General features: G+C 37.6%; 4 protein-coding genes, 2 long non-coding RNA genes and 1 other non-coding gene across 13 annotated transcripts; 4 read left to right on the forward strand and 3 right to left on the reverse strand.

Moving 5' to 3' along the window:
• The first annotated feature begins 3568 nt into the window (after nucleotides 1-3568).
• Nucleotides 3569-9880, forward strand: LOC121971440 (SNF2 domain-containing protein CLASSY 2-like). 4 transcript variants are annotated; one of them, XM_042522710.1, is made up of 5 exons: nucleotides 3569-3904; nucleotides 4113-4220; nucleotides 4831-6362; nucleotides 7573-7731; nucleotides 7824-9880. In XM_042522710.1, the coding sequence occupies exons 2-5, from the start codon at nucleotides 4178-4180 to the stop codon at nucleotides 9738-9740; spliced, it is 3651 nt and encodes a 1216-aa protein (XP_042378644.1). In that variant the 5' UTR covers nucleotides 3569-3904; nucleotides 4113-4177; the 3' UTR covers nucleotides 9741-9880. The 4 variants fall into 4 exon arrangements, with proteins under 4 accessions (XP_042378644.1, XP_042378643.1, XP_042378642.1 ...); XM_042522709.1 differs by having other exon boundaries at nucleotides 4131-4220; XM_042522708.1 differs by having other exon boundaries at nucleotides 3569-3802.
• A 5075-nt stretch (nucleotides 9881-14955) lies between these two features.
• Nucleotides 14956-15801, forward strand: LOC121973721 (abscisic acid receptor PYL4-like). The gene has a single exon (XM_042525098.1). The coding sequence runs from the start codon at nucleotides 15023-15025 to the stop codon at nucleotides 15680-15682; it is 660 nt and encodes a 219-aa protein (XP_042381032.1). The 5' UTR covers nucleotides 14956-15022; the 3' UTR covers nucleotides 15683-15801.
• Nucleotides 15802-22149: 6348 nt separating this feature from the next.
• Nucleotides 22150-26321, reverse strand: LOC121971441 (importin subunit beta-1-like). The gene is made up of 3 exons (XM_042522711.1): nucleotides 26064-26321; nucleotides 22721-25147; nucleotides 22150-22641 (listed from the first exon to the last, which is right to left on the reverse strand). Exons 2-3 carry the CDS (start codon nucleotides 25135-25137, stop codon nucleotides 22443-22445), a joined length of 2616 nt encoding a protein of 871 aa, XP_042378645.1. The 5' UTR covers nucleotides 25138-25147; nucleotides 26064-26321; the 3' UTR covers nucleotides 22150-22442.
• A 793-nt stretch (nucleotides 26322-27114) lies between these two features.
• On the forward strand, nucleotides 27115-27305 carry LOC121974113. The gene has a single exon (XR_006109964.1). It is a non-coding gene; the product is annotated as a U2 spliceosomal RNA (small nuclear RNA).
• An 8098-nt stretch (nucleotides 27306-35403) lies between these two features.
• LOC121971443 lies at nucleotides 35404-36132 on the forward strand. Of its 2 annotated transcripts, XR_006109135.1 has the most exons (3): nucleotides 35404-35480; nucleotides 35771-35853; nucleotides 35979-36132. It is a non-coding gene; the product is annotated as an uncharacterized LOC121971443 (long non-coding RNA). The 2 variants fall into 2 exon arrangements; XR_006109134.1 differs by having other exon boundaries at nucleotides 35771-36132.
• A 1088-nt stretch (nucleotides 36133-37220) lies between these two features.
• On the reverse strand, nucleotides 37221-39039 carry LOC121971442 (peroxidase 21-like). The gene is made up of 5 exons (XM_042522712.1): nucleotides 38843-39039; nucleotides 38610-38764; nucleotides 38354-38542; nucleotides 37741-37906; nucleotides 37221-37641 (listed from the first exon to the last, which is right to left on the reverse strand). Exons 1-5 carry the CDS (start codon nucleotides 38904-38906, stop codon nucleotides 37232-37234), a joined length of 984 nt encoding a protein of 327 aa, XP_042378646.1. The 5' UTR covers nucleotides 38907-39039; the 3' UTR covers nucleotides 37221-37231.
• Nucleotides 39040-39744: 705 nt separating this feature from the next.
• LOC121971444 lies at nucleotides 39745-50212 on the reverse strand. Of its 3 annotated transcripts, XR_006109138.1 has the most exons (5): nucleotides 49934-50212; nucleotides 48289-48370; nucleotides 47639-47899; nucleotides 40234-40502; nucleotides 39745-40125 (listed from the first exon to the last, which is right to left on the reverse strand). It is a non-coding gene; the product is annotated as an uncharacterized LOC121971444 (long non-coding RNA). The 3 variants fall into 3 exon arrangements; XR_006109137.1 differs by having other exon boundaries at nucleotides 39745-40502; XR_006109136.1 differs by lacking the exons at nucleotides 39745-40125; nucleotides 40234-40502 and adding an exon at nucleotides 45003-45984.
• Between the last annotated feature and the right edge of the window lie 21328 nt (nucleotides 50213-71540).

Below are 71540 nucleotides of genomic sequence, written 5' to 3' on the forward strand. Positions count from 1 at the left end.
CTCCCGTCTCCCCCTTGACTCCGCGTCTCTGCCCGTCGATGAAAATCGTAGTGACGAAACGTTATCGGTCGCCATCCTTTTAGGTTCCGCTCCACCGCCGCCCTTGTTCCCGTTAAGCTTCTCTCCGCCGCGACTAGTGATTTTCTTTTGCTATTATTGCATTCTTTGATCTGTTCTTTATGGCGACGGAGCCGGCGGCTAAGTCAATCACGCCGCCGATCTTGGTTTCAGGAAGAATTATCACATTTGAAGTTCATAGGGCATTCCATGTCGAATACGCCGCCAGGAAAGGAGTCAATTTGTTGCCGCCTTTTGGAGGTTCCGTCACCGAAGCCCAAATCAAATTTAAGAGAAATAATTACATATAAAGTATAAAAAGAATCTAATAAGAATAGGATCATATTGACTCTATTATATACAATTTTTTCTTACATTATAAGATACTGTTTTACAGACTCAAATCTATAACTGAAAATATAACAATAACTTTCCAATTGCACCTAAGGTGTAATTAAGTCAAACTAAGTCAAACTCTTGAATATTTAAGTTTAGCTCATTTATACTCTGAACCGAGCTCGAACTTTATTTAACAAATATATTCATAACTTACAAATTTATTTGAGCTTTTATCGAGCCTAAATAAATTTAATAAATATAAATTATAAATTTAAATATTCATTAAAAATTAAATTATATATTTAAATAAAATTATAATATTTTATTAAAATTTATAATTTTATTCTAATAAATAAATTTAATATATATGTTTAAGTAGAGTGTAAAATCTATAAATTCAATATCAAAATTATTATTTTTTTTATTTAAAAGTTTATTCATGAACTTAATGAACACGTTCACGAACTAACAAACCGAATATTATGAAGCTTGAACTTGGTTTGTTTATCTTAATAAGCCTCATTAAACGAACTCAAACGAACTTTTATTAAATCGAATTTCGAATAGTTCATGAGCGGCTTGGTTCATTTATACCCCTAGTTGCACCAAGGCTAATCTATAAATAAGAAAAATTAAAGAAAAGCACACAAATCATATTTTAGTCCTATCAAGTATTCTGGATTAATGAGACATAACTTAGTCCATTCAAAGGAGGATTGATCTCTTTGTTTTTATGGATAACCAATAAATCCACCTTGTCCTAATTGAATATAAGGGGAGAAAAGTCAGTCAAGCCATTCAAGAATAACTTTGACTTAAAATCAAACCTTCCATTGACAAGCACTCTGCTTTTTTCAGCATTAATCAAAGACAAGCTTGGTTAGTTCAATCACTCTCAAAATACTTTAGATTAAGAGAATGGTTTGATGGCATTGCAATAGGATCCATCTCAAACATAAAGCACTCTAATTCGATGAACAATGTAGAACGATAGCAAAAAGCCTGTTGATGCTATCAGAGATAGGAGTCCACCCTTATGATCCCAACTAACATACCCTTCACTAAGGTTGATGACGGTCTTTCCCACAACCCTGAAATCCAGAGTAGCTGATAGGGAAGCATTCATATACTCCCACTGAAATGGCACCCTTTATCGCAACCTCCTATCACCCTCAATCAGGAATGGAGTGTTGGATGCAAACAACGAATGCTCACAGCTGATTACTCATCTAGTAATAGCACCATTACTGAAGGAGAAAATGAAACAGCTCGCAAGGGTAATTTTCCTATAATGGTGGGAGGTGAGCAACCCAAGTGATCGCCATTGGTCATTTCTCTGCAATTGCAACAAGCGAGGGCACCATTTCAATCTAAGCATGGAAAACAATGTATTTCTTGTCAACAAAAGGATTTAAGGGGACACTTGTTTCCCACTCCGGTGAACTCTACATACTACTATCTCAATATATGAACTCAGGTTGGTAAGCAATAAACTGGAGGAAAAAAAACCCCAACATAAGCCCCTTAGGGCATCATCTCTTCTTGTAGAATTCTGATTATAAATACATTGAGCATGAAGGACAAATATGCCTAGTGGAGCATTCAAGTAAAGCCCAAAAGTAAAGGAAGAATTTCAACAAAGAATAAGTTGAATGCGAACAAGGAGGATCAGTGGAGCTAGGTTAGCACACACGCCTTTACTTCACGAGTGAACTCAAGAAGGGAAGAAGTCTTAAGGCGAAAAGTCCAATCTGATTCCCAAGGATCAGCAAAACTTAGTATACAATTCTGACCAAGAATACCTGGATCATGGATAAGATACATGCCTGACACCATTAACATCTGAACTAGAAACAGCATCAAGAATGCAGTGTTATTAGAGCAGCAGCAACCCTACAACAAAAGCATGTAACTCAGATCCCCTAGAATGTCGACTCTAGGCCATAATCTCAAGCCATCCAACAATTAGTCCATAATATTCTTAACCCATGATTTGAACGGAGCAGAAGGGTAGCAGATGGCCAGAGGACCTTGCTCACCACCTTTAGAATGGGAACAACTACAAAGACAGGTGACCCCCCCTCCGTAAAAATTACCCTTCTCTCACCTTTACATTTTTTTCCCCTCTTCTTATTGATCATTGGTATAAGGGAACTTTGGTGTAACAATAAAGTTTCTACCACGTGACGTTGAGATCACGGGTTTGAATCGCGGAAATAGCTTCTTGCAAACTTACAGGTAAGATTGCGTACAATTAACCTAATGTGGTTAGACCCTTCCCTAGGAGCCCGCATTGACCAGAACTTCGGCCTGCCCTTATTGATCACTGGTATGGACTACTCTAGTTCACTTGGTCGTCATGTTTTTGTGCCGGTTCCAATGGAGGTGATGGTTCATCCTTGGCAAACTGGTGAAATCTACAAAACCTAGCATCCACCATCATATATCATAAAGCATAAAGCATAGCAAAAGCCTACATTTTTTTTTCTGTATGATTGAGCTTTTAATTTCATCTCACTTTTGTGCCAGAAGCATAAAATTCAACTCGATACAACAATACACAATCATCTAAACAGAAAAAGGACTAACTAAAAATGCCTCACCTTCATGGAGCGAAACGCATGGTCCTGGCGCTGGAATTCGGCAAGCACCGGCGCAGATATCCGTTCTCAGAAGCCGAGCGACATGCTATTTCAAGAACTGGTCAAGGCGTGGCCAAGAAGAAGCGAGCTGCTTAACTGATGGACCAAAAAGTTCCCTTCTTTCCCCATCTCCTTCTTCCGCGGCGCCAGATCGAGAGGCCGGGTCTTGAAGTCGCCGAGGCGAATGACGACGAGAGGCCGCAGCGTGGAACAAGGAAAGCGCGGAGTTCTCTAATGATCCACCGCAGCAGAAGGCCAGACGCTACCACGGCCGAGTTTGCGTCCCGCTTCCTCCATTAGGGTTTTGGTTGGGTTCCACGGCACAAATAGCTTGACTTGGTCGGCCACATCTTACAAAAAAGACGCGTGCGATTAATTCTCACTCGCGAACTCTACGCGGCCGCCTAATATTACCCACGTGGCGCATGTCGTTTGGTTAATGATTGTTGGTAAGTAATTCTCGTGTCATATTAACGTGAGGAAAGCGTGTAGTCCTATAAAGAGTCTTCTCGAGAACAAAGATCATCGACCGGGTCCGCAATCACCCTCCTCCGCCTCCCGGAATCCCTCCCTCTTCCTCGCCGGCGGCGACTGCAGCGGCTGCGGCGTCACCTCGCTCCCACCCTCCCAAGCGCCGCAATGTGCCGGACTGTGATTGAAATCGAGAGTAGATAATCCCGCAAACCCTCGCGTTGATCTTATCGAGAGAAGCGTCCGCCCCTTCCATTAATTTCTGCGGCAAATAGTTTCCCGCAACTGAAAAAGTTCGTCCATTGCTTCCCAACTTCTTGGTTTCATCCTCACGTTGTCCTGCTTGATGCACCCTGTTTCAGTAATTTAGGAGTTGCGGATGCTTGATTTTGTTGGTATGCTTGCATGCTTGTTGCATCGAACAAAGGCGTTATCTTTTTAGAAGCTATAAGTTTTGGGGGTTTTGAAGAATGATCCTATTGGGAAATAATTTGATTAAGAAGCCAAGATTGGGTTTTATGACCTTGACTTTGTACTTTTTGCATAAGTTCCAAATTCACAGATATTGTTGATATTGTTGATTATCGATTTTTTCCTTGACAGATTTTCCTTCTTCATTAGGCGCTTTTTTCGAGGTGGTGAACTTAAAGCTTGGTCACTGAAGGATAATGTGGAAAAGGCATATCTGCAACCATCCGATAGATGGAACTCGTAAGCATAGCATATTTCATGGCTCTGCAAATGAATATAAAAATCTACAATTTTTGGTGGTTAATCTCTATTAAAAATGCAGAATTTTGTTTCTTTTCTTAGTAAATTGATATTAATCACCAGATTTTTTTTTTTTTTTTGGTCGAACACAGATGTAGTAGCATCATGTGGAATACTTCAAACTCATCCTTTTCACTCCTGATCAATAGACTTAACTCGTATCTTTAAAATGAGTAGTCCCAATAGGGATACTTAAGTGTGGAAAGAATGTTAAAGATATTCCTCCGGACATTGATGTTCCAATCTTCTGAAGAATTATCCTAGTCTAGAAAGCTTTAACTAACATGAAATTTTAGGAAAGCAACTCTTCATGCAAAAATTGCCACTTTTGTGCTTAAAAAAAACTATATCGCATTGGTAAAGCAACCTCATGATATTTCACCAGATAAACAACCTTATCATAGTGCAGAGCTGACACTTATCAAGAATTTAAAATTTTAGTCTTGTTGAGCTTACCAAATAATTAATGCATTTGTTTTTTCAATCTTCTAGAAAATTCTTTTATTGCTTTTAGTTAGACTCACAAAGACAACTCGATGTCAATTTTCAGCCTTTGAAGCACTTTATAATGGATCTTGGCACGGAGTGGATCATATTAGCATCAAGAATGGAAGCACTTTTGCAAAGATAAACTACAATGGTTCCATGGTTTTGGATAAAGTAGATGGTGATTGTTTACGCATGCGATCTCGGAAAGCAAGCTCAAGTGATTGCATCCACCTTTTGAAGCCTGGTACTGATGTGTGTGCGCTTTCAGGTCAGGTGTCATTGTGGCATGATGCTAAAATCATCACAATCAAGAAAGCCCCTCATGATGATTACTGCACCTGTTTATTTAATGTCATGTTTTTTACAAATAAAACTACTAGTGAGAAGAATGACACTAATAATAGATGGGCCGAAGTGGTTCCTATTGAGAATATTTCCATACTTCAGAAGGTCCAAAGTGAACCTTGGGGAGATGGATGTTACAAGTGGAACTCGACTGTAGACTGTGTCTCAAATAATAAAAGTAAGTTGCTCAATGATACAGTTTCCTCTGAGGTTGCATGGATGCTTGTGTTATCTACTCTAAAAGGAATGAGCTTTGATTTGAAGTCGGTGAAAGAAAATTTAGTATATTTCATCCAGAAAATGCAAGAAGATTCATCTGATCTAAATAATAAGCAGCCAGAAGGTGACATTGACACAACTCATCCAACTTCCCAAAAGAGAATAAAGGCTTTGCACTTCCAGATATCCAACAAGATACTGCGACCTAAAATTGTAACACTTCTCATGGAAGCTTCTGAGGAAGTGCCTCCTAAAAAGGCTTCTGAGAAAATGCCTCTATCAGGGGTTGAATCCTTTAAGGATGATGAGGGAAGTGACTCAGAAGTTGAGATTTTGTATCAAAAATCAAGTCTGAGGCATTCAAAACGTCTAAAAACTGCTCCGGATCGTTTTAGTAGCTATTCGTCACCAAATTTTAACCGCCCAGCTAAGAAGATTGTGCTGCAAGACATGAATAAAGGTGAGATACAACCATATATTCCTTTCACATTTGAATATTTGATGGATGAAGATCCAGCTTCTGTGGTATTGAGAGAAAATAAATCATCGGAAGAAAAAACAACAATGCTAGACTCGCAACATTCTTCTATTGTGAGCGAAGTGAAACTGATAGGTTTTCACAAAAGAGGTCGACCCCGAAGTAAGATCTTAAATTCAGATGAAATTGGCCATATGATGCCACGTATATTCAAGAAATCAGAGAGCAGTAAGAAAACAGCAAATATAGATGATATTGACCATATTGTGCCATGTTTATACAAGGAAAGAGTGAACTGTAAGAAAGCAACAAATCCAACTGAATGCAAAGATGCAATGGAGAAGTGCATGGGAAACATTAGAAGGCAAATTGAGGGTCAGTTTGAGTCAATTGTGAGAGAAGAAGCAAATCAGCCAACAGCTTTTAATGAAGATGAAGATTTTAACTGGACACCATTGGCCAATGCTCCTGTGGAGAAAGATGAGCATGAAGATTTGTGGAAAGAAATGGATCATTGTCTGACAACAATTGCACTTACTGATCAGAAGCAGGTATAGCCAATTATGAGAAGTTGAATTTGTTTTTATATGATACCTTTTGCAAAACGGCATCTGTGTCCCCTTAACAAATTTAGAAGTGATACTAACATTTTTAAAAGATATGGCTTGTCCAAGGGTATGGAGCCTTTGCAAATAAAAGTATAGTTTCTTGAAAAATATTTTTAACATTCATCATTTTTTTTAAATCAACTTGCCAGATGACAATGACATACATTTTAATTGTCCAGGAAATTGAGAGTTCTGCAATATGGGGAACCATTTTAGTTAAACAGTTGTTAGATTATATGTTTGTGTGAAAGTCCTTTCTTACTAATGTAGGGAATGAGCATTTGACATGGATGAATGTTGTTTCAAATACCTCCTTTTCTATGTAGTCATGTGTGTGTTAGCCTTCTCATCTCTAATTGAAGGTGAGGTTGTCTGATTGGAATAAAGGTCCTTTTATATGGTTGGTTTTATGGATCCTATTCCTCTATTGTTTTATAGCTGAGCCTACTTTTTATTCAGAATATTTAAATCTCTTAAATAATTTCAATATAGCTAAAGTTCCATCTCTCTCAAACTGCATACCCTCTTGAATCCATTCAACTTATCTAACCATAGGTTCTATTAGCCGTGTTTGAGCATGTCCATAACATCTCAACTTGCTTTCTCTCATTTTAAAATGAAGTTACTCCTTGTTACTCTCTGATAATAATATGTTTTATTTATCTTTTTTGTTAACTCATATTTACGATGGCATTCTCATCTGAATGACATTATTCCAATTCATTGATACATAAAGTATTATGGATTGTACCACATTTTATAAATATAATTTAGGCTTAGGGGGCACACAGTGATCATGCAAGACTCTAGAAGTTCCTTTAAAAAAAAAAAAATCACTCAACCTTCTTGGTGAATAATGGATTTAAGATAAGTAGAACTTAAAAAATTTGATCTGTGGTTGTTTCAGTTGTACTCTTGTTAGCACTATATTTCTTTGAATTTTATTTCTCAACTTAAATCTTTTAGTTTCTATCCACAATTCAAGCTTTGAGTTTAATGAAGAGTTCTAGTATCTGACTGAAAGCTTGGCATGTGCATGAAACTATAATCGATAAATATCTTTAGCACCATTTCCTTGTTTCTGTTATATGTTATCAGTCCTGTGAAATTGAGGATATCAACTTGCATTGTAAAAGTTAAAGCTATGTGGCAGGCTATGGACATGGAATCCCCTTGTAAAGATGCTCTCGATTCAGTAGAAGATGGTGAGGAAAAATGTCAGCATGATTTCAAGCTGGATGAGGAGATAGGACTGACATGCCGATTATGCCACCTAGTATGCACAGAAAGGAAATATGTTTTCCAATCATTTGTAAGCATCCAAGTACAAACTTCCTTTTTTCTTTCTGGTTTGAGCAGAATTTGTTCTCAAAGATTAACAAGTTTCATATTTATTTCCTACAGTTGAAATGTAATGATTGGGTTTCATTTAAAGAGAAATTTGATGCTCAAAAGCTTGACTGGGTCGAAAAATTAGATATGGATTGGAACTCCACTAGAGATCCCATTTCCTTGAGAGAAAATTCGCTGTCAGAAACTTGTGAGAATGTATGGTCTTTAATAGATGATCTCCAGTCAAAATTACATCTTCATCAAAAGAAAGCATTTGAATTTATTTGGAGGAATGCTGCCGGGTCTTTGGTTCCTTCAGAAATGTTGCAATTGCCGGAGAAAACTGGTGGTTGTGTGATCTCACACTCTCCCGGGTCAGGAAAAACATTGCTTATAATCGCATTCATTGTCAGCTTTTTGAGACTATTTCCTAGAAGTCGACCCTTGGTGCTTGCCCCGAAGTCTGCCATTCATACCTGGCGCAAGGAATTTCAGAAATGGAGGATACCGGTCCCTGTTCATCTGATTCAAAGGGACAGAAGCTATGAGAAAGAAATTCTATTTTACAGATCTAAGCTTCTGTCTCTGAGGACTAGAATGCCGAATAGGAAGATGATGAAAATAATGGATATGCTCGAAAAGTTAAGACAGTGGCATGAAAACCCAAGCATTCTGATGATGAACTACTCTTCCTTCTTCTCCTTAGCAAAGCAAGACTCAAAACATGAGTATGTTAGGTTCATGGCAGAAGTTCTGCTAAAAAGTCCCGGGATTTTGATTCTCGATGAGGGTCATAATCCAAGAAGCACCAATTCGAAGCTAAGAAAGCTCTTGATGGAAGTTAAGACAGAAAATAGAATTCTTCTATCAGGAACTGTTTTTCAGAACAACTTTGAAGAATATTTCAATACCTTAGCTTTGGCCAGACCGAGCTTTGTTGATGAGGTTGTCAGTGAGTTGGACTTGGATCCACATAGAAGAAAGCTAAACCGAGAGAAGAAAAAACATCGTAAAGAGAGACTAGCAAGGAAGCTTTTTGTGGAAAAGATTGGACAAAGTATCGAATCAAGCCAAGAGCATGACAGGAAGCAGGGGTTTGAACTATTGAATAAAATGACAGGCAGGTTTGTCGATGTTTATGGAAATGAGATATTAGGGACACTCCCTGGTCTGGAAATTTACACTATCATGTTGGCATCGACAGATCTTCAGCAGAAAATGTTGGTGAAGTTACAAAAATCAATAACACACAAAAGATACCCTATCGAAGTGGAGTTATTGATTACAGTTTGTACTATTCATCCGTGGCTGGTAACAACAGTAAATTGTGTGTCAACTTATTTCAATGCTGAGGAGTTGGAAATCATCAAAAACTGCAGAGAACATTTGGGGATTGGTTCTAAAACAAAGTTCTTAATTGATCTTGTCCACAAATCCAATAGAAGGGGTGAGAAAGTTTTGGTTTTCTGTCACAATATCTCTCCGCTGCACTTTCTCGTCGATATGTTTAAGCTTGTCTTTGGGTGGAACAAAGGAGAAGAAGTTTTGGTTCTTCAAGGTGATCAAGAGCTGCCTGTCCGTGCAAGAATCATGGACCAGTTCAACGGCGACACTGATGGCAAATGCAAGGTGTTGCTCGCATCCACAACAGCTTGTGCCGAAGGCATTAGCTTGACAGCGGCATCTAGATTGGTCATGTTGGACTCGGAGTGGAACCACTCGAAGACCAGGCAAGCAATTGCTCGTGCATTCAGACCAGGACAGGATAAAGTAGTCTACGTCTACCTGTTACTAGCATCAGGAACATGGGAAGAAAGCAAGTCCCGGAGCAACGCACGCAAGGCTTGGATGTCAAAGATGATTTTTCTCGGGCGGTATATTGAGTTTTCTTCTTCCAAACAAGTAGAACATATCGACGACGAACTCCTGCACGAGATGGTGGAGGAAGATGAGAGCAAATCCTTGCAGATAATCCTGAGACCTGACTAGATCCCAAAATCTTTTGCCACAAATGTAAATGTGAGTCTCCTATTTCTCTTCCAAAACTTGCCATTTTGTCTTGATAGGCATGAAGGAATGATCAATAACTAGTGGTATTCACAAATATATGCTTTCACATCGGAATCTAAGTATTAGAAATTCATCAAGGTGTTTTTTCTTCCCGGAAAGCAAGCTATGACTCGCTTGTCTTTTCCGAATATCCTCTCGATGGAAATTCTTTTGAGCTGGATCATCAACACTGCCATGAAATTAATTTGGTGAGATGATGCAGTTTTTTTGGTGTGATTTTCTGATTGTCATTCCCAGCTCAGAGATGGTACTGAGCCATGCATCTACTTGCACAAGGAAAGGGATGGTTGGGGGACAGAAATGGGCAAGGTAGGGTTTGGCAGTAGTGGGGTTTAGCTGCACGTGAAGGGGGAGGGGCTGATTTGACCCTAGGGATAAGAGGTCCCACTGTTAGGATTTGGGATTTGGGATTTAGTGTGTCAATTGAGGCAGTCAGACTTACATGGTCATGATCTAACATGGTTTGGCCTGTGCTCGACATGATTCGGATATGTTAGGATCAAAAGGATGTATATATATTTTATAATAGTATGATATTATTCATTTTATATTTAAATTTTAATAGATTTATTTTTATGTGCTATTTAAAATTTTATATCAATAGAGATATTTTTCATCTTTTAAATTTATGATTTTTTTTATATATTTTTAATGTGAGACTTTAAATGTATTCCCAGCAATTCTTTTCTTAAATAAATAATTGTTATTGTTTTTATGGCCTGAGTCTTTCTTACTCTTGATTTATTAAAATCTCCTTTCAATTCGATCACTAATCTATTTCAAATCTCTCTTCAAATATCTAGTCACTATTGATCTATTTCAGTCTTTTAAGATTTTTTCACTGTTTAGAGTTCATTCTTAAGGATTTTTGTTAAGTATTTGATTACTATTGATTTGGACTTTTTGCTTAGTGTTTATTTCTCTAGAAGCCTCAAGGCCCACCACCACCACTTCTTTTGTTCAAGATAACTGTTCTATCTATATGATTCAATTTGGACTATTACTGTAATACTATTTATTAATAAAAAGAATTCACATATCGTTACTCTCATATGATATTATCTATTTTAAATCTAAGTTAATTTTATTTTTTAACTCTATCTGAGAAGTTCCATGTATCTTTGGTCTTTTAAATTTATAATTTTTTTCATGTGGAATTTTGATCCTATTCCTAATAGGATCTTTATCGTGACAGGGCTGCACTTGCAATATTTTGCTCGTGGGCCCTTGTTAGGTGTGAAGTTCTCAACTTGTAGATCATGTTCGGTCCATGAGCCTAGCCGAAAAACACCTTAGAGTTATGTTGGATTTGCTTCAAATAAAGTTGGTCTAAGATGATCAAGTTAATGATATTTATTTCAATCCTATGTTGGGACATATTCTTGCGTTGAATTTAGTAAAAAAATTTGGGCTAAATGCCCGTGGGCTGAAATACCCATGGGTGGAAAAAAAGTTTACGAGTTTGTTTTCATAAGCGAGTAGATTCGGCGTTGGACAGTCTTACAGGGATAGTGAAGAACACAGGGATTCATTGTTGATGACTTATTGCAGCGCTTCTGTGATTTACTCCGGGGACATATGGAAAACTTCCATGAGCCCATATTGATCGTCGAGAATTACTTATCAAACAAAAAAAAAAGTAAAAGTAAAGATGTATTTTATATAATATTTTATTTTTAATGAGACACTTTGATAATAAATCTTATATAAAATTTTAAGAAACAGTAAAATAATTTAAATTTTATATGTTTTTTATATTCTCCATCGATAGATCTAGCACTCAAGTCGTCCAATTTAGTTGAAAGAGATCGAGATTACTCGGTTCTTGGTGGAACGTGATCCATTCGTGGCTCTAATTATATCATAGATACACTCACAACTTGGAATAATTTAGAATTCAACTATCTCATCTATTAATAATATTTTAAATCTACCAAATCAAAAAAATAGTTTAGTTTTATTTCTTAGTTAAATTGATTCGTTCAAATTTATCAAAACTAAAAAAAAATGAAACTATAAAAAAAATTATCTTTTAAAATAATAAAATTTGTCTTTATTATCAATAATAATTCAACGGTTTTAGAGTTCTCTAGCATAATTTTACATGATATTATATTTAATAACATAAAATTCGTCCATAAAAATATAATACTATAATCATTTTTAAAAACTTATGGTGCAAAGATAAAATTCAGACCAATCAAATCAATCATTAATTATGATTTGATTTATATGCTTAACTCCATTCAATCCAATTGTATATATAGAAATAAAACATTTGAATTGGATTAGGACTTTATGACAATATTCTCAAATTTCAAATCTTATGGGCGGAATTTAAGTAATTATTCTTTTTTACTATTTATTTAATTTGTTGATAACGATTTCAATATTTAAAATTGTTATTTTCTATAATATTTATGAAAAGGAACTTGTTACAACAGTGAAATTGATATCATATAACTTAATTGCTTAAAATAATTTTTTATAATATAAATTAAGGGTGTGTATAATATTGTATGGATTGTTTTTTAAAATTATATTTAATTGATGAGTTTATATATATTTTTTATGTTTTATTATATTTAATTGGCAGCACTATTATGTCGGTTTTGATGATAACCTTCTCAAATAAAATGCATTTTAAAAATTGGATATTTTAATAAATTGCTTAAATATATTCTTTTTTACTGAAAAACAAAAAGTCTCTCTCTAATATAATTATCTGCCCTACTTTAACATAAAAAAAGGCAACCTCAAACTGTACAAAATTAGTAAATAATTATAATTAAAATTTTATTAATATTAGTCAAAATTATTTAAATATTAGTGGAAATTATTTACTTTAATTTAAATGAGTCCAATTTAACTAAGACTAGTCAAAAGATTATTGGATAAAAATAAATAGGGCACTCTAAATTATATAAATCATCATAAGAGTATTCTTAAAAAAATTTTAAAAGGGCACTCCATCCTATCTAGAGTTAGTATTCTGCTAAAATTAAACGGAACATAATCAATTTTATTTTAAACTAAATAAATACATAGAATTTTTAAAATAAATAAATAAATCAAACTGATAAAATATCGATTAATTTAATAAAAAATCAAGTTAATTAAATTTTTCTAATTAGATATAAAACTTTAGTTTTGTTTAATAAAATTTGATTTCGATCTTAAAATATATATTCTAAAAATTCAGATTTAAAAATTCAATTTATTCAGTTTATTCAATTTAACTGAATAAGAAAATTTTAAACTGAATTTAACCTGAACCGAATAAACTAAATTAATTAATTGTTTTTAGGGAAAAAATGAAATTATGAATAAACGAATTGAATTTTAAAATTCAATCAATTATGTTAGTTTGTTCAGTTAAATAGAATTTTTGTTCACCCTAATCCTATCATATATTTTATTTTGCAAATATCTTTTATTTCAGTATTATTGTAACAGTCACTATCAATAGTTGTTATAATATATAACAACTATTTGTTGTTTTTTATTTCTAATATTATTATAACATTTACGATTAACCGTTGATTTCGTCTGAAAGGAGAGAAGATAGTTAGCTGAATATGTAGTTCTGATATTGACTACTTAAATATTCTGATTTAGGAAAAAGTGGCTCTCAGTGATTCTGCATGTCAAAGGGAGTGTTAGTGACCGTGCCAGGGAAGGGGTCCCCGACGTAAGCTCTCCGACGCTCAAGTCAATGATCGATTCGAGTAGATGAACAGAACCTATGAATGTATAAAACTGCATAGCATTGCATACAACCACATGTAGATGGAAACCCTTTTTTTAGAGTTATTGTTTGTCTATGCATGAATCTCAAAACATGTCCAAAAAAGGACAAACCATAAAGATGCTCTAACACCTTTCCTAAAATAAACTCACAATCTCTATCCTACGTAGCACAAAACCCCAAAAAGAAATATAAGGTCATTCGACTGAAGGGCCCACAATATACTTACATAGTCAGCTGATCGAGTTCCCCTTGTGATCTTGTCGACAATATCACTCAAAAGGACCAGTCAACCGAATTATAGTGCGTTATAGGGAACTCGTCCTTTCACTCTGCCCATTTAACCAAAGGTTCAATTGGACCAGACGACTATTCTATATGATTGGAATATGACTCCAATCAACTAGACTACTCGACTCAGCTAGTTAACTGTGCTACATCCAAATGACAAATAAGTCTTAGCTCTGTTGAGTGTTGACTCGCCTTGAATCATTCATCAATATTTAGGGATTTATTATCTGACCAGTCTGATTGAATAACCTAATGGACTTGGCATCCGACCAACCCAATGGTCCAGTCGAATAACTTTTCAGCCATGATGATCAACTGCGCTAGCCTCAAAGATTGACCCTTTCTTAACTTTGACTACCGGGTCAGCCAGCCTCATTAACTTTGACTTGACTCAGGGGCCCACCTCAATCATCGTATTAGTTGCTATAACAAATAATACTTAAATATATTATTGTAATAGTAACTATAACTATTTTAAAATAATTTTAAAAAAGTTTAATAATTTTGACTAAGTTGATAAAAAAATATTTTGATATAATAGTACTTAGAATATAAAAAAACTAACTACAAATGGTATAATAGTAGCTAATAGCTGCTATAATATAAAAAAACTAATTATTTCATTTTAATCAAAATTATTATACACTTTATCAACTTATTTAAAATCACTTAAATTCCATTAAAATCATTTTAAATTGGTTTAAATCAATTTAAAACGATTGTAACAACTACTATATTACTATAACAATATAGTATTAAACATTATAACAGCTACTCTATACATTGTAATAAATACTAAAATTAAGGATAGCCTAATGTGGTTTTTTTTTTTTTTTTTTTCATAATTTAAGACACTCTTTTAATTTTTATCCAATATTATGTAAGTTGAAATAGTTTTAAACAAAGTTATTTCAGTCAACAATTTTTATTAAAATTGTTATAATAATTTAAATGAAAATTTGTTTTTGAAATATTAAATGTTTTTTAATATTTTTTAAAAGTGAAACATTCTTTTGATTATAACTCATATATTTTTTAACTCTTTACTAATAAATCTTTTTTATATAAACAATTGACCTCCACTTCCTCCCCAATTCCATTGCTTGTTCATCGTTCTCTCCTACTCTGTTTCCAGACTAATCGATTAGGAGTCGCCGGAGGAATGCCTTGTGCTCCGGCGGCCGCCGCGTGTGTCGACCGTCATCACCACCACCAAAGCGGAGGCGGAGACTGCGGGGCGGCGCTGTTGCCTCATCGGTGCACGGGGCACAGTGTGCCGGCGGCCGTGGCGCGGCACCACGACCACTCCGTGGGACCACAGCAGTGCTGCTCGGCGATGATGCAGTGCGTCGCCGCGCCGCTGGCAGCGGTGTGGTCTGTGGTCCGGCTCTTCGACCGGCCGCAGACGTACAAGCACTTCGTTAAGAGCTGCAGCGTCGTCGCGGGCGACGGCTCCGTCGGCACCCTGCGCGAGGTGCGCGTCGTCTCCGGCCTGCCAGCCGCCACCAGCACCGAGCGCCTCGAGATCCTCGACGACGAGCGCCACATCCTCAGCTTCCGCGTCGTCGGCGGCATCCACCGCCTCGCCAATTACCGCTCCGTGACCACCCTCCACCCGCGCGAAGCCGGCCACGGCGGCGGCACGGTGGTGGTGGAGTCGTACGTGGTGGACGTTCCGCCTGGGAACACCGCGGAGGAGACGAGGGTGTTTGTCGACACCATCATCAAGTGCAACCTCCAGTCGTTGGCGAGGATCTTCGCCGGCAGCGGTGCGTCGCCGACGATGGCGGGAGAGCAACCACGTAATCAGATACCAATATGAATGGCTGCATTTCTCATATCCTCTGTTTCTTTCTGTAGTTTTTCTACCCTTTCCTCTGTTTGTTATATCAAACTTAATTAAGCAAAAAGATCAAAATGACACGCTTATTAGGGTTTTCATCAAAAAGTATTCTTTATTTATATTTTTCATTCAAAATTATCCTTATTTTAAGATTATTATATATAGTCAGGTAAAATATAAAAGAGCTACCACATTTAAATAAAATCATCAAATGATAACTCCTTTTATAAAAATTGTTAAATAAGCATTTTCATCCCACCAGATTTCATCCCAGGAATATTTTTTTAGTTGTATCAGCGACTAACTACTACAATATATAGGTAATTCTATAACTTTTAATACAGTGTTGTAGTTGTTAATGAATAACTGCTATAAAAAATTTAAAATAATTTTGACCAAGCTAAAATAATTTTGATCAGTTGATAAAAAAATATTTTAATATAATAATATTTTTATAATAATTTTGATTAGAATGAAATAAAAAAAATTGGGCCAAAGCATCATTTTCCACAATCAGAAAATCAAATATCATCCCCCTCCAATCCTTTTGGCTTACCAAACATGATGTAAAACTCAACAATACCCTACCAACAACAATAACAATAATAATCATATATATTTAATAAAATAAATAATAAATGCCCAAAATGAGAATTTTGGCAGCATTTTTTTTATATTGACTCATCAAATCCTTTAATTTTGGCTGTAAATGAAGCAGGCCGAATCAAATGTTCAAATAAGTAGTTGACAAGACTTAGCATAATATAAGCAAGTTGCATGAGAAAAGTACGTAGCACCTCCCCTTGAACAAGGTTGTGAGGATGATACAAGCAACTTGCAGCCAACAATCATCAGCAAGTTGTAGTAGTCCCTTTAATTTTGTTTTTCTTTGAACATTTTCTTGGCCCTCACTTGTTGCTTCGGCTGCTCTCTCATTTGGGCACTTGCTGATGACTAAACAAATTTACATTGATTGTGGATTTGTGGTGGTGAGCAAGTTGAGCTGCAAGTTGCATGGTGACCATTTAATGATGTCTGTGTCACAACCTTGATTTTGTGAGAAATTTAGCAAGTGAGCATCAAGAAAGTAAAATGGGAGATGGGGTGGGCCCATCAGATGCCGGCACCACAAGAGGGTATTATTGTTAGCTTTATTTATTTGATGGATATTGTCGGAAAAGAGACTTTGAGATTAACATTTTACGGTTAAAAATTAAGAGAATTGACTTCCTTTTTTTTATTTATTATCAAATAAACACTCCATTCCGCCTTTATATATATATATATATATATATATATATATATATTACTTTTCAAAATTATCATTATTTTTAACACGATTATAATAGCTAAGGGTTTGCCATACACTTACACTATAATAAAAAAGATTGTATTATAGTTCCAGACACTTTTAGCTCTAATCAACACTAATCAATTATATTATACCAGTACTTCACAGCACTTCATCTATAGTTAAAACCGGTCAATAATTTATTACAGCAGCATTTCGACTCTAATCAACACTAATAGCACTAAATTGTAACAACTATAATTCATAGTTCTTATAATATGAAACGTTTTATCTCTAATCTCTAATCTAATCAATACTGATCAATATTAATCAACACAAGTCAACATAATATTATAGCAATTAGGAATCATAATTATTACAACATAGATTATTTTTAGTCAATACCAGTTAACATTATGTTATACTGTGAAGTAACTATAATTACATGTCAACTTTGATCTTGTAACTTCTATAATAGCGTCACAAATAAAGACAGTTTCAAAAAGTAAAGTATACAAAAAATAGGATGGTGTACCCTTTTGATAATAAATCAAAAAGCAGCACCCCCTTTTGAATTTTGAGATTAGCTTATAAGTGTGCATAAACACAAATTGTACTTCAATTTTACCTGATAGACGAATAAGGAAAAAGTACGTCTACCTCCAATGTTAAGTTGGGCAAAATCCAAACTCCTAAATTATCACAAAAAAAAAAAAAAACCATCCATATATCATGTTTAGTTGAAAAGAAGTGGAGATAGTACAATGAAAAATATACCTGCTATCCAAGCATCATGATAAGTTAAAGAGGAGCTCAACAACTGCTGAATTGGATCTTCAATCACTTCACTAGCTGCAAAACTACCTTGTTAACGACTTCATGTTATGCCTAGTAACAGAGACTTAGCGAGTCCCTCCAGAAGTAGTGCACCTTGAATTGAAGAAGGTGCTCTGTTAGACCACGACATAATTAGCCTGATCCAAGTTCTGTTTTTTGTTTCTCTTTATTGAAAACTCAACTATTGCAACCAAAGAGTTGAAATCGACACATGGCAGATAGTGATGATAATTTTCTGACTGGAGGAGATATTCAGTCGCCTGACATCACTAAAGAACCAATACATACGATTGTTGTGCCCAGTTCCAGTGACACTCCAATTAAGTACCAGCAATATCCCACTGCTGAAAATGGTGATTGCATGATTCATTCTTTCACATCATTGAACACAAGGCAACTAAAATTTTTGATCTAGTGCTAAAAAATTCAAATTGTATTCACATAAGGGCTGCATAAACCAGAATCTGATAAGAAAATGTAGACTTCGGAGAGAATCGACCAGTATCATTCCACTGCCATTTGATAAGATCTTTGGTCCCCATTACTAATCTGATGAATTCCACAGATTGTGTTGCTGATAAAGATGCTGAGAATCAACTGAATCATAGAAGTTTGAGTCCTGGATCCGATTTAGAGAGATCCAAATCAACAAATTTGATGGATTGGTCTTGAACAATTGGAATAAAGTAGCTCTAGAAACGTTTTGGAGGATAAGATCATTATGTCATCTAACCAAACAGAAGTTAATACTACAGCCATACCCAATTCTGAACATGAACCCGGCAATAAAAGTTTACTGACGACAGTTATACTTTACATCTAATAACAGCCTCCAGCACCAGGCACAAAGAAGTGCCAAGCTGAAACTTTCTAGTTCAATGATACCTAAGCCCCAAAAACTCTTTGGTCTCCTTACTGAAGATGAACTTGTAGAAGAGTGTCTTTTAAATGTGTCAGCTTCCCCACACTTCATGGGACATGTTTCCTCAATTTATCAATTTCATGGATGACCCGTTTCAGTAACAAGTATACAATGGCTGGATAGAGGAGTATGAGTGTCAGCACTGAGCTAATTAAACTGACACATCCTCCTGGGGATAGGAAATGATTTTTTCAAATCCACAATCTGCTAACCATCTTCTGAATCAATCTTCTCCAGTAGGATTGATTAGAATTAGATATCCCAAACTGGAACCCAAGTTCAGGAAATTGCTGAAATTTACAGCCCATTATGTTTGCTAAAAGCTGCTCAGCTATTCCTAGTCGTCCTAAAATGGTGAGTTGTACTTCTCATAATTATTGTTCATGCCACTAAAGAGTGAGAAGCAAGCTAGAATGATTTAGCATTGAGAATTTCTGTAGCATTAACTTTGACAATCAAGAAAGTAATATCAGCAAATAATTGAAGCACCAATGGGCTCTCCATATCAGCATTAAGACCAGAAATTCCATGAATAAACCCCTGCTTTCCTGGCCTCAACAAAATTCAAACTGAGGAGGTTAGCGAAAATGATAATAAGAGTCGAGATAGGGTTACGTTGATGTAAACCCCATCCACATGTGAAACAAGGACCAGGACACCCAATTGTCCAGTAGCCATTACAAGTTCAATCCACCGGAGCCACCTAGGAGAGAAACCAATGAACTTGAGAATAGTGAGAAGGTAGGTCCAATTAATTTTGTCAAATGCCTTCTCAAAGTCCAGTTTGGTCATGTCTATTCGTTTCTTCTTTTTATGAAACCAATTCTGTGGCACAAACATAAGCATCACCAGTATTCCTTCCTTTGACAAACACAAATTGAATTTCAGAAATCAAGTTCCCTATTATGCCTTATAATCTGATGGCAAGGACTTTAGAGATGAGTTTTACAATACTGTTTTCAAGGGCTATCAGTAGAAATTCCCCAACATGAAATGCACCAGGCTTCTTTGAAATTACAATAATGTAAGCATAGTAGAGTCTTGAGAAATCCAGAACACCATCTTGGAATTCATTGAATATATTTAGCACATCTAGCCTGACAGCATTCCATGCTGAAGATAAAAAATTCTGAGTTCCAACCATCAGGTCCAGGAGTCATCATTCTGCCCAAAAGTCTCACAGCATCTACAATTTCAGTTGCTGAAAATGGTTTAGAAAGCTCAGTTAATGAGGCATCCTCTTTATTGATAATCAATTGTAATGAATCTGCCTACTTTCACACCAAGAATTCCTCTGAAGTATTTAGTGAATGTTATCAAGAATATCAACTTCTTCAGTGAAGGTCTGTTCACCCATTTGAATGAACTGGATGCTAGTTTGTTTACTTCTTCCTTGTGGAATTTTCTGAAAATAAAAAGTGTTTACATCTCCCTCTCTAAAGCTTGCCTCTTTGAAGCCGGCAGAACAGCCTTGGCTTTCATTAATGTATCAAGTGCTGTAAGAATGGATTTTTTTACTCCAAGGATTCTTGCTTAGTCAGAGGTTAAACAATACTAGGATCCTCAAACTGGTCGTGTAATAACCAATTCTTCGTTATACGTCTCATCTTTCGCCATACTTGCCTGCCACGTCCTCAGTTATTTTCCTTAGCCTACTGGTCTTAATTCTCAAAGTTCCAGAAGCACAACCAATCATTCAGTTCATTAGCCAAATATGAGCCATAATATTCATAAACTCAGAAACAAGAAACCATCTGTTTTCAAATTGAAACAGACTTTATCTTACTCTGTCCACATATTGATAGGTTTACCATCAGAAAGAGGCCCTTATCAAGGATTTGGGTTTTAAATACAGCAAACCGTTCATCAGCTGCTTGGTTTACACAAAACCTATCCAAGCAAGCAAAGGTAGGTTCACTGTAACCACTGCACCAAGTAAAAAAATCCCCAAAGAAGACCACTATTCTTAACTGGTTTTAAAAAATTCATTCATTTAGTAAACTAGTCCCTATTCTGCTACCTATGCAATTCAGCTTCTCAGAATCAGAGATAGTTGCATCGAAATCACCTCCTAACACCCATGTAATCTCAATGGTGTATCTCAGCCAAAGAAGTTGTCTGAAGAAAGCATCCTAACATTATTCTGGCAAGGGCCATAAATCCAAGTAACAGCAAGCCTACAACATGAACTGGAATTCTGAAAGAAACCAGTGACTGAATGAAAACCAAACTCATGAAAAATTCAAATTCTTGAAGCACTGCCAACATCTAACCAACTGATAAGCCATCAGCAAAACCACTTGCTGCCGGAATCTTAAATACATATTTTATTGCTTTTTTGGTAGTGAAAAATAGTAGTAGATCCTCTGTATATATTATTCAGAAAGCATCCTAACATTATTCTGGCAAGGGCCATAAATCCAAGTAACAGCAAGCCTACAACATGAACTGGAATTCTGAAAGAAACCAGTGACAGAATGAAAACCAAACTCATGAAAAATTCAAATTCTTGAAGCACTGCCAACATCTAACCAACTGATAAGCCATCAGCAAAACCACTTGCTGCTGGAATCTTAAATACATATTTTATTGCTTTTTTGGTAGTGAAAAATAGTAGTAGATCCTCTGTATATATTATTCACTCAAAATTGTTGTCTTGATCTCAACCATCAGCAAATTCATAACCCTTTACAATCTTGCCCATGGGCCACAATCTTCCTCTACCTCATCCTTGTCCATGATCCCTTCCCCATCATTGTAAGACCCTCTCCACCTCCATGTTCAACTAGGAAGCCTCACCCCTTCCCTCCTTTCCCGTCTTTATCATCATTCACAAGCTCCTCTTTGCACTCCATCAAATGCATGCTTTGCCTCGCTCTTTGCCCTCAACCTCAAGGGCCACCTATTCCCTCCACCATCAAATGAGAACCCTACCCTCCACCCTCTGTGATCATCCACAAGCCCTCCTTTGTGAATAAGAGTTGATATCAAAGAAGAGGGAAAATATTTCCCCCTGTATTCATTCATTACAAAAAATGATTTTCACTGTAAAAAAATTATATAACAAACATTTTATACTAACACAACATTGCATGCAAGATAATCAAACCAAGTCCTAAAGTAAATTAATAGATATATATCCTTTACACATGAATTTCCTAGGTTATTTGGACGACAAAGATGATGGGTAAACTTTATAGTGTGACTATAGAGAAGGTGTGCAGTCACAAAGCTACAGTCGGGAGATGCGATGTATATTTGATGAGACATAATATTTCTCCCTATGGTATCCAAAAATGAGTGATAATTTAATTACTCAGAAATGCTCAATAAAGTAAGCATAATGAAGAAACAACCTGAAGCATCTGAGAGATTGAATACAAGTTATCATGTCAAATCTAATAAAAAAAAAGGCAAAGAGAACAGTTTCGCAGAACATAAGCAACAGTGCAGTTGCACAATCTTAGCCAATTCAATGAATTTCATGTTTTCTGACCACAAACCAGTGGACTGTAAACCAAGTTCGAGCTTCGTATCGAACATTTAACCAAGGTAAGAAAACAACCGCACTAAGGACACAAAAGAAGGGCAGAAATAATATAAGAACAGAAACTGTGATACACTGCTAAAGACTAAGGGGAAAGTAGATGAACACGTTCAATGCAATGTGGTAGTATATAAATCTTGCCTCATGACACTAATACCCTGTGAATCATTCCTTGTGTCCAAACAGCAGTTTCCTTCAATTGGTCATTGTCCGACTGAATACACTCTCCCAGTAAATCAACATGAAAACTGTGGTCCTTCAACAGGACTTTTGTGTTCGGACCAAGAGCATCTGCAAGATCTCCTAACACTGCAACTGCAGCTTTGGTTACCTCCTCATCCCTGGAAAAAAGAACCAAATCTGAGGTCATCTTTAGATGTTGCAAAAAAGAAGAATATTAATTGTAGGGGACTATCCTACCTGTACTTATCACTAACGACAGTTTCAATGAACTTCAAAAGAGGGTTAGCATGAGGAAGCATCAGTGCTGCCTTAGAGCTTTTGAATCCCTGAAGGATACCAGAGTAAGCCTCAAAAATGCCACGTCGAAGTTGATTACCATATTCTTGCATATCGTCATCATTGGGACTCAACTCAGAGCAGTGGTCTGCAGCTCCTTGCAGCATGGGGATCACATAAGGAATATACTTCTCAAAGTGCTCACCAATTGCAAGAGCAATATCTCCAAAAGATGAAAATATAGGATGCTTGACAGATCGATGCAGAACAGGATCTGATAGGTTCTTCAGAAGTTGACTCATAATACCATCACAATAAGGAAGAATCTTATCATCTAATGCTCTGCAGATGTCGCCTACAACACCTACCGATATTGAGCAGACTTGATACTCCTCAAAATTCTGCAAACCCATCTCTAAATACTTGTAAAACTCTTGGATGTACTTAACAAATTGAGGCCCTGTAGCATAAGCAAGGGCACCAACAGCAAGCATCGCTTCTTCATGCACAGTAGAACTACGGCAAGAAAAAACTTGTAGAAATAAGACCATCATCTGATCAGCATATTGGTTTATTATGGAACTCGTCTCATCTGAGTTACTCAATTTCTGTATTATTACTTGAAGTACACCACAAAGCAGGGCTTGCAGATCACTCTGCTCTTCTCTGTCATCGGATGATACAATCCGTAGCTCCAAAGTTTTACCTAATCTATTCATTATTTCCATGAGGAGTTGCATGACCATGTTTGAAGTTTCACGTAGGTTGCTGCATCGGACTAACTCATTTAGTGTTTCATAAGCAGAAGAACGAAGCCTGGGATTGCTTGTGTCTACACGATCAGCTGTAGATAAGAGAGCTGTAACAATATCACCAAGATAAGGTGTGAGGATTGATGAACTACAATCTTCACCTTCATAACCCTGCACAAGAAAATAAAGGGCTCCACAAACTTTTTCAGCCACATTTGGAACATCTCTTATGCTTTCCAATAAAACAGACATGACCCGTGGAAGGGTTGCAGCAGTTAAAACTGAATATTCACTACTAGCAGAATGCAGGAACTCAAATATCCTACCAAGGGTCCATGCAGTTGTGTCCTTGACATGACTATTCTGGTCCTTCATTACATTCAACAAGAACTCAAGTCCAGAATGAATAAGGGGTGCAAGTTTCTCAATAGATGGACCTTCAAGAATTGAACCAAATGCAAAAGTAGCTCCCTCACGGCACCTCCAGTCACCCTTTGTTATATTACTCTCGACAAACGGCATCACAAGGGGAACAATTGCATCTCCAACAGTTCTTGCAATGAGTCCAAGACAAGTCCCCCCAGCCATAGACAAATTCCAGACACCATCTTCCTGGTCCTGATCCTCCTCTTGCTTTACCAGTGTTTCTAACATTAAAGGCACAAGCATAGGAAGTGCTTGATTAATGAAATTGGAATGTGGAGAATTACCAGTATCATATTCTTCACTTTCCTCTTGAATATGAATTTCTTCATCACAAATTGAGCTCCAAAATTCAATGGCTTGAAGAGCAACAGGCTCCTCATCTCGTCTCACTGCATTCGCAGTTAAAGTAAAAAGAGTCTGCATATATGGCTCGAGGTAACCATAATATGTAGAAGCTATTGAAACAAGACACTCGAGAGTTGCTTGTCTGATTTCTGGTTCTTTAGCCATAGCAATCTCACATACAACTTTCATGATAAAACTCCTCTCTGTTTCATTTTCAAAGTTGGCCTGAGCAAAATCTAGAGCATTATAGAGAGCCTTGACAGCTGCAAGACGGACTTCAGAATTATTTTCAATTTGGTTCATGCCTTGCACAACAGCTGTCAGGACAGCATTTACTTGTTCCTGCTCCAGATCTTCAGGTGATATCTCCTCGCAAACATAGCCCAATGCTTCCAATGTTGCTTGCTTTAATGGAGCAGAGGAATCTGGCTGAGTCATGTTGTTCAGGAGCTTAACTATAAGCTCCTGCCATTCACGTCGAGGTATCTCAATGGATGCAATCTTAGCAATGACTTGACAAGAGGTGTGTCGTGCTTCAGGAACCAATGATCCAAGTGTCTGCACCAAGGACTCTTTCACTTGGGATTTGATAGACAGATCCACACTGACCCAACGCTGAGTAAGTTCTTCCCTACAAACAACATCCTTTGCATCCAAAGAATTTTTCAGTATAATACCAGCAAGTCTTCGAGATTCAGGAGGCTTTTGTTCATTTGATAATTCAGTTGATAATGAATGGATGAAAAGAGGAGGATTGTGTTGCTGAAACTGCTTAAGATTTTCTTCTGCAACAGTTCGAATCTGCCCATCTGCAGATTGAGCTGCCAACAGAACCTGTGTAATCTCCATCGCCATGTTCAAGGCACTAAAGAACAAAAAACAAACAAACAGAAAACAAGATAATGAGTAAAGTAAGCAACTTAATCCAGTGCTTATCCATAATCTACCAGGAGAAGATTATCTAACACGTAAGAACAAACTTAACTTAATTATGTTGATGTATGTCCATCTAAAATTACAACAAATTATTCAGCAAATGATATTTTACTTGTCTTTATGTTTAACAACGAAGTTGATAGAAAACAATTAGAATTTTATATGTCCACATAAAAGCTGTAATTTCAAATGCAATCTAAAAGTATGCATGACCTGTTAGTACCAACAATCACCGTTAAGTAACAAAATAACAAACAAAGAAAACATCAGTTTTGCTAAAAAAGGAAAAAAAAAAAAAAGTTCCTAATTCATATCTTCTAAGCCTAGAAGACCAGTGAAAACTTAATGAACAAAATAGATTACTTGCACAAAAGAGTCTGATTAAGACATTCAAAAGCAAAATAATCAACAACCTAGTGAGAATCTACATATGTCCAAACCAACTCAAAACGAAGAGGAAAAAAAACAAAAAACAAAAAACGCACGCACACAATAAAGTTTTGCATGTCAGTAAAAAAAAGTATTTCATGAGGCGAATGAGTATAAATCCTAGGCCCTAAACCCAACTACTATGGTGCAGAAGCTAGTACGAATACAATAATTTAAATCCTTAGCAAAACAACCAAAGCTCCACAAAGTTCATCCACATGCAAGCAGACGTACTTGTTTATACAAGGAGACACTTGAAATAAACTGGAAGGAACAGAAATGGATCCGCCGCCTACCTAATCAATCGATTGCAAGAAGAATGAAAAAGCATCGGAAACATGCAAACAATGAAATGGATTTAAAAATCTATAAATCTGAGAGGTTTTGGAAGGAACCCTGAGGGCGGAGAGCTATACCTTAACTATACAAAAAAGCGCCGCCGCAGCGGATCGGAGAAGAAGATTAAGGGCCACCTGGGACCGTGGCAACGATGCAGCAGTCGCTAGCTCTAACGTCGCCGTGCGATTTGGGCAAGGAAGAAGCAGTGGACGCGAGGTTTTTATAGGACTTTTCAAGGAACGGAACGGGGCAGTGAAGCGGGAGCACCAAACCCTAATTTCCATTTTTCAAATCGCTTGACCCTCATTGATTATCGGATTCGAATCAAAGCAACTGCATTCAAATGTTATAACGTTCTATAAACATTAAAATCAATGTAAAAATTGTTATAATATAGACTGGGCCCACGCAAACATTAAAATTTTTTTAATCCCTATATGATCCACCATAAACAATAAAGTTTATGGCCCACCACAAACTTTATAGTAAATAATATATTTATAAATAATATTATTAATTATTTTAAATAATAATTATTTAAATGGTGTAAATATAATTGAAATGGTAATAAAAATAAAGAAGAATGGAGAGCGGACCTCACAAGATTAATGTTAAAATGAATGTGAGAGAATGAATATATTAATATAATATGTATGTGGCATATGGGTCCCATACTTTTTGATGAAATGATGGTGTTATAACACCCGATGTTGATGCCCTAAGTGGGGTACGCTTTTGGGATAATATAATAGATTAGTTGAAATTGTTAAATTTAAAATGAATTTTAAATTTTATATATATATATATATATATATATATATATATAATAAAATATTTTCATTTATTAATTAGTTGTTACGTATTATTAAGAATATTTTTATTAATAAATTAGACATATAGAGTTTTCTTTAGTTCCACATCTTAGATTTAACAACAAGTAGAGAAGCTTTTATAAATACCTTAAACCGACAATATTAAAAAGCATACTTTTCTCGATTTTTTGACTAAAATAAAATATGATATTAAATTAATTTTTTATAAGAGATAATTCATTACAGTAACTTATTGTTGGAATTCTTGAGTGTCACCCTAGTATTACACTATTGTATCAGTCATCCACACCCTTACCTAATTTATAGACGGTCTTTTAGCTAAGATTAAGTGAAGTATTTGTTCTTATCAGTTTAATATCTTATATAAAGAATTAAATTAATTTTTTATGAAAAAGAGTTTGTTATCTGCACGTGTTCATGTATTATATTGCGCACGCAACCAGGAGCGGAGCCACGTATAGCTTTGGTGGGACAGTTGCCCCATTGCAATTTTTTATAAGTACGATAAATTATAAAAATATTAGATCTTGCCCCACTAAAAAAAATAAAATATGGAAAATACTCAAAAATTAAAACTATTTTCTATAGATCAATTCTTCTTCCCTCATATCTCTCCCTAACTCCACCTATTATAAGGGGTCTAGCTCACGTAATGCATGTACATGATCGCTAGTATATATATTAAGATCTATACTGGAATCGTTTCGACAATTTACGCCCAGGCACACGTAGATTTCCAAATTGATCAAAAGACATACTACTTTTGTATTTATCAAAGGGTGCATTCAATTATATGCTCTTCTTGTTATACCCCTCCTTACAAATTTAATTTTTCTTTCTCTTTCTCTTTTCTTGTCATTTTTTCTCTCTTCTATTTTCCTCTCTTCTATGTATGCAATATTTCTTCTATTTCCTCCCCTCTCTTCTCTTTTCTTTCGCATTTGCATGCATGGATGCATAATGTGGGCCTAATATGCAAATCATATCAGGACCCACAACATTTAGGATTTAATTGATTTGTTTAATAGTATTTTAACACCTTCGGAAAAGTCGAAATAAGCAATGAATGATACCGTTGGATTCCTTGCAACATCAGAAATCAACATGACCTAAAATGGTTACAGTCTGAGATTTTTAGATTGATCAGTGGATTTTGATCGAAATCCACTGATAAACCTAAATCGGTCTGATTGAACTTATTTCAGGTCATGTGGATTTATGAGATTGCAAAGAGTCTAACAGTGTCCTCCATTACTTATTTTGGTTTCTCTAGAAGCATTAAATATTATCAAAAAAAAATCAGCCCATGTGGGTCTGATATGAACCGTGGGCTTAATATGGTTCATATCAGGCTTATGTTAGGCATGATATAGAACCATATCAAGCCCTATTAGATAAAAGAGGTGTGTTAGCTCTAGGGTCCTTCAATCCATAAACACGTTCATTCCATCTCCAATTAAGACCAACCAGCCACTCGATCGATCTCATTTACCCCCATTAGAAAGTCGTTGGAGTTCATTCAAGAAAAATTGGTTTTGCTTTTCGTGTCATATTAGCTTAGACTTGACCCCCCGCATCTTCCCTTTCATTTATTTGATTTTGAATTTCGTATAGAAGCAAACTCTCCAAATTTATGACCAACCTTTCCATCAGTGATCTTATAATAAACAGGAGTTTTTCCATTGTAAATGAGTATGGAGCAATTAACGAATTCCGTTGAGCCTGATATATTTTCATATTGGGTCACATTGGGTTGATTCTTTCAATAATATTTTAACACCACTAGAGAAATTGAAATAAGCAATAAAACACACTGTTGGATTCCTTACAACATCAAAAATCCACAAGACTTGAAATGGATCTAATCAGATTTGTCTAGGTCTATCAGTAGATTTTGGTTCGATTAAACCTATCTAAATCCATCAGTAGGTCAAAACCCATTAATGGACCTAGACATGTCTGATTAGATCTATTTCAGATCCTATAGATTTCTGAGATTGCAATGAGTTCAACGGTATCTTACATTACTTAGTTTGGCTTCTCCAAAGATGTTAAAATATTATCAAAAAAAATCAGCCCAATGTGGACTTGATATGAATCGTGGGCCTGATATGATTCCATATTAAGTCCACGTTAGGCATAACATGGAACTATATCATGCCCAACTCGCATATGGGACGAGACCTAGACTGAGAACAGTGAAAGCCATGGGAGTGGGACCTAAACTAATATGGGATAGAATTATATCAGGCCCAACTCACATGTACATGAACAATACTCTCTATGTGTTATGCTTGAATCACATAAAGACTACAAAGTTATTAAGATTCTCTCTTATAGTCCGCTAGAATCACATAAAGGCTACTAACTAAGATTTTAAAATGTCTGGTATTAGATTCCCTAAATGGCTTCTCAGGGGTTAGGGATGACAATTCCACCCGAATCCGATGGAGGATCCGATACCCGACCCGAATGGAGGAGGGTATGGAGGGACTATCAATACTCGATACCCGACCCGAATACCCGATTAAATAATATATATACATATATTAAAGATTTTTTTTTTCAAAATCAACTTACTATTTTTGTTGATATTAGGAGGAGACTATATAGATGTTTAATATATTTTTTTAATTATATATATATATATATATTAATAGGATGTTAATTTAATATATTTTTGTTGAATGGTAATAGTTGGATAGAAAGAAGAAAAATTAAAACTATAGAAGATATCTGATCCTTTAATGGGTATGGGTATACCCATCGGAGATCCTATACCCGATGGGTATGTGGATGGAGGATATAGAATCCGACCCGAACCCGACCCATTGTCATCCCTATCAGGGGTTGTACATCCTCATAGCAAGCCAAAGACTAAAAATGAATGAATCACTAAATTCTGATGGTAATTCTAGTTTCAACTGAAGTACTGATAACAGAATTTTTACACTTGAGCCAATGCACCATAATTTAATTTGTGCTTCATAATAGCACCTGAGCACCATAGGTAGTTTTTAGCTACCATGGTTCTCGTCATTCTTAATCTAGATAGGTTCTATTAGATCTATGTCAGGTCTTATGAATTTTTAAGATTGTAAGGAGTTTAACGGCGCCCTCTATTACTTATTTTGATTTCTCCAAAGGTGTTAAAATATTATCAGAAGAATCAATCCAACGTGGATCTGATATGAAAACATATCAGACCCAATAAAATTCGTTGATTTCTCCATACTCATTTACAATGGAAAAACTCATATTGGTTGTAAGATCATTGAAGGAAAGGTTGGTCATAAATTTGGAGAGTTTGCTTCTACATGAAATTTGAAAACAAAAAAAAGGAAAGGGAAGATGTGGGGGTCAAGTAATATGGCATAAAAAGCAAAACAAATTTCTCGTGAATGAATTCCAACGGGTTTCTAATGGGGATAGATGAGATCAGTCGAGTGGTTAGTTGATTTCAATTGAAGATGGAATGAACGTGTTTATGGATTGAAGGGCCCAGAGTTAACTCTCTTCTTTTACCTAATAGGGCCTAATATGGTTCTATCAGGCCCAACGTGGACCTGATATGAACCATATTAGGCCAACAGTTCATATCAGGCCCACATTGGACTAATTTTTTTGATAATATTTTAATACCTCTAAAGAAGTTGAAATAAGCAATGGAGGACACTATTGGATTCCTTGTAACCTCATAAATTCACAGGACTTGAAATGAGTCCAATCAGACTTATATAAGTCCATCGGTAGATTTTGATCAAAACATACTGATCTATCTAGAGACCTCAGATTGTAATCATTTTAGGTCCTGTGAATTTCTGAGGCTATAAGGAGTTCAATGGTGCCCTTCATTGCTTATTTTGGCTTCTCCGAAAGTGTTAAAACTGTTAGTGCAATTGGCACTAATAATTGAACTTTGGTTTTGATGAATGACAAATGGTAAAAGTAAGATTATGTGTGATCTGATACCGTCGGCGCAACGGGACCGATAAGAGGGCGTAGTGTCTGTAGAAAAAATAAAAACCTTTCTCTATTTTTCTAACTTAGATTAGTAGCACTATCACAATAATAATAAACACAAATAAACAACTAAGACAATTAAAAGAGGTTAACAGGTTTAACTTGGTTACAACCTAGGTGGTTGTTAATCTAAGGAGGTTGCAAAGCTCCACTAGAAATTTCTCCTTCGTGTAGACAGAAAAGCCTCTTACAATCTATGAAAAACTCAGAAAAGACTAAGAAATTGATTACAACAGTCGTTGTCCTATTTCCTAGCTCCAGGGGCCTTTGTATAGCTCTTGGAAATCCAATTCGTAGCTTGAGGTCGCATCCAAGGTGGATGGAGGGCGTGTCCAACAAGGCAGCAACGAATAAAGCTTTATCCGTTGCCAACGACTACTTTAGCCAGGTCGAGAGTACCCTCCATGCTTATGGAGGGCGCCCTCCGCCTGAAGATGGCAAAGGCACTTGGGATGCCTCGGAGGCACCTTTAACCTCCATTGAGGGTGACTCCAACAAGTTTGCTTAGCTCCTTTTGTTCTCTTGCTGCTCCGATCACCTGGGTGATTGCGGCCAACCGAAATAGGGCTCACCCGAATCCAATTTCTGGCCTTTTTCAAGAGCAGACTTCCACTCTGACTCTGAGCGCCCGGACCCACAAAAGTCAACATGGTTGACTTTTTCGGTCCGAGCCCTCTGCTCCGGTTCTGCTCGGCTTAGTTCGAGTCTTCCACTCCGATTCCGCTCGATTGGGTGATTTCGGCCATCCGGAATAGGGCTCACCCGAATCCAATTTTCGACCTTCTCCTCGAGCAGCCTTCCTCCCCGGCTTCTCGTCCCTCGAACGTCGCATACGTTCTTCTTGTCCACTGGTGTACTCTTCCGCGGCACCTCGTCCCTCGGACGCATCGAGCCCGTCGGCTCTCTCCTATGCCATCCTTCTCGCTAGCCGCGTCTTCCGCTAGAATTTATGTGCTCTTAAGCTCCTGCACACTTAGACACAGGAATTAAACCAAATAAGACATAACTTAACTTGTTTGATCACATCAAAATAACCTTAGGGTTCCAACAACATCTGGGTATAGCTGTCCGCGAGTGCCCCCGGAGGCATGACCACTGCACGGGCTTTAGCATCAGCCCATATCTGTGCGAGTGGCTCCTATATGATTATCTGATGCTCGGGAGCTCGGGATTCAGCGTCATCCGACTCACGCCATTCCTCAGACAGAAGATGGAGGACCACCATAATGTGGCGCCAGCCGCTCGGGGGTGATTGGGCCGAAGTCGCCTTGCCGGATGGTCGAGACGTTGACGCCGACCGGATGGCCAACTTTTGAATCTTTGGTAGTGGCATGAAGGCAACTGGAGGCGCACAAATGGTTCGTTGGGGCAGACTGGATAGGGACGGTGTCCGATCGGATGATGTAAGGGGAATAGTCGCCGTGGCAGGAGCTGGCATTGAGGTTTCAACCCGCTCAGCGGAAGGAAGGTGCGAGCTAGTGTTGGTGGGTGTCCGCAACACGGAGGAAGCGGATCGTGATGTAGTCTCCACCCATCGCCTCTTGTGGCCTATTAGGGGTTCCCCGGAAGAAGCCGAGTCTGATGCCCCCTTGATAGGAATCTCTGGCAGCTGTGCAGGGGGAGGATTTGAGGCACCAACCACTCCACCAATAGTCGTTCAACTTTCTATCCCTTCGCTAGCCAATGCTAGCGCTCCCTTGCTCTCTCCGAGTGGGTCTTTGTGCGAGCCGATCGGCCGCAAGCCGCGGCTCTCCAATTTGCTCGCAGCCACCGCATTGATCTCAGCATCCACAAGCTTGGCTTTGTCGACCAGACGTGCACACAACATGACTTCAGCTACAAAAGAAAGGAAGAAATCAGTTAGATTCAAAAGTTAGACCAACGAGCGTACCTAGGCTACACGGAAGTCTTGTGTGAATCAGGCTCAAGCCGAATACGTATAGAACATCCTCCAGCAGCAACTTATGTATATGATACTTCTGACCAGCCAAGCAAGAAGCTGCTTGAAGGTAGTCTGAGCGGCTCTTGTATTTCTTGAGCTCTGGAGGATTCGGCGCCTCTAATTGCTATCTGGTCCAGAAGTCCAGCCGCTCAGGAAAGCGAACAAAAAAATAGTAGTCCTTCCAATATTTATTGGAAGACGACATCTTATCAAAGAAAACAAGGTCCACTCAGGCTTGGAAAAGAAAAGTCCCTGGCTCGGACAACTTGAGATAGTAGAAATAATGGAAGAGTCGAGGAGTAAGGAGAATGCCGTCCAGGCGAAATAGGACAACGACCCCGCACAGAAGCCAAAAGGAGTTCGACACTAATTGATGTAAAGAGATACGAAAATATTTGCAAACGATTGAGAAAAAAGGGCGGATCGGAAATCACAGACCGACGGTAAATTGGTCCCTAAAAAAGGTTACAAAACCGGGCGACGGTTCATTCGAACGGTCGAAAGCCAAGGGCAAGCCAATTTGGTAATCAAAAGGAATTTCAAAAATATCTCTCAAACTCTCAACATCGTCTCCGTCGAACTTGGCTCAAGGGATGTGTACAAAAGCCCAGGGACAGAAGCATGAGGATGTGAGGAGCTTGCCATTGAAACCAAAAATCAATGGGAAACAATGCAATGCGACTGGGAAAGGGGACACTAAGAGCAACGAACAACTTCGATCGAAGGGGGGCGATGGCTTACTAGAAAGATTGCAGAGATCGCCGAAGGAAGATCATGAAGGAGCAAAGTGCGGTCTCGCCGAGATGCTCACAGATGAAGACGACGCAAAGTGGAGAAGATGACGACCCACGCGCGGCTTATAAACCTCACGACCGGTTAGTATCAATCGTTCGATTCGGCGGTGCGAAAACCTAAAAGTAGATCCAGCCGTTCATTTTGAAACGACACATGTCTCAGGACCGGTGTCACATTGGGCATGCGGCGTTTAATGTGCTTAATTACAAAGGTATGGCCGCGTGCTCGACCATAATTATCAAAGATTTGCACGGGCTTCGAGAAATATGGGTGATGTTAGCGACGACCAAGACCGCTCGAAGAAGCGCGTTTGGAAATTTCTCCAAGTGTCACCACTCATATTGCCCCGCTCGGCATAGAGACCCTCCGATCGTCCGTTGGCCATGGACAGACAGATTGAGTGGCGTTGGTTGATGCGCCGATTGGAAATTAGGGACCAAACATTCCGATTGGACGTAAAAAATCGCCAAGGACCAGTTTTCCAGTCAGTCGGTCCTGTAGCCTCCTCCAACTAGACTTAAGGGGAAGACTTGTGATGCGGTGATAAGGGAGAGCCCACCTGTCATGGGTCAATTGACACAGTGTCGGTCAAAGTTAAGGCGGTCAACGCCGAGCTTACAATTATCCCGGTCAGCAAAGGAGTGGCCGAGTGAACATCACCGGGCCGGTCAGGGCATCATGAGCAGGTCGACAGGGAAACGAGCCGCTCGGACTGCCAGTCCGACGCAAAGAATGATGTTATACAGGAAGAGACGAGAAAACAAAAGGGAACACGCCGTCTATCATTAAATACGAAGAAGCCAAGGTAAAGAAAAACACTACATTTATCATTAATGCACAGAAGTCAAGACAAATAAGCCTTCCTCTGACAATTAATATCATTAAATAAGAGCAAATGAACGATCACAAAAAAAGGTATAAAGGGGACGCCAGGTACGAGGAAGATAAGATTTTCTATTTTGTTGATTACTCCATTCTTTCTTCTTGATTTTGACTTAAGCGTCGAAGGACTAACATCAGGAAACCCTTCTCTAATTTTAGTTTTATTTTACAGGATCGAAGTCACCAACAGTCACTCCATTCTCAGCTTTCCAACTTCCTTCGGACAGGATCAATTGCGCTTATACTTTCTCTTCATTTTGCATGAGTATTATTTTGCTGCTTGAATTCATTCCTAATATGCAATCCCTCTGGTGTGCCTGTCTTAATACTAAAAAGTCTTTTATGTTGAATTTTAAAGTACTTGCTGGACTTTTAGTTTGATCTATTGAAAATTTGCCTGCCACATAAGGAAAAAAGGAATAAACTTATTACAAAGACTGAGACAAGATCATAATCTTAATGCACGTTGAAAGTATCCATTTGGGAGAGATGCAAAAGGGAGAAACAGGGAAGCCTACTTCTATACGAATGGCTAATCAAATCATAAGTAACCTTTATCCCCAATTTTATGGAGCAAAAACTGCATGAAGGATATGCCTATCAGTAATAAACTGCACAAGGCTTAGTTGCTCACCTTTGTACAATACTAGCTAGCTCATAGTTGATGAATACATCTGTATCCAACATGAACTATTTTCCACTTTCAACGACATAAAAGTGTAATATTTATCTCCTAAATCCAGCATTTTCTTATAGGCACTTGTAGCATTTTCTTATAGGCAATCTTGGATTCTCTTTATTTGGACTTAGACTAGCATTAAAAACTTTATCGTGCATTTCGACGCTGGTCGTTAAGGCATAATGCCGATCAACTTTTTAATTGAGGGTTGGACCCAGCATTAATAGGTTAGCTAGTAGCAAGATGGCTACACATGTTTTTATTGGTCATGTGCAGGGGCGGATCCAGGATTTGAACATTGGGGGGGCCAAAACTTGTGCCGCTACATTCATTGTCGATGGTGCGGGAGAATTTAGAATTCATTATATATTTAGAAAAACTCGTGACCTAAGTTTTCTATTGGTAGTTTGATATCAATATCTCGAAGTAATATTGTGACATTGAAATAAGCTGTCGGCCCTTGTTTCACATCGGAGCTACATGCGAACTTGTATGGTCTAAAGACCAGTTATATGATAACGTTAGGGTAGAATTCAATTTGCCATCCTTTTGATCATTCACATCTATTCAGCATCTATTACTTTGCATTTCATTATTGCTATTCATAATATGGGTTTATTAATTGGTTAGGTACTCTAATTACTACATCAAGCTGAAGCGTCTGAGTATTCGAATTGCTTTCCTCTCACATTCGTGACATTCTTCACATGCAGGTACTCCTTATCTACAACTCTATTTGCCATCAAACAAAAATATATATAGCTTTCACCTGCTCAACTTCACCTATAGAGCCCAGTAAATTCTTCACTGTTGACCAACATAACTCGATGTTTTTCAGGGGGTCTATTTGTTGATCGCAAAATGCCTCTATTTGGCATCCTATTATCAATATATACACTATTTCCATTCCCTGAATTTTGTAATAGCAGATCTGGAGTTTGTCAATGTTTTTCTTTGGCTTAGTTTATCCTTTGTTGAATGTTCATTGTATCTTATTCTTTGGAACACTCCAGTCTAGTAGATATGGAGTCTGTCAAGTCTGCAACTGAAGAGTAGAGACCTCCTCCACACTGACAGCACCCTACTTTTATCTTTCTCGTTGTTAGCGACCTCAACGCCACTGGCTACGCAATATGCTTCAGTGTTGGGATAAACCTTCACCATGATCCACCAACTTTTGGTTTCTCCGGACGACAATTTTGAAAAGAGATCTCTGCTTGAGTGTCTTCAAATTTTGCTCATGAGAAGAGAGCTAAAAGCAGGACTGATCCAGGATTTACACATGGACTGGGGTGGGGGGGCCATGGCCCCCCCAAGTCACTATGTAAATCCGCCTCTGGTCATGTGTGTATGTTGATAGCCTGGGTTGCTTTTTAGTTGTTTTTGTTTTACTCTGCTGCTTGTATTAATGTAGACTGAACAAAAAATGCAAAGCTTCTGCTGACGTTTTGTATCAATATTCTCAATTTGTTATGGTTTGTATTGGGGAAAGAATTCAGCCGAGTAATCTCAGGTTGCACTCAATGAAGGTACATATTTTGGTGTTTCATATTCACTTTCCCTCTTCTATCTGCATAGATGGCATTAAAAACCATAACAAGATTGTGCTTGTTTGTTTACTCTTTGGGGGTTTGGGAGGGTTTTATTCTTTTATATTCATTGGACCCACCCTTTTTGATACGTAGTATCCGGCCTGCACCAAGTCAGTAGGATGTGTCTACATGACCCTGCCCCCAGCTAGCCCCGCCATGTCGTTGAGTCACCGTTATCTAGGTCACACTTGGCTAAGTTGCCAAGCTGAACTGCCGATCTAGTCCGACCTGCCGAGCTAATCTGAGCTGATTTGAACTGCAGCAACATCAACAGGTTCGCGTATCACATCCTCGATCTCCTCAAATCCTTAGAATTCAACCTCAAAAATCTCATCTTCTCCTCCAAATTGAAGTGCTTATTGCTCATAACTCATTATTTCTGCACTTGCACATTGTGTTTATTGCTTCGGACGCTTCGATACAGATTACCGGAGACCTAATCAAACACCTTGTGGCCGATCAGAATCCCACCCATTTTTCTACACACACTGCAGCACACTTATGCAGCAGCATTGACAAACCGGCAATCTCTCCTGACCTCGCCTTCATTTCCGGTCAGCGGATTGTTCTCCGACATCGACAGCATCGCCTTGGCAAACTGATCGTAGAAGTGGCTGTTGTCAGCCGCCATCAGCTTCACGAATTGGGCAGTGGCCGGATAGGAGAGCAGCTGCTGATCGACCTTGAGCAGCCCCTTGTGGTGCAGCAAGTTCTTGTAGTACATGTTGTCGATGATCATCGGCGTCTCGCGGTCGTTGCGGGAGTAGAGGACCGCCTCCGGGTCGGGGTTCGGCGACGGGCAGCGGTAGAGAAGGTACTTAGCGTACTCAGGGTCGATGGTCGGGTCGACGGTGGGGTAGAGACGGCCGACGAGGTTGAAACAGTGGACCCGGCCAACAGAGTGAGCCCCTGAAAGCACAAGGCAATCGATGATCTTGTTTACTTGGATGGAAGAGAAGGGAGTAAGATATCCTTTGTTTATTTGTTAGTTGTGTTATAAAAAAGTACCTAAGAGAGCCACAGTTCTTTCTGCGTCGATTCCTAAAGATTTGAACCTGGAGAGGACGAGGGCCATGGAGTCATTGTGGTTAGGGATGAACTTATCGATCACGTCTGCATGGCTTTGCTTGCTGTCTCTTCTACCAGTTTTCATGGGAATATATGGACCTCCAAGCTACAAAGAACACCACCACAATCTTTTTTAACAGAATTAAAAAAAAAAATCAGAGAATAACTATTGAATAAGTCCAGAGAAACAACTTATGAATAGCTAAAAATCAACTTACAAGATATTTGTCTAATTCTCGTATTGTTCCTCTAATATTTTACAGCTACTCCACAGTCGTGGGAGTACAATTTTAAGTAAATCTGCACCATATATCTTAGAGCACTCTGATTAAACTACACTATCAAAACTACACCTTTGAATAGTTTTGATCAAAATTACTTTACCTTGAAGATACGTTATTTTAAAAGCACAATAAATTTTAATTAAAATTGCACATCTTAGAATAACTTTGATAAAAGTAGAATTACGTTAAAGCAAGTTAAAATATAAGAGGTATTTCAAGTATTAAATGATACAATTATACTACACCTTTGATTAGACAATTATACATACCATGACGACGCCTTCTCTTGCAGAGAGAGCAATTATATCAGCACAAGAAACGGTGGCAGGGCACTCCCTCTCAAGGGCTTCCTTGATGGTGGTCACGTATTTGAAGTTTCTCATCCCAAAGCTCCTATCTTTTGACTGTTCCGACACAATGCTGGTGGTGGTTTCCAGCAGCAGAGATGCATCACAAGACTGCACAACACAGCCATTTCAATCTAAATTTCACCAGAAAAATCAGGAAGGAGTTGATCAAGCTAACCTCGACCATGCAGTCATGGAACAAATTCCTGACCCAGGACACAGCCGTGTTGCCATGCTCGTTGTAGAGCTTCACAACCTCTTGCTTAACAATCTGCTCGGCCTTGGGGCAGCTCTTGGAGTAGTAGTTTAGCTTGAGGTCACCAATTCCTTCGCCTGTAACACACCACATCAAATTCAAAATATGCGATGTGACTCAAGTGTTAAGACACTGTGAAACTGTACTGAGCTGACCTCTGGGAAGAGAACTACAACATGCGAGGATTAGGAAAGCTATCAGTCTCATTATCGAGTCCATCTTTTTCTCTTCACTTCAACTCGCTGTCGACGAGAACATGGTTCCTTGCATCTCAATTTAAGTATTGAACTCCTATCTCGACACTGAAACAGTGGCTCCACCATGTGTTCTGCCCTCAACTTTCTTGGGATGCTTACAAGAACATTATTGGATAGTCGACATCTGCAAGAAACATTTAATATGGCAGACATGGTAGTTAGAAGGGCTCATTCAATTCAATAACTCCAAGAGAGAATATATTATTTTATAGTTGTAAAGTAGATAATTTTGCAACATATTTGCTAGATTGGTTAAAACATTGCTACCGTCTTATCTATATGGCTTCATTTTCAGGCGCACTAGAGTCAATTTATGAAGTGGAGCACTAATGGTGACGTTATAGGGTTAGGCACCATTGTGATAGCGATGTTTGTGTCCTGATATTTGATTCCCATTGCCACTTGCTTCATGGTCAGTGCTAAAATCATTTTGAAGGTTCCATGTTTTCAAACAATCACTAGTGTGGACACTTCAACAACACAAGGAGTCTAATGTTAGGGCCGCAAGCAATTATACAAGGAAATGATCTTTGTTGGGTTTGCATGCACAGAAACACAGTTGGAAAGATGAGAAAGTGGATAAAGATATCAAGTGTGTTAGTTAAGAACGGTAATATACCAAAATATAAATAAGGATCAAAATTGGTTATAGTTAAATTTATTTAGAAAAATAAATTTATATTAGTGAGAAATTAAGAGAGAAATAGGTTTATATGAATTTAATGAAATTATTGGAATTTTTCTAGATTTTAAATGTATCTTTTTATATTTTATGGGGATATATGGATAAGAGATAAACCTCTTTAAAAGACCTCATTTAAATTAGGAGTTGAAAATATCAATTAACCTAAGTTTATAATAAAAATACTAAGTTCATGATTAAATTGTTGCTCCTCCTCTCCCCCTCGATATGCTCGACAGTGTGTCTATCGTCGCACGTTCAACTGATGGCATCACCTCCGTCCACGTGAGACGTCGGCGCCAAGTTCCTCACCTTCTCATCTTTGAGCCAAAGCCAACAACTGTCGTCTTGCTTCACCAAAGTCAACAAGCGCGCCTCGCTGTCGCCGCGCTGACTACCCACAACTTTCATCGTCGTCGTTGCTTCCCTCACCATCGGAAGTAGCGAAGACAATCCCTACTACCTTTTGGGGTTCTCGCCACAAGCAATCAACAGTGTTCTGCAGGGCGGAACCAAAAAAAAAAAATTCTCAGGGAGGCTGAATTGTACAACTAATTTTTTTACACCAACAGTGGTGGCAAGGCTGCCGGATAATGAGTGGTCATACCGCCGTGGCTAGGCACAGGCCGCTACTAATGTTTGTGGGGGGCTACAAAAGCAGCCCCCCTCCCCAGTAATACTGGACGTCGGCCACTGTGGCGGCCAAGTTGGGGGAGGCTAAAGCCTCCCTCAACCTCCCCTGTGGGTCTACCATTGGACGACGCTGTTGTCGCACACCTCCGTCGATGCCACGTCTCGTTCTTTTCCTAATGTCGACCACCCAACCACCGTCATGCGACGACGCCGCTGCCGCCATCGACCGTTTGCCACCGATACCTTGTTGTTGGAGCAGAAGAAATAGATATTTAATTACGGTAAATTCATACACTGATTAATTATGTTTAATCATACAGTTTAATTGGTAATTAAGGTGATTAAACAATTTATTGTTTTAATAAATGGACAAATAAGTGGAATGAGTAATTAGTATGTGAGATTAATTAACGTGGTTTAATTCAAATGATAATTAACAAGTTAGATTGCTTAGTTAGTTGATTAGGTAATGAAATTAATAATTGATTAAGGAGGAATTATCAAATGGACACTTGATTATATATCAATTTAGAGTTAACTAATATAGTTTAATTAACTTGGTAGTTAATTGAATTTCTAATAGGATTAGTGATGACTAATTAAATTCCAGATTTATTGATAGTAATTGAGATATCTAGAAAACTATTAAAGGGGAAATAAATGATTAACATACATATACTATTCATGGTTATGAGGAGGATTCTAGTACTTAGTTTTGCTTCATATTAGATACTAGTAGGATTCGAACTTGAGACAGGCCTTTGACTTGAAGATGATTAGAACGGTCTACAATAGAGGTGGATAGTTCCTGCTTTGACCTTATATTCTCTTTGATCTTAGTATATGATTATTTATTATTATATGTTGATTAGGCAGCAACTACTTGCTTACCTTACATCCACTCTATATTATTCTTGTGAATGATCTTTGTTGCTTGTCCATATTTGTTTGTCTATATTGACATCTATGCAGTCTCATTTTCATACTCAGATTGGTTATATATATAGGATATACCAGACCATGTGTAGTTGTAAACTAATGCTAGTGCATTTATACTATAGTATATAGTTGTATACTTGGGCTCATGCCTATACGTAATAGATGTTATACTGTAGCAAAGTGGTAGAGTATTCTACTAGGTTATCCTGTCAGACTACCATGTAAGACCACTTGATTGTGGTGTGTTATTTTCATATATTTATGATGATACCATGGAGTTAATTAAGATATTATAACTAGATGGCTAGTACTCTCTTGATGAGATTGGTAGACTCGTATTCTCTTGACGAGATTGTGTTTGTTAACCTGCCCAGCTTCCCATCCAGATTTTGTCGCTTCGGATAGAGCCTTCGTTTGGTTGACTAATCCCACTGTTCAGTTGACCGATCCCGCTTTCATTGCCGGTTTATCTGGTCCGATCAACCTAGTCTAATCGAGTCAACGCCTATCCACCGTTTGGTCGATTGAACCCTAGGTTCGGTCGACGATCCTTTGGTCGAAACTTAGCCGCAAGCTAATATGATCTCCGGAGTTCGATCGACCGATCTGGAGGTTCGATCGACCGATTCGGAGGTTTGACCGACTGATTATGGCCGCAAACTTTAACTTGCAAAAATATTAGTTTTCTGCAAAACAAAGTTAGAGAAATAGGCAAGTAGTATAAAATGTAACTTTAATAGTCTCCGGACTGTCCGGTTATGACTTTCGGATTTCCCGAAAATCCTAGGTTGAACCGACGCCTACTGTTCCCTCTTCGAGGAACACGTCCTCATCTACTCCTCTCAGGAGAAATTACCTTTGGCCAGACCAGTCCTTCAGATCATCTGGACTTTTGCTCAGCGTCCGAGACTTCAAGACTTAATGCTGAACACCCACTCCACGACCCGTCTAGACTTCCACTTGTTTTGCGACCCCCAAAATTTTCACCTAGAGTCCTCGACTCTAGAATTTCGCCCGACGTCTTTGACCTGCCAAAACTTTGACCAGTCCCCCGGACCAGGGCTTCGTTGCCTAACCGTAGTTACGACTTTTCCACCTGCCTAGAATCCACTAGGACTTTTGCCTAAGACAACTTAGGGTTTTCCTGCAAACTCATTAACACTTGTTAGATAATAAAGCAATCTTAACTTTGAACCCCTTTGCCATTATCAAAATACAAATTTAATCGTCTAATGCTCCTTGCAGCAACACATAGTCTAACAATATCGCCCTTGCCACTACGAATTAATGGACAAGGCACGTAGACCCATATTATCCCAGTCAATAGAGGATGTATCCTATTCTATGGGGATTTAGACCATGGATCATTTGTACCTGGTTAGATAACCTAAAAGGTATATTTGAATATATGACTTGTACAGATGTAGAAAAGATAGAGCTAACTGATTATCACTTATGAGACTAGGGCACCACGTGGTGGAAGACACAGAAAACGATATTTGGGAAACAAAGAGTCACTTGGTGATTATTTTGTCATATTTTCGAGAGATAGTACTTCTCTACCTCCTTTTGTATATCTCGTTGTTATGAATTCATGAACCTTAAGTAGAGAAATCGTAGCATGATGAATTTAAAGATGGTGTTTAGTCGACTCGGCTAAGACTGCCCCCACCAAGTAGCTTGAGACATTGACCACATGTTTATTCACCCAAGGTCTTGAAGTCTATATTAGGATAAGAATGTTTGACCCTTTTGTCGACACTTGTTGGAGAACATTTATGGGTAAGATTATGAGAGTTGTAGTGATACCTTTATAGTAGGTATTAACGTCTAGCCATGAAGTTAAGGGTTACTCCTTGGACCTTGGTGGTCGTACCCTCACTATTGAGCTATGAGTACTAGAAAATGATGGAATTTGAAATCCATTTTGACATGGATTGATTGGTCACTTATTGTACTACAGTCAACTCAACTGTCGAGCAAGGGTAATAACCATACAACTCCTGGACCAACCATCTTTGAAATTGGTCGAGACTAACAATGAATGTATACCTTGTTTCAGCATGATAAGAGAAGCAATTGCTATCTCATGGATGTCTGAGGTATCTGTTATCATTGATAAGATTTAACGAGGATAGTACACCACTCCGCTCAAATGTTTGCATAGATCGAGAATACCATATGTTTTTAGACGAACTCCTTAGTTTACCACCTGCAAGGCAAGTGGAGTTTGTGATTGAGATACTTTCAGGTTGGCTCCAATATTTACGACCTCGTGTCGCATGGCGCCAAAAGAACTAGAAGAATGGAAGTTGCAAAAGTTGTTAGACAAAGGATTTATTCTTTCTCTCTCTTTAGGGAGCTTTCGTCTTCTTTCTTGAGAAGAATGATGAATCACTGATAATATCTAGCAAGTTCAGACAACTTAATACAAAGACCATCTAGAGGATTTGTTAGATCAACTCAAGGACACATATGTATACTCTAAGATCACATTAAGATTTGGCTGATATCAGCTTAGAGTAAAAGTTGCAGATGTATAGAAGATGATGTTCTACATACGGTACGAACATTACGAGTTTTTAGTGATGTCATTTGGGCTTACCAATGCTCCAGCCACTTGCATGAATCTGGCGAACCTGGTGTCCTTGGAGTATTTGGATCGATTTGTTATCGTTCATAGATGACATCTTGATATATTCAAGATCAAAGGAGAAATATATTCATGACATTACGAAAGAAGCATTGATATGCGAAGTTCGGTAAATATGCATTTTGGTTATCCTCCATGGGACTTCTCGGACATGTGATTTCTTGCAAAGACATTTTCGTATATCCTCAAAATGGTAGAAGCTATTACCAGCAGGGAAATTAGATCACTTATGGGTGTCTATGGTTGTTTAGTCACCTTTTGGTCGCACATAACAAGGAAGTATGAGTTGGTGAACAACACCTCATATTCTGAAATGGCAAACAATATTCTGGACTGCTGACAGATTTTCACACGATAAAGAGGAGACTCCATTTTCGAGGAAGATTGTATGTTCCCGAGACACTCCCGATTAAAGAAAACCTACTCCCAAATGCAGATTGATCACAATCTTGTAGTTTATCTAGGAAGTATGTGTATGTATCAAGACCTAAGATGTTTTTCCAGGTGGAACGGTGTGAAGAAGGGCATTGATGACCTTGTATCTTGACACTTAGTGTATCAAAATGGAAGACAGAACAATAGAGTGACGCAACGAAAGCGTAGTGGGCCCATAACCCACAGAGAGCATTAGAGACAAGCAGACTTACTACGAAAGATTTTTGGTACATGAATAGAAAGGGGAACATAGTACAATGGACTTTGGAGGATACATGACTCGATTTGGGTGATCGTTCATTGATTAACCAAGTGCACTCATTTTCTACTACCCCGCTAAACTGACTCGTTAGATCATTTGGCGAAGTTTCAAACAAGTCATGTGTACAGAACTTCATTTTCTACAGAAATATATTTTAGTGCAACATTTAAGACAGACACGTAGACGAATGTAGCGCACCATTCAAACATTGGAGGATCCACTCCAAGTTTGCGCAAAAGACTCGAAGGCAGCCAAGAAGACCATGTACACAGTGGATTTTACCCACAACGGTTACCTAGACAATAATGTAAGAGTAGTGGAAGCATAAAGAGCTCTTAACCCACAGAACAATGATTATCTACTTTAGAAGTAGATCATGTAGTGTATAAGGGATCTCAGACCGTTATAGACTTTTCCAAATACTAGAATGGACTAGTATAGTAGTGTACTGCTTAGTTGTTACCCTGAGATGAGGATACCTTAGTATTATAATTTGAGTAGTAAATTTGGAAACCAAATTTTTATTAGTGTGGAAGAATGTAATATACCAAAAATATATATAAGGATTAAAATGATTAAAATTGGATATAATTAAATAAATTTATATGGGTGAGAAATTAAGAGAGAAATAGGTTTATATGAATTTAGAGAAATTATTAATTTTTTTAAAATTTTAAATGAATCTTTTTATATTTCATGAGGATATATGGATAAAATATAAAGCCGGTTTAAAATACCTAAGGAGTTAATAATATCAATTAGCCTGAGTTTATAATAAACCCTAAGTTCATGATTAAACTGTCGCTCCTCTCCCTCGACGTGTGCGTCCGTCGTCACACGTTCAACCGATAGTGTCGCCTCCGTCCACGCGAGACATCGGTGCCCTGTCTCTCACTTTCTCATCTTCGAGCTGAAGCCAGCAATCACTGTCTTGCTTCACCAAAGTTAACAAGGGCACCTCGCTATCGGTGTGTCGACTACCCAGGGCTTTCACTATCATTGTTGCTTCCCTTATCGTCGGAAGTAACAAAGAGAATCGCTACTACCTTTTGGTCCTCGCCATGAGCAATCAGCAGTGCTCTGATCCCTTCTTAGCCGTCGACGATGCCTATGCCCCTCAACATCGGTGTTCTTTTCCGTCGTCGTTGCATCCACCGTCGATGCTGTCTACTTTCTCGGTGCCTGCTTGCCCTTCCCCACTATGAGCTGCCTTCTTCATTGGTTGTCATGATTGTCAACCATGAAGAGGCCACCAGTCCATGTCTCTTCCCTCGCATGCTAGAGGCGTTGTTCCACCTCATGATCTGGCATCGCACCATTGTGCGATGAGTTGTTGTCACGCACCTCCATCGATGTCACGTCTTGTTCTTTCCCCAATGTCGATCGCCCAACTACCGTCGTGTCATGTCGCTGCTATCGTCGTCGACCGCCTGCCACTGATACCTTGATGTCAGAGCAGAAGAAATAGATATTTAATTACAATAAATTCATACACTGATTAATTATTTTTAACCATATAGTTTAATTGGTAATTAAGGTGATTAAGCAATTTATTGATTTAATAAGTTGACTAATTAGTGGAATGAGTAATTAGTATGTGAGATTAATAAATGTGGTTTAATTCAAATGATAATTAACAAGTTAGATTGCTTAGTTAGTTGGTTAGGTAATGGAATTAATAATTGATTAGGGAGGAATTATCAAATGGACACTTGATTAGATCTCAATTTAGAGTTAGATAATCTAGTTTAATTAACTTGGTAGTTAATTGAATTTCTAATCTGATGACTAATTAAATTCCAGATTTATTGATAGTAATTGAGATATCTAGAAAACTATTAAAGGGGAAATAAATGATTAACATACATGTACTATTCATGGTTACGGGGATGATTCTGGTAATTAGTTTTGCTTCGTATTCTATACTTGTAGAATTCGAACTGAACACAAACTTTTGGCTTGAAGACGGTTAGAATAGTCAGCAATAGAGGTGGATAGTTCTTGCTTTGACCTCTATAGTCTCTTTGATCTTAATACATGATTACTTATTGTTATATGTTGATTAGGCAACAACTACTTGCTTACCTTACATCCACTCTATATTATTCTAGTGATTGATCTTTGTTGCTTGTCCTTATTTATTTGTCAATTGATCTTTGCTTGTCCTTAGTATTTGTCCTTATTTATTTGTTATTATATGATTGTTATACCTTAGGCTGCCCATGAGACCATTCATGTAAAGCGTTTCTCCCGCAGATAGAAATTCTGACATTTCAAACTGCCCACGAGACCATTCGTGGTAGAATGTTTCTCCCACAGTTAATAGCGAGATAGCTAAATGTCTTGGTCATTTGTACTTCTTGTGGTAAAGCGATTGCTCACATGTTTGATGATTTATTTCTGTTATTTGCATTTGTACATGTCAATGATGTGCGATATCCATGTTGATCATTACCTATCATTGCTCATTGTATTATACACGGCTAAGCAAATTGGTAGAGGGTTATATTATTGTTATATGCTTTTGGTTAGCAGATGATTATATTAGTACTCTTAGTTTTATAGTAAGTATTATTACTTGAGATTGCTCCCTTTAGTGCCCTTATAATAGTATTATGCACTATCTTCTTATACCCATTGAGTATTTTGTACTTACTACCAGGTTAGCAGATAGAGGATGTGTTGTGCCGTTCAGAGGTCTTAGCTCCCAGTCCCACTCAAGTTCGGATTTTTGTTCGAGTTATTTTATTTTTTTTATTCCGTTGCCGTTGTTTATTGTTTTCCTTTTCCTCGTCGAATCGATGAGATTTTGTTATAATAGTATAATTGTTATCTTGTAGATAAGTATGTTCTCATGTACATGCATACATACATTAGCATATGCATTTAGTAACTAAGTGATTCTTTTATATTGTATTGGTATCTGTGTTTGTTTTAATAGATTTGGTACCAATTATTTCTTGTATTGTCACTAGGAGGCATCGTGCATTTGACGAACAAGTATACCCTCGGGGCGTGACAAGAACAATTGGCTTATCCTCTATTCAATTAAATCTTTTAACTACACATTCTGTAAAATCTACAACTCACCTTTCATCTTTTCTTTCACCTTGTAAGTATCATCTGATTGAAACCTTTGAAGTATTGAACATTTTCTGGAGTATAAGCAGGCATTTCCTCAGAAGATGGCAACCTTTACGACCCAATTCAAAGTTATATTAGTTCTTAGCAGCCAAGCATTATTGAAGGGACCCCTTCAAAAGCATTTCCCATCTTTGTTTGCCATAAATAATTGAATTTAGCATAAATAATAGAGGATTTCGCAGTTAGTCAACCAACATGGAACCCATCCTGAAAGAGAAAAATCAACCAGATTTCTAATTAGAAATGAACCAAAGTAGTGACAAACTGTGATTTGAGTGTGCAAAGCTAGAGATTACAGTTTCCATAGGTTGATCGGGTTTGCAGATGAAAGTAACAGAATCAAATTTGCATTGACTTTTTAGGCTATCATTATAAGGTTGGTGTTGTTTGAAAACCTATCTGCAGAGTTTTACAGGATCAAACACAATGTCCATGGTTCGTTCCTTGAGAACCAAAGCTTTGGAAGATTTACATGATCTAGAGCTTTTAGAATAAGACAATCTGATTTCAGTAAAGCTAAATCAATAGTAAGATACAGCAGAGGAGATAATTAACATAGAAAATAATTTTTTTTAGAAAAAAAGTGAAGGAATAACCTGGCAGTTCAGGTTCTTCTTCAGCATGAGCATCTTCCTCGCCATTTAACTTCCAGCAAGCTTACTTACCATGTCAAAACACCTGAATAAATAACATTTCTAAATTTGATCACCATGTCCATATAGATGGATAAAGCACAATTTAAAGTTGTATTTCCTAAACTATTACTCTATCGCATAAGTGGTGTCAATCCACATGAAAAGAATGTTAATTCTCTTCTGTGATCAAATTGTGATGTAAGAATTGTATTCAAGTGTAAATTATCAAAATTGTATTAAAGTGTAAATGTCCAAATTGTGAATATCAGAATTGTATTCTATTCTGTGATAAATTGTAGTTAATTATAAATATTAAAAATTTAGAATTCCACTTCTCATGTTTGGGATCAAAAGGAAACTTGATGCATTTTTTACTAAATTACATGGATGTGTTGATTATACTTTACAAGCTAAATGCATCCAAGTATAATTATTTGAACAGCTTCCTTGAAAGAATTGAATGAGAGAATATATATAATCTCTTTTACAAAATTTATTTTTTTTAAAAAACCTGTAGTCACCAAATCAATCTTGATTGATGATCGAGTTTTAGTTTTCATTGCTACAATTCTTTATTTCGACTGCATTTATTGCAAAGTTTATATTTTAAGTCCGGTTTAGTGATTAACAGTTCACTTAGGAATAGCAAAATTTATCAAGAAGCAATCAAGAAAGATGGAAAAAATTAACCTACATTTGGTACCCTTTTCCATGGTTTTCTTATGTAGATGATCAATTCTTGAATTTTCTAGTTATGTGAAATCCAATCCCTAGCTTCTTTTCCTTCCATTCAATGGAATGTAAAGAAAACCAAATTCTGTTAGGCCCCCACCAACAAAGAATTTTGAGTTAGGTAATCCTAATGTTGTAGGCAAATTTCACATCTTGACCACTTGTGCTGATGTTATGTAATCATAATGTAATATGTTCTGAATATTGGTATAATAAATTAATTTTGGCACGATATTAATAGAAATTGTTGTTTTCTAGCAAATTTTCAATCCATTAAGCTATTTGGGATTGAAAATTTGTGGATTTCACATCCTTGACAGCTTGCTATAATGTAGATTGCTCTCAAATATGTTATTATCACGTGGCTCGGTTTTTCCGTCATGCTAAAAATTCTCAGTTGATGTGGATAAGAACTCTGATTGTTACTGTATTATCTTTTTCATTCTTCAAGGAACTCAGATATGGTCATCTTCATATGTTTGTCTACAACCTTCTTCAGAATCATATCTTTATTTTTTTTTTCTTTGAATGTACTCTCTGACCTCTCTTGTCATTCTTCCCATCATCAATCTTTTTTTAGGTTTTCACTTCCTTCCCTTCTTTTTCCAATGTTCATTTCTCAACAGTATGACGGTCTCCGTTTTTTTGGTCAAAATCTACCAATTATTCATTGTTTGGTCCCCTCATTTCAACAGAACTAGGTAGATTCATAACTTTCAAAGATTATGTTCGAATTCCAAATCCGTCTTGGAATTCTGCTTCAACTTTCTACGAATCACAGTATTTAGATCAAGTTTCGTTTCTGCGACAGTGGGTCTACAAACATCAATTCCGATCTACCTGAAATTGTCAAGCAATTAAAACAGAAACTGACCTGGAATAGAGTGCATTTTGTCGATGAGGCGACAGCTCCTCCTCCGAACCTCCAGAGAGATGAAGCCACCTCATCGTGGCGGGCGCCTGTCACCATCACGGCACGAAGGACGAGTTCCGATCCAGCAAGCACGATGGCTCATTGCACCCGCCGGCGACGATGAAGGCTTCCACGGTTCCTTCGCCGCAGATCCGATTTGGTCGCTCCGGCCCGATCAACCTCGTCTGCCGCCGGAAAGGCCTTGCCCCTGTGATCTCGCGTTGGGCAACCAGCTGGCCCAATAATATCTAACGCTATCATGCGGCCCCTATATATATATAATTTATATATATATATATATAGAAATAATATTCATCTAAAAAATTCATCTAAAAAAATTCTTAAGGATAGACACATAAATGATGGGACTTATTATTTTAATTTTTATGGATCCCATCATTTATATGTCTATCTTAAAAATTTTCTAGATGAATTTTCTAAATGAATATCATAACTCATATATATATATATATATATATAATTTCTACAAATATAACAATCGGGATCTAAATTTAAAACTCAGCTGCAATATATTTAATCATTAATTAATTAATGATGTAAAATTCAAGATTCAACTGCTAACGTATTATTAGAAAGCTTTCCCAATAATTAATCAGGAATTTAATATTTAAGATTTAGTTGTGTATTATTGAATTTTTTTTATTAATTGATTAAAAATCTAAAATTCTCTTTAGTATTACCTCTTAATTAGAAAGTTTTTTTTTCAGTTTTTTTTATAATTATGATATTGAATTAATTTTTTATAAAAGAGTTCGTTACAGTAGTTTATTGCTGGGATTCTCAAGCGTCACCCTAGCATTACACTATTGTATGAGCGTCACCTTAGTATTGTACTATTATATGGGTTTAGCGTACCCTTACCCAATTTATGAATGGTCATTTGGCTAAGATTAAGTGTAATATTTGTTCTTATCTATTTATATCTTATATGAAAACTTAAATTAATTTTTTATGAAAAAGAGTCTATTATTCACACGCGTTCATGTATTATTATATCACACGCAATCATGGGCGGTGTAGTCACTTATAGCTTTGGTAGGAGAGTTGTTCTTCCTCAATTTTTGTAAATACCTAAGACGTGTATAAAATTCTAAAAGTATTAGAGTCTTGTCCAACTAAAAAAAATAAAAATAAGGGTAATACTTAAAAATTAAAACTATTTTCTATAGTCCAAATTTTCTTCCTGATCTCTCTCAGGTTGTGCACAATCGCTAGTATATATAATCATTCTATTTATAATTTTTTATTTGAAATACTGTTTATATTTTGGTAATTTATTTTTTATTTTTTAAAATCCCAAAATAAAATTAAATAATAATGTTCTCTTCCTCTTTATTTTCCTTTTAAAAAATAAAATTTAACAATATTTTTTATTTTCCTTTAATAATTGGAAATATATATATATATAAATAAATGATTTAATCACTCAATTTCATTTCTATAAATATTTTAACAAATACGGTATTCTCTTCGAGTAGTTGTATTATTGTAATTGTGGTGTGTGAGATTATACTCGAGTCAATATAAAAAAAAAAAAAAAAAACATTGAGAATTAAGGGAGCTATCGATGATAACATAATTAAATTGTGTTTCCAAGGAAGGGGACCAATAGATACTTCTCGCACTCGTTCAATTCTTATTTTTTCTTTCGATGAATCCTTCGGCAACATTATAAAAGAGATGTTTTTGCCGACGATTTTGGCTTCTCATTGACCTTGAGACAAATTTTACGATCATAGTTTTAGATTTAAACTATTTTCTTTGTCGAGAAAGTGCAAGTTTATATCGAATATCAGATCCTCTTGTCTATACAATAGTAGACTACGAATGAATTTAATTACGACTACATCATGGTCGTGCTTTAACAACATTTGATTGCTATTTCTCCTAAGATTCATCGTCTCCTCAAATTATAATTTGTGTCGGGGCGGATGGTCGGAGGCCGCCGATGATAAATAAGTGATCAGGTTACTGGACTCCAAGCAAGGACAGCCTTCGGTCACCCATCTCGACCCAAACTATAATCTAGAGGGATGATGAATTTAAAAAAAAATCACAATCAATTATGATCAAATTACGATCACAATTCAATAATAATTATAAATAATTTATCTCCTAATTAAAAAAAAAAAAAAGACTCAGAGATCTAACCATATATATAAAAGCATTAACAGAGTTATAGAGGACAACACAAGTAAAATTAAATTGTGTTTCCAAGGAGGGGACCAATGGATACTTTTCACATTCGTTCAATTTCTATGCTCTCTTTTGATGAATCCTTTGGCAACATCACAAAAAGCAATGTTTTTGTTGACGATATAGTGCCAATTGTGCCATGAATGGGTTTCATTGGCAATCATAGGCTTCTCATCAACTTTGAGGTAGATTAATTTATGATCATAGTTTTAGATTTAGATCATCTTTCTTTGAAAAGAAAGGGCAAAAGGAAAAAAAAAACATTGAGAATTAATAGAGCTATAGAGACAACACAATTAAATTGTGGTTTCAAGGAAAGGGACTTTGAGTCTAATTGTTCATAGTTTTTATTTTTGAGTTCTACCTAACATATCTTTTATTAATGAAGATATCTTTTCTTTGTAAGTTTAAGATCCTTTCTATATACTTTCAATGTGGAGACTTCATTTACAATCAAACAATCTCTCGCCTCAAATGAAGGACCTCTCTCTCAAGTCTGTCTGTTTGATATCATTTGATCATTTATCCATCAGGACTTTCCTGCCCCACTATCCAACCAACCTACTAAGACTTCTTTGCCTCATAGTCCAACCGACGTACTAGGTCTTCCTTACCTAGCCATAACTAGAACTTCTTTGTCTAGTATCTGATCCCCTTGATCCAAATATGAGAGCCCCCACTTCTTTTGTTAGAAGTCAATATTCCATCCACATGACTTCATTGAACCATGACTCATGTGCACATTCAGTGGTTAGCCCTTTTGGCAGTCACGACTCTGATACCAATTGTTAGGACATTTCGGGAGCTAGAGGGGGTGATTTACTCCAATAGCTTCGTTGAAGATGATTTGCAGCGAAAAACTCAAAGCAATGTTAACACCCTTGATTTTACTTGGTATTCACTTCCTTAAGGCGAGTAATCTAAGGGTCCACTCACTCTCCTTGTAGAAGTTGGAGAAGTATCATACAAGAAAATACACAAACAAATACGAGAAGTATACCAAGAAATACAATAATAAACGACCTTTGCTCTTGATCTCTTGTTGCTGCGGATTGTCTTTTGATACTTGGAAAGTGTAACAATACTTGTCTCCAAGAAGCTTCAAGAACTAACGATGAAGAGAGGAGAAGAAGAAATGCATTTGAATTTTCACAAAAGCCTTTATATTATAAGGATTAGGGCTCCTAATCGATTGATCTTGCCCTCAATTAATTGTCACGTCAGATTTGAACAAATCTAGTTGTTCAAATCTCTCAACGGCTCTTTTCTGCTTCTTCCAATCAATTACCTAATCGTAACTTACTTCAATCGATTACCTGATCGATTATTAAGCCCACTGTGCATTCACAAATTCCTCCCAATCGATTACCTAATCGACCAAACTTCTCGTGACAAAACAACTCCCCCATCGATCAGCTCAATCGATTGAAGAGGGATGAATCAATTAATTAATCTATTTAGCATCTCTTTGTGCTTACGATTTAGGTTCTCAATCGATTGGTGAAGGCTTAATCAATCATCCTAATTGATTCATTCCTTCTCCTCTCTTGCAACAAACAGCTCCCAAATCGATTGGGAAGAACTTAATCGATTGCTCTAATCGATTAGTTTAAGGTCAATCGATTGCTCAATCCTAACTTGCATGATCAAATCTAGGGTACCCTTACCCAACATATAGTCGTGATCTGTTCGGACTTCTTCACCAAGTGTTTGGTCAAGTTTTGACCTACTTGGAGTTTACATCTCATGTCAACTTCTCATTGAACTTCCGATCACCAAATATAGTACTCATTTAGATTTTCCTTTTGCCTAATCACAGTTAGAATTTTCCTTTGCCAACGTGTGGTCCTCCTTGATCCACTTAGACTTTCTTTTGTCTAACCACAGTTAGAATTTTCCTTTACCGACGTGCGATCCTCGTTGACTCACTTATACTTTTCTTTGCCAACGTGTGATCCTCCTTGACTCACTTGTACTTTCCTTTGCCTAACTCTTGAATTAGGACTTTGTCTTGTCTAACCTCCAGTTAGGACTTTCCTAGTCAAGTATCTTGTCCTCCATGGCCTACTTGACTTTCGTCTCACATATCATTAAATATTCGATCAACCTTGACCTATTTTACTTCTTTTCATATATTGTTCAAACGTTAAAACTCAAACTCAAACTCACTTGAGCTTAGTCAAATATGTCAACCTTGACCCAAGGATGATTACAATGACAATCTCTCAATAGTTACTGATGCGGTGATTATGAGGGGTGTTGGTGCGGGAAGCATCCGACGATCGAACCCAAGTTTTGATAATGGTAAAGGGTTCAAAGTTAAGTCGTGTTGTTATCTAACATGTTGAATGAGTGTTTCAGGAAAGTCCTAACTGCGGTTAGGCAGGTGAAAACCCTAGGGGGTGGTAACCCTAGGTCCTAGGGGGCGGTAACCCTAGGTGGAGAAAAGTCCTAGCTGCGGTTAGGCAAAGGTAAAACCCTAGGGGGCGGTAACCCTAGGTCATAGGGGGTGGTAACCCTATGCGGAAAGTCTTGGCAGGTCGATGGCTTCAGGCAAAAGTCCTAGGGGGTGGTAACCCTAGGTGGAAAGTCCTGGTGTAATTATTTCAAGCTTAATTTCAAAAATCTTTTCAAACTTAATTTCAAAATTATTTAAAAAATCTTTTCAAAATTATTTAAAAATCCTTTCAAAATTACTTTCAAAATCATTTTAAAAATCTTTTCAAAATTATTTAAAAATCTTTTCAAAATTACCTTCAAAATTATTTTAAAATCTTTTCAAAATTTCCTTCAAAATTATTTAAAAATCTTTTCAAAATTAATTTCAAAATTATTTAAAAATCTTTTCAAAATTACTTTCAAAATTATTTCAAAATTACTTTCAAAATCATTTTAAAATCTTTTCAAAACTTAATTTGAAAATCATTTTAAAAATCTTTTCAAACTTAATTTCAAAATCATTTTAAAAATATTTTTAAACTTCATTTCAAAATTATTTGAAAAATCTTTCAAAATCAGTTTAAAAATCTTTTTAAACTTCATTTCAAAATTATTTGAAAAATCTTTCAAAATCATTTAAAAAAAAAACTTTTTAAACTTCAATTTAAAATTATTTGAAAAATCTTTTAAAAAACAGTTTGAAAATCTTTCAAAACTTAATTTCAAAATTATTTGAAAAATCCTTCAAAATCATTTTAAAAATCTTTAAACTCTAGGGCTCTGATACCTGATCAACACCAATTAGATAATTTGATTGTTATTTAAACTTAACTCATGCTTAGACTTAAGGACCAACTGAATAAATAACCTAAAATTTTAGCTACTCTCTCTCTTCAACCTAAAAATTAACAAGTTCTTTTTCAAAAATAAGTATTATTTTATTCAAAATTAAGCTAAGTCCCTTTTTCACTTAAGCTATATTTTCAAAATTTAATGTTTGCAAAAGGCTCAGCTAAGTGACTCATATAGCAACTTTCAAACTTAGCCATCTTTATGAATTTTTGCTGAGTTACCTATTAGATTCATTCTATACTTAGCTAAAAGTATTAAAAGCATATTCCTTTACTTGCAAAATTTAACTCATGGCTTTCAAAAAAAATTTTTTGCCAAGTAAAAAGAGCTTTCAAAATAATTTGCCTCCAAAATTCTTTAAAATCTAGCTAAGTTTTTCTAAACTTAGTTACATATTTTTTTTCTTTTCCTCTAAAACCAACTAAGTTTACAAAGAGGCTAAAGCCATCCTTCAAGTCATCCATAAATTATCCTTTTTAACTTAGGAGAAAAATAACTAACAAATTTTTCAGTTACTAGCTAAGTGTTTCACAAGCATTTTTCCAAAGACTAAAACTATTTTTTTCTAAAAACTTAAAACATGCTTTCCAACTGGCTTATTTTTTGATATATGGCAAAGGGGGAGAGTAGGAAATTCAAAATCATTCAAAATCATTAATTCAAAATCATTCAAAATCAAAAGTAAAAATCAAAAGTAAAAAGTGTTTTATTAAGGGGGAGAGTAGGTAATTCAAAAGTAAAACTTTATTCAAAAAGGAAACCCTGTATTAAGGGGGAGCTTCACAAAAGTTTAAGTGTTAGCTTAAGTTAGACGTTCATTTGAATTTATATACTTAAGCTTGCTTACTTAAAACTTTTTAATATACTTATGCATTTGTTTTACTTAACTTTGAATTTGGGTTGCCATAATCAAAAAGGGGGAGATTGTTGGTGCGGGAAGCATCCGACGATCGAACCCTAGTTTTGATAATGACAAAGGATTCAAAGTTAAGTCGTGTTGTTATCTAACATGTTGAATGAGTGTTTCAGGAAAGTCCTAACTGCGGTTAGGCGGGTGAAAATCCTAGGGGGTGGTAACCCTAGGTCCTAGGGGGCGGTAACCCTAGGTGGAGAAAAGTCCTAGCTGCGGTTAGGCAAAGGGAAAACCTTAGGGGGCGGTAACCCTAGGTCATAGGGGGTGGTAACCCTATGCGGAAAGTCTTGGCAGGTCGATGGCTTCAGGCCAAAGTCCTAGGGGGTGGTAACCCTAGGTGGAAAGTCCTAGTGTCGCGAACCAGGTGAAAGTCTGGACTAGCCGGGAAGCGGATGTCTAGCAGAAAGTCCGGAAGTATCGAGTGCTGAGCAAAAGTCCAGTCGATCTGGAGGATCGCACTGGCAACAGGTAAATCTCCTGAGTGGAGTAGGTGAGGACGCGTTCCCCATAGAGGGAACAGTAGGTGTCGGGTCGACCTAGGGTTTCCGGTTGGAAACCCGAAGTCAGACTCGGACAGTTCGGAGACTGTCTATACTTCATTTATCATATTTAGTGTGCTAACTTTGTGTTGCAGGATAGTGTTTGGGACTAACGTATCTTGCAGGTGCAAAGGAGCAACCTAAAGCCTCGGATGAACAGTGTCCGAGGCGCCTCCATGGAGCTTGGAGGCGCCTCGGGTGCAAAAGCTGAGCTGGCTGCGAAGCACCATTGGAGGCGCCTTGAAGGCGCCTTGGAAGGCGCCTTGAGTGAGGTTTAAGGCGCCTTGAATGGATGAAGTTCGACCAGATCAAATTTGATCCACGCGGAAGACCAGGCAGCATGGAGGCGCCTTGAACAGCCTTCAAGGCGCCTTGAACACCCTTTATAAGGGGGTTTCGACCAGCACTTCAGGACAATGAAAACCAAGTGATCTCTCATCAACGTGCTGCTCTGAAAGACACTCCGAAGTGCTGCTACAAGTGCCCGATGACCCGAAGCTTCAGATCTAGCATTTCTTGTTGTCGGTATAATACTTATAGCTTTTAATTGTACTCATAATTATAATCTTTTTACGAGCTTATAGTTGTTGCCCACGGAAAGCGATCAAGGATCGTGGGCCTTCGAGTAGGAGTCGCCTTAGGCTCCGAACGAAGTAAAATCTCTCGTGTCTCTCTGTGTGTGTTTGTTCTTTATTCCGCTGCATGTTTTAACTCTGATAAACAAACGAAATAGCCACGAGCGCTATTCACCCCCCTCTAGAGCGTCTCGATCCAACAAGGGGCTCTACTTGTTGGTTGCTACTCGGAATATCGTACTGGTTCCCCTGTACAAAAATTTTGTACAAGTCCTGAACCATTCCTAACAACCTATTGTGTTCTTTAGAAATTAAATTTGGAATCACAAACAGAACTTAACATTATTGATTCCAAATTCAATTTATCTGTTCTTAAAAGTATAGACTTGGATCGCAAACGATCCTTAAAAGTTTAACCTTAAGGTGCGTAAGAAGGTGGGTATGGGTGGGTATAACACTTTATAATTAAGCGGCTACGACAGGGACCGAAAGGAGGAATTGGTTTTGGTCTCCGGATGAACTTGATCTTCCTGTGTTCGCCCCGAACACCTAACTCGAGTTCATCAATAATAACTCATACCACTAAAGAGTTATTATTGAATTACCGCACCAATCCCATATTACTATATGGGCTCCTTCTTATCATAAGTGTGTTAATCTCCCTATGTTTAAGATATCGAATGCCCATAAATTAAATGAGTTACTAACAACTCACTTAATTAATCTCTAGCTCTAAGAGTAGTACCACTCAACCTTATTGTCATGTCGGACTAAGTCCACCTGCAGAGTTTACATGACAATCCTTATGAGCTCTTCTTGGGAATATTATCAACCTAAATTATTAGGACACAGTTTTATTCTACAATCAACAACACACCATATAAATAATATCATTTCCCAACTTATCGGGCCTATTGATTTATCGAACTAAATCACACCCTTTGATAAATTAAAGAAATGAATATTGAGTATATGTACTTGTTATTATATCATGATTAAGAGCACACACTTCCATAATAACAAAGGTCTTGTTCTTTTATGTAGTCAGTATAAAAGAACTTACCTTAAATGGTCTTGCTCAATACACTCAGAGTCTACTAGTGTAATTTTATAGTTAAGATAAACTAATACCAAATTATACTATGACTATTCCAATGGTTTGTTCCTATCTATCTTAGTCGTGAGCTACTGTTTATAATTTATAACAAATTGATAACATGATCTTCTGGGTGTGACACCATACACCATGTTATCTACAATATAAATTAATTGAACAACTATACTTAGCATATAAATGTAGACATTTGACCAATGTGATTCTTATTTCTAAATAAATGTTTATACAAAAAGCTAGGCTTTTAGTATACATTCCAACACTACCCTGCTGCCACGGTGGAGATCAAAGGAGGTTAAAGTCAAGGTGGTCAACGCGCATAGGGAATCGGCCGGTCGGGCGAAGCATACCCCAACCGGGGAGAAGGATCCAATCCACCGTCGACTTCAACGCGTGGAGAATTCAAACACCTGACACTCAAATAAAAGGACGACAAAGGGAGCAGTATGCAGAAATCGAGCCGAGCGTCTCCTCAACTCGGCCTAGCAGCAGACTTGATATCAGTCGTGCACACATATAGTAGACTTCCGGCCGAGTGGCTATCCAGCTCAGCCTAGCAACAGAGTATGCGGATAGTGGACTTCCGGTCGAGCGGCCATCCCGCTCAGCCCGACAGCTGACAGCTAACAGCACATGGACAGTGTAGTTTCGGTCGAGCGGCTATTCTGCTCGGCCAAGCAACAGACACAGAAGGATATTTTTCAACATCCTTTTGGGAGCTAGTGCTGCTAATAGGTGGCATGGTCAGACAGAGGATCATACGGTGAAAGCTTCCACTATCACTTAAGAGATATGCTTGACCCGTTAAGGTACTATACTAGGGACACTTTACTGACATGTCTTTTCAGGAAAAGCTTTGAGATGTGTGTCCACCTTTGGAAGCATGCATACATGCTACCAAAGCTCTATATAAAGGGGGAGTCCAAGTATCGGCGGAGGTATGTGATATTTACTGTTATATTACAGTCTTCTTGTTGCTCCACTCTTTGCTTCTTCTTCTTCTTCGTCGGAGACTGACTTGAGCATCGGAGGCCATCACCGGAGACCCCTTCCCTGACTTGGCACTAACGTTAGCTGTGTTGCAGGTCGGAGCGAAGTCCACAGGAGATCAGTGGGAGCACCACATCTCCAGCATCCATCTCACTGACTTTTAGACAGGATCATATTGGAAGAAATAGATACAGCCGGTCGACGGAGAATTGGGCTGATCAGAGGGAGAAGGCAAAACGATCTGATGATCAAAAGGAATTTCGAATACATCTCTCAAGCTCTCAATATCGCCTCCATCGAACCTAAACTCCATGGATGTGTACCAGAGTCCAGGAATAGAGGCAGATGACTCCGAAGAACTTGTCATCGCAAAAACAGACGAAAAGGGGAGGTTGAGGGGAAGAAATGCTATCGAAGAGGGAAAAAGCTATTGGAGTATCACCGAAATACAAGAAGGAAGGTCGAAAAGCTTCGAAACGGATACGATTGGGAGAAAGCTTACTGGAAAGAGGTTGCTAGAGATAAGCGCGTAGGATCTCCGGAGAAGGTCACACAGGAGCAAAGGAAGGTTGCTGCCGGAGAACTTAAACTCGAAGACGAAGTGGGCGAAGGAGGCGATGCAGCGAGCTTATAAGCCTCAGGCTCAGTCGACCGGAGCCATCTGATCTAGGTCGCGGAAACCCAGGCCAAGATCTCACCGTCGAATTTAAACAGCCAAATGTTACATCACGCTTGTCACATCAGGCGTACGACGGCATTGGGCATGACACGTGGTGCCTCCCCACATATCGACAATTAATGAAGGCGTGGGAATATGCTCAGCCTTAATGAGCGGATTTTTGCATGATTTCCAAGAAATCTTGGTGACGTCAGCCTAGCTCGCGCTCACCCAAGATAGCCCAAGGTGAATTTTTACAAGTGCAAACCTTCGTCGCGTCGATCGGATCGAGAGAGCATACCTATGCTCGAACGACAAGCACCAACAGGTCGATCGGCGAGGGCTGGTCTTATCCTGATCAGAAACCACACAGTGTCAAAGGCCGATGGGGAGGAAATATGCTCGCCTTACATAATTGTCCAGTCAGTTGAACTTACAGCCTCCTTCGACTAGACTTGAGGGGGAGGCTTGTGATGCGGTGATGATAAGTGGCCCTACCCTATTGCCACGGTGGAGGTCAAAGGAGGTCAAAGTCAAGGTGGTCAACATGCATAGGGAATCGATCGGTCGGGCGAAGCATGGCCTGACAGGGGAGAAGGATCCTATCCACCGTCGACTTCGACACGTGGAGCATTCAAACACCCGACGCTCAAATAAAAGGATGACAAAGGGAGCAATATGTAGAAACCGGGTCGAGCGGCTCCTCTTCTCGGCCTAGCAGCAGACTTGACATCAGCCGAGCATGCAGATAGTGGACTTCCGGCCGAGTGACTATCCCGCTCGACCCAGCAACAGAGTATGCAGATAGTGGACTTTCGGCCAAGCAACCATCTCGCTCAGCCTGACAGCAGACAACACGTGGACAGTGTAGTTCCGACCGAGCGGCTATTCCGCTCGGCCAAGCAACAGACACAACAAGCTATCTTTCAACATCCTTTTGGGAGCTAGTGTCGCTGACAACTGACATGGTCAAACAGAGGATCGTACGACGGAAGCTTCTACTGTCACTTCAGAGATATGTTCGACCCGTTAAGGTACTGTGTTAGGGACACTTTACTGACATGTAATTTTAGGGGAAGTTTTGAAATACATGCCCCTTGGGAAGCGTGCACGTGCGTTACCAATGCTCTATATAAAGGGGGGGTCCAAGTATCAGCGAAGGTATGCGATATTTACTGTTGCACTACAGTCTTCTTGTTGCTCCACTCTTTGCTTCTTGTTCTTCTTCGCCGGAGACTGACTTGAGTGTCGGAGGGCCATCACCGGGGACCCCTTCCTTGGCTCGGCACTGATGTCATCTGTGTTGTAGGTCAGAGCAAAGTCCACAGGAGGTTAGCGGGAGCGCCACATCCCAGCATTCATCTTACCGACTTTCGGACAAGATCAAAAACCATTATATCTTTTAATATGTGAGCATGCATGATTTTTCAAATCTTTTTTTTTTATTTTCTAATTTCATTTTATCAAAGTCTTCTAATCGACAGAAATGACTAATGTTAATTTGAACTCCTTATTTTCTATTTCTAATTTATAAGATGTTTTAGTCAAAAACTTTATAAATTTAAATAGCTTATCAGGCGGTAAGGAGCATACCTGACTTATCTTGTCGATTTCATCATCTCAGACTCCCCTTATAAAGCTGCTCTCTTCTGATTTTGCTCCCCCTTCATCAATACTCTCGATGCTCATTGCCGAAGAGCTTGGTTCGTCCTCTTTTTCTTGGTGGCATGCCATTAACGTGATTCCTTTGTAGGCCTCAATTTCTGATTCTGATGAGGCTTCATTCCACGTTGCTTTTAGATTCTTGTGCTTTTTCTGGGTTGGTCTCTTGTCTGTGCTTGTGTCCTTATTCTTGTCATTGCTCTTCAGTTTTGGACAGTTGTCTTTTATATACTCTTCTTCATTATAGTAGTAGCATTTTACCTTTCTTTTTTTGTCTTTTACCCTACACTTAATTAAACTTATTGGATTTAAATAAAATTTTAAATCTCCTTACCATTATAGTGCAGATTTTAATTAAGCTTATAATGCAGATTTTTATGTAGAGCTTATATTGCAGATTTTAATTAAGCGCTTATAGTGCATATTTTTAATTAAGCCTATAGTGCAGATTTCAATTAAGCTTATAATGCAGATTTTTATGTAGAGCTTATATTGCAGATTTTAATTAAGTTTATAGGTGCAGATTTTAATTAAGCCTATAATGCAGATTTCAATCAAGCTTATAGTGCAGATTTTTATGTAAGCTTATAGTGCAGATTTTAATTAAGCTTGTAGTGCAGATTTCTTAGAGCTTAAAATGTAGATTTCTTTAGAGCAGATTTCTTTAGAGCTTGTAGTGCAGATTTCTTAAGAGCTTATGGTGCAGATTTCTTTAAAGTTTATAGTGCAGATTTTTGGTGGAACTTATAATGCAGTTTTTAAAGAAAAAGATTATAGTGCAGTTTGGTTAAGTATTATAGTGCAGAATTTATGTTTCCATAGTATGCAGAAATAGTGTAGCATAGAATGCAGAATCTTGATTAGAATAGTATGTAGAATTTTGATTAACATAGTATGCAGATTTTTGTTTATGCATTTCAAAGTTAGAATTTGTTTAAACATTTCAGTTTTTAAAGAAGCATTCTTTTATTAGAAGTATTAACAAGTATAAGAAAGATAAAGAAAAGAAAGAAAAAGGCCAAGGCCTTAAATAGATCCCAAAGTCAATACTTTAGGGATTTTGGCACACAAGGTGCTCGTTAAAATGGCGAGGCATTATATATTAGAAGTATTAAAAGATAACAAGTATTTTACTTTTATCAGTGGCACTGTACTAGACTCTCAGTTGTCCTTGGGTTGGGCTCCCATAGTCGTCCCTAGGTTTAGATAACCTAGTATGCAGGACTCTCAGTTGTCCTTGGGCTGGACTCCCATAGTCGTCCCTAGGTTTAGATAACCTAGTAAACCCTACTAGATTCGGGACCAGCTATCTCGGGTCTAGTTAGGGATGCGCGCATAGCAAGTACAGTTGTCGGGCCCAAGAAGAAAGTTGATTATTATTTTGAAGTATTATAAGTATAAGCTTTTGAACAAGTAAAATGAGTTTTCACATAAGTATAAAAGTAAGTAAAGTATAAGTTGTAAGCAAGTGGAATAAAAGAATAAGTTTAGAACAAATAAATTAAGTTTCACTTTATTTTAAAATCAGCAAGTTTAGTTTTCTTTTATGCTAGCATGTAATTTAGATTAGTTTACTGTTCTTTGTTATTAGAAGAGCATGAGTAGCTTTACATGTTCAGCATTTTAGTATGTTTGTTTCTTTTACTAGTAGATGAGCATGAGTAGATTTCCTTTTGAGCATTCAGTTTTAGTTTTCAGTATATTCACATGCATACTCAAGTTTTGTGAGTTAGATAGCGCTTACTAAGCAATTTTGCTTATAGATGCATTTCCTCTTACTGCAAATAAAGGAAAGGAAAAGCTATAGTAAAGGAAGGCGACAAGGAGGTGCGGATGGATATGTGATGCCTGGACTATAGAAGCCTTGGGATTTAGCATAAGAATTTCTTAACAAAGAGTTGAGTAGAATGTATTAGATGAGTCATTTAGTCTTCCGCTGCTAGTTAATTGTATGTTTTGAGTTCTCCGAGAGTTTTAGGAATTTCTATCAACACGTGAACAAGGATACTTAAGTAAAGTTAGTAGTCCAGTAGCACTCCGCCCTCACAGTCCAGTAGTGAGGAGGGTGGGGTGTTACATGGATAAAAACGATTGGCGATGTCAGCAAATTGAAGTCACAATGGGGCAGGTCATACAAAGTGGTGCGAAAGCTCGGCTCAAGTTCTTATTACCTACAAAACTCAAAATATAAGACTTGGATCGACCCTGGAGAGTGAATTATCTATGACCCTATCGAGCTTGAGATTACGCCTATATTAAATTAATATAGATTATAGAAATTTATATTCAATGAATGATGGCAAATTCTACTCAAAAAGACAGTCTCAGACTCTTGTGTCATTTGGCCGAGTCATGAGTGAGCTTGCTCTCATGACCAAGTCCTGGACTCTCGTGCCGTTCGACCGAGTTATAAGTAAGTTTACTCTCACGACTAATTACTAGACTCTCCCATCGTTCGATCGAGTTATAAGTGAGTTTTCTCTCATGACTAAGTCTCAGACTCTCGCATCATTCAGTCAAGTTATAAGTGAGTTTGTTGTCATGCCTAAGTCTTAGACTCTCGTGTCATTTGGACGAGTTATATGTGAGCTTGCTCTCATGGCTAAGTCCAAGACTCTCATGTCATTCGGCCGATTTATAAGTGTTGGTACCCCAAGGTAGTTTTTATGTGATTAAATAAGTTAAGTTAGGTCCTGTTGTGTTTAACCTTGTGTCTAAGTGTATAGGAACATAGGAGCACAGGGTGTCGAGCGAAAGACGCAACTAGCAAGAAGGACGGCATGGGAGAGAGCCAACGGGATGGTGCATCTGAGGGACGAGGTGCTGCGGAAAAGTACACCGATGGACGAGAATGGAGCGTGTGGTATTTCCAAGGGACGAGAAGCCAGAGCGGAAGATTGCTCGAGGACCAAAAGATGTAGTTGTTCAAATGACAAAAGGCTGTGGAAGTGTAAGCACAGATGAGAAGGAAGCAAGTAGCAATTTCGAGGGACGAGAAGTCGGAGTGGAAGTTTGCTCAAGAAAGTCGGAAGTTGGGTTCGGGTGAGCCCTATTCCGGATGGTCGAAATCACCCAAGCGAGCAGAAGACCCGGACCGAGGTGAGCGGAACCGAAGGAAGCTCGAACCAAAAGTCAACAAAAGGCTGACTACTAATGCCCAGGGCACCCAAACCAGGTTGGGGCGCTCGGATCAGTCTAGGGCGCCCGGAGCAGGTCGGGGCGCCTGGACCAGTCCGAGGCGCCCGGAACCATTCTGGGCGCTTGGAACTCGACTTTTATCTAGATCAATGTGGCTTTTGATCATTGCATCAGAGATAGATTTCTATCCCATTCTAGGCGTTTGGAATGCTTTCAGGCGTCCCGAGCAAGGTTATATAAACATCCCTGCTCTTAGAAGCTATAGAGAACAAGAAACTGTGAAACAACACTTGTACACTTTTAGTTTTCTGTTTAACTCTCTGATTCTATGTTGTCATTGCTGTAAAGAGGCTTTTCTGCCTGAAGGAGAAATTAGTGCACTTTACTTCCTTGGATTAACAACCCCCCCGTTGTAACCATGTAAATTCTCGGTGCCTGTAATTTCCTCATTTCGAGTCCTAATAGTACTTTAAAATATTTAGAAATGCTTTAGAAAAATTCTAGAGATTTGTAGAGTATTTTTATGTAATTTTTGGAGTTCGTTTGGTATTTTTACCAAAAGAAACAAGTTGCAAAAAATAAAGAAAATTAGTCGAGATTCGAACCTGCAACCTCCGGCCGAACCAAGCCTTAAGCAAATCCGGCTGACCAAGTGGTCAAGCAAGCGGTTCTGTTTAGAAAAGGTAGCAAAATTTATTTAAGATTGTTAACAGAATATTGGATTATAAAAGAGATAAGTTGATGTTGGATTTGTCTATTTAGAAAATGTAGCGAATTTATTTAAGATAGTTAACAGAATATTGGATTATAAAAGGGATAAGTTGATGTTGGATTTGTCTGTTTAGAAAAGGTAGCAAATTTATTTAAGATAGTTAACAGAAATATTAAGTTATAAAAAGGGAGAACTTAGGGATTATTTTCTAAAACCTAAACCTCTCCTCTCCTTTTCTCTCCCGACGGCACAACGTCTCCTGTTTGGGCGAAGGAAAAAAGGGGGAGGGGGGATCTAGGGTTCCTCTCCGGCGGCCGACCAAGGGAGATTTCCGGGAGATCTTTACATGGTTGTGATCCTATCGTCGAGTGGAAACCGTGAGCACGAAGGAGGGGTCGAAGCTTGCAATTCCCGCAAACCCTAGAAGTTTTCTTTCCGGTTGTAAGCCCAAGAACACAAAGGTAAGTGCTTCTCACCTGCAGTAAGAGTAGTTTTAGACCTTTGTTCTTCTTGAATTTGAAGCTTGAGAAACGCTTATAGTGCAGATTTTTAATTAAGCCTATAGTGCAGATTTTAATTAAGCTTATAGTGCAGATTTTAATTAAGCTTATAGTACAGATTTTTATTTAAGCTTATAGTGCAGATTTTAATTAAAGCATATAGTGCATATTTCTATGTAAGCTTATAGTGCAGATTTTAATTAAGCTTATAGTACAGATTTTAATTAAGCTTATAGTGCAGATTTTAATTAAGCCTATAGTACAGATTTTAATTAAGCTTATAGTGCAGATTTTTAATTAAGCTTATAGTGCAGATTTTTATTTAAGCTTATAGTGCAGATTTTAATTAAGCTTATAGTGCAGATTTTTATGTAAGCTTATAGTGCAGATTTTAATTAAGCTTGTAGTGCAGATTTCTTAGAGCTTAAAATGCAGATTTCTTTAGAGCAGATTTCTTGAGAGCTTGTAGTGCAGATTTCTTAAGAGCTTATGGTGCAGATTTCTTTAAAGTTTATAGTGCAGATTTTTTGTGGAACTTGTAGTGCAGATTTTTGGTGGAATTTATAGTGCAGATTTTTGGTGGAACTTGTAGTGCAGATTTTTTGTGGAACTTATAGTGCAGTTTTTAAAGAAAAAGATTATAGTGCAGTTTGGTTAAGTATTATAGTGTAGAATTTATGTTTGCATAGTATGCAGAAATAGTATAACATAGAATGCAGAATCTTGATTAGTAGAGTATGCAGAATTTTGATTAGCATAGTATGCAGATTTGTGGTTTAAGCATTTCAAAGTTAGAATTTGCTTAAACATTTCAGTACCTTTTTTTAAAGAAGCATTCTTTTAGAAGTATTAACAAGTATAAGAAAGATAAAGAAAAGCAAGAAAAAGGCCAAGGCCTTAAGTAGATCCCAAAGTTAAGACTTTAGGGATTTTGGCACACAAGGTGCTAAAGAAGATGCCGAGGCATTATATATTAGAAGTATTAAAAGATAACAAGTATTTTGGTTTTATCGAAAGACGCAGCTAGCAAGAAGGATGACATGGGAGAGAGCCAACGGGATGGTGCATCTGAGGGACGAGGTGCTGCGAAAAAGTACACCGATGGACGAGAATGGAGCGTGTGGTATTTCCGAGGGACGAGAAGCCAGAGCGGAAGATTGCTCGAGGACCAAAAGATGTAGTTGTTCAAAGGACAAAAGGCTGTGGAAGTGTAAGCACAGATGAGAAGGAAGCAAGTAGCAATTCCGAGGGACGAGAAGTCGGAGTGGAAGTTTGCTCAAGAAGGTCGGAAGTTGGGTTCGGGTGAGCCCTATTCCGGATGGCCGAAATCACCCAAGGGAGCAGAAGACCCGGACCGAAGTGAGCGGAACCGAAGGAAGCTCGGACCAAAAGTCAACAAAAGGCTGACTTCTAATGCCCAGGGCACCCAAACCAGGTTGGGGCGCTCGGATCAGTCTAGGGCGCCCGGAGCAGGTCGGGGCGCCTGGACCAGTCCGAGGCGCCCGGAACCATTCTGGGCGCTTGGAACTCGACTTTTATCTAGATCAATGTGGCTTTTGATCATTGTATCAGAGATAGATTTCTATCCCATTCTAGGCGGTTGGAATGCTTTCAGGCGTCCCGAGCAAGGTTATATAAACATCCCTGCTCTTAGAAGCTATAGAGAACAAGAAACTGTGAAATAACACTTGTACACTTTTAGTTTTCTGTTTAACTCTCTGATTCTATGTTGTCATTGCTGTAAAGAGGCTTCTCTGCCTGAAGGAGAAATTAGTGCACTTTACTTCCTTGGATTAACAACCCCCCCGTTGTAACCATGTAAATTCTCGGTGCCTGTAACAACCCAAATTTCCTCATTTCGAGTCCTAATAGTACTTAAAAATATTTAGAAATGCTTTAGAAAAATTCTAGAGATTTTTAGAAATTTTTAGAGTATTTTTATGCAATTTTTGGAGTTCGTTTGGTATTTTTACCAAAAGAAACAAGTTGCAAAAAATAAGGAAAATTAGTCGAGATTCGAACCTGCAACCTCCGGCCGAACCAAGCCTTAAGCAAATCCGGCTGACCAAGTGGTCAAGCAAGCGGTTCTGTTTAGAAAAGGTAGCAAAATTTATTTAAGATAGTTAACAGAATATTGGATTATAAAAGGGATAAGTTGATGTTGGATTTATCTGTTTAGAAAATGTAGCGAATTTATTTAAGATAGTTAACAGAATATTGGATTATAAAAGGGATAAGTTGATGTTGGATTTGTCTGTTTAGAAAAGGTAGCAAATTTATTTAAGATAGTTAACAGAAATATTAAGTTATAAAAAGGGAGAACTTAGGGATTATTTTCTAAAACCTAAACCTCTCCTCTCCTTTTCTCTCCCGACGGCACAGCGTCTCCTGTTTGGGCGAAGGAAAAAAGGGGGGGATCTAGGGTTCCTCTCTGGCGGCCAACCAAGGGAGATTTCCGGGAGATCTTTACATGGTTGTGATCCTATCGTCAAGGGGAAACCGTGAGCACGAAGGAGGGGTCGAAGCTTGCAATTCCCGCAAACCCTAGAAATTTTCTTTCCGGTTGTAAGCCCAAGAACACAAAGGTAAGTGCTTCTCACCTGCAGTAAGAGTAGTTTTAGACCTTTGTTCTTCTTGAATTTGAAGCTTGAGAATCGCTTATAGTGCAGATTTTTAATTAAGCCTATACTGCAGATTTTAATTAAGCTTATAGTGCAGATTTTAATTAAGCTTATAGTGCGGATTTTTATTTAAGCTTATAGTGCAGATTTTAATTAAAGCATATAGTGCATATTTTTATGTAAGCTTATAGTGCAGATTTTAATTAAGCTTATAGTGCAGATTTTTATTTAAGCTTATAGTGCAGATTTTAATTAAGCCTATAGTGCAGATTTTAATTAAGCTTATAGTACAGATTTTTATGTAAGCTTATAGTGCAGATTTTAATTAAGCTTGTAGTGTAGATTTCTTAGAGCTTAAAATGCAGATTTCTTTAGAGCTTGTAGTGCAGATTTCTTAAGAGCTTATGGTGCAGATTTCTTTAAAGTTTATAGTGCAGATTTTTGGTGGAACTTGTAGTGCAGATTTTTGGTGGAATTTATAGTGCAGATTTTTGGTGGAACTTGTAGTGCAGATTTTTTGTGGAACTTATAGTGCAGTTTTAAAAAAAAAAGATTATAGTGCAGTTTGGTTAAGTATTATAGTGTAGAATTTATGTTTGCATAGTATGCAGAAATAGTATAGCATAGAATGCAGAATCTTGATTAGTACAGTATGCAGAATTTTGATTAGCATAGTATGCAGATTTGTGGTTTAAGCATTTCAAAGTTAGAATTTGCTTAAACATTTCAGTTCCTTTTTTTAAAGAAGCATTCTTTTAGAAGTATTAACAAGTATAAAAAAGATAAAGAAAAGTAAGAAAAAGGCCAAGGCCTTAAGTAGATCCCAAAGTTAAGACTTTAGGGATTTTGGCACACAAGGTGCTAAAGAAGATGCCGAGGCATTATATATTAGAAGTATTAAAAGATAACAAGTATTTTAATTTTATCAGTGGCACTGTGCTGGACTCTCAGTTGTCCTTGGGTTGGGCTCCCATAGTCGTCCCTAGGTTTAGATAACCTAGTAGTAATGGCACGACCGACGGTCGACGGTCAACGACCCGAGGGTTGCCAAATAAGCCGCCAAATGGGTCGGGTCGTTACAATAGTAAACCCTACTAGATTTGGGACTAGCTACCTTGGGTCTAATTAGGGATGCGCGCATAGCAAGTACAGTTGTCGGGCCCAAGAAGAAAGTTGATTATTATTTTGAAGTATTATAAGTATAAGCTTTTGAACAAGTAAAACAAGTTTTTACATAAGTATAAAAAGTATTAAAGGATAAGTTTTAAACAAGTGAGATAAAAGAATAAGTTTAGAACAAATGAATTAAGTTTCACTTTGTTTTAAAATCAGCAAATTGAGTTTTCTTTTATGCTAGCATGTTATTTAGATTAGCTTACTGTTCTTTACTATTAGAAGAGCATGAGTAGCTTTACATGTTTAGCATTTTAGTATGTTTGTTTCTTTTACTAGTAGATGAGCATGAGTAGTTTTCCTTTTGAGCATTCAGTTTTAGTTTTCAGTATATTCACATTCATATTCGAGTTTTGTGAGTTAGATAGCACTTACTAAGCAATTTTGCTTATAGTTGCATTTCCTCTTACTGCAGATAAAGGAAAGGAAAAGTTATAGCAAAGGAAGGCGACAAGGAGGTGCGGATGGATGTGTGATGCCTGGACTATAGAAGCCTTGGGATTTTGCATAAGAATTTATTAAGATTGCCATTTATTAAGAATGTATTAGATGAGTCATTTAGTCTTCCGCTACTAGTTAATTGTATGTTTTGAGTTCTCCGAGAGTTTTAGAAATTACTATCAACATGTGTGCAATGTTAGTTAAGATAAGTTAGTAGTCCAGTAGCGCCCCGCCCTCACAGACCAGTACTTATTATACTTATGCAAGTATTAGATTTATAAAGCTATAAATCCAAGAAAGGCCTTTTTATTTTTTTTGTGCAGGGGCTATTTACCCCCCTCCCCTCCTCTAACCGACTGCCAAGGGTCCTAACAAGTGGTATCAGAGTCAAGTTCACTTCAGGAGGACTAACCGCCGAACGAAGCACACAAGATGGTCGGACCGAGCATCTACCCATCAGTATTTGAGGGGGAGTTCACTTTTTAGAAACGTTGAATGGAGGTATGTTTTAAAACCGATTTTAATATTTCACTAACAATTAAATATGATTTTGATATGTCCAAAAGCAAAGAAGGTAAAGAAATTGAGAAGCATCGATGAACTGAAAAATAATGCAACGACTTCATAGTTAACGGTAAGGTTGAGTTCCACCTTCTGAGCGTTCTGCCTGCCCAGGATGTCAACAAAATTAGCTATTATGAGAATGCAAAATAACTTTGGGAAAAGTTTTTAAAGCTCTACGAAGAACCCAAACTAGCTGAATCCAACTCCTCGATGAACTCCAAGTTGTTATCAGAAGTAGAAAATGAGAAAATTGTCGAAACTACTCTCATACCTATCTGAAGATAAAGAAAGTTCTTTAGAAATGAGCATTGAGAGCATCAATGAAGGGAGAGCAATGTCAGAGTAAAGCAGCTCTATAGGGGGAGCATCAGAAGTTGACAAGGTAAGTTAGGTATGGTCACTACCTCCTGATCAACTATTTAATTTGATAAAAATGTTGTTGAAAGATCCTTGTAAATCA

This window comes from Zingiber officinale, chromosome 4A (genome assembly GCF_018446385.1).
Source record: "Zingiber officinale cultivar Zhangliang chromosome 4A, Zo_v1.1, whole genome shotgun sequence".
NCBI lineage: Eukaryota > Viridiplantae > Streptophyta > Magnoliopsida > Zingiberales > Zingiberaceae > Zingiber > Zingiber officinale.

What these genes read in the sequence shown, in the direction of transcription:
- LOC121971440 (XM_042522710.1), top strand. Translation starts at nt 4,178, where the DNA reads ATGTGGAAAAGGCATATCTGCAACCATCCGATAGATGGAACTC. An exon ending in CCATCCGATAGATGGAACTC is followed by an intron (nt 4,221 to 4,830) that starts GTAAGCATAGCA and finishes GTCAATTTTCAG; the next exon opens with CCTTTGAAGCACTTTATAAT. An exon ending in CACTTACTGATCAGAAGCAG is followed by an intron (nt 6,363 to 7,572) that starts GTATAGCCAATT and finishes GCTATGTGGCAG; the next exon opens with GCTATGGACATGGAATCCCC.
- LOC121973721 (XM_042525098.1), top strand. Translation starts at nt 15,023, where the DNA reads ATGCCTTGTGCTCCGGCGGCCGCCGCGTGTGTCGACCGTCATCACCAC.
- LOC121971441 (XM_042522711.1), bottom strand. Translation starts at nt 25,137, where the DNA reads ATGGCGATGGAGATTACACAGGTTCTGTTGGCAGCTCAATCTGCAGAT. An exon ending in GTCGTTAGTGATAAGTACAG is followed by an intron (nt 22,642 to 22,720) that starts GTAGGATAGTCC and finishes TCTTTTTTCCAG; the next exon opens with GGATGAGGAGGTAACCAAAG.
- LOC121971442 (XM_042522712.1), bottom strand. Translation starts at nt 38,906, where the DNA reads ATGGACTCGATAATGAGACTGATAGCTTTCCTAATCCTCGCATGTTGT. An exon ending in TTGTAGTTCTCTTCCCAGAG is followed by an intron (nt 38,765 to 38,842) that starts GTCAGCTCAGTA and finishes GGTGTGTTACAG; the next exon opens with GCGAAGGAATTGGTGACCTC. An exon ending in AAGAACTGTGGCTCTCTTAG is followed by an intron (nt 37,642 to 37,740) that starts GTACTTTTTTAT and finishes TTGTGCTTTCAG; the next exon opens with GGGCTCACTCTGTTGGCCGG.